The following is a 72,089-nucleotide window of genomic DNA, read 5'->3' as shown; positions in this document are numbered from 1 at the left end:
CCATCTGAACTTTTATGAAAAAAAGTCCAAAATACAAAACTTAATCTGGATATCATCTTATCTAAAAAAAAAAAAAGATTTTATTTTGCATAACAATCTAACCCAAACATTCAATATAAATAAAAGTAATTTTCTACAGTACTTACAAGTAACAGAGACAATGAAAATAAATACTCCAGGAGATCTAATTACCTTACAACCTCCAGAACTGGCTCTATATATGAAAAAATCTCAACAAAATAAAAAAAAGAACATTAACTCTAATCACTTACCAATTGCTAAATGGGAGGCTGAACTCTCAATCACCACGAACACCAATTTCTGGACAGAAATTTGTTGTAATATTTTCAAGATGACAAAAAACACAAACCTTCAGCTAATTCAATGCAAGTCCTCCACAGAACCCAACAGAAAATGCATAAAACTGGCTTCTCCCCCAACAGACATCTGCGCTCAGTGCACCCAGAGAACAGCTGATTCCTATTTACAGGCCTTATGGTTTTGTTCCCCACTTCAACAGTTTTGGTTTCTTTTTTTCTTTTTTTCTTTTTTTAACTTGTCTGCACATGCTGTCAAAGGTCAACACCACAGGAAGTGCAATCATTATGAGACAGCAATGCATATTTTGTTATTGCAATAAAATACATTGATTTATTTTATTGCTTAATTGTGACCATCACCAGCCCTCCCTAAGGAAGGGGAAGAAATCTTTTATTATAGGGAGGATATAAAAAGGGAGAGCAGTGTTACACCTAAGTGGAGGGGGAAGGGGAAGGGGAGGGGAAAGGGAGCAGGGAGAAGAGACTCAAGGCAGGAAATAGAAAAGGTGGGGAAGAATAGACTGTTTTGCAGTAAGGGTGAGATGTGAGGTTGTAGAATATATTGTGCTTATTATGTTGTGTAATCCAGCCAGTATGGTGACAAGTGTGAAGCTTAGCTATAATGGTGGTGGCTGTGAACAGGGGGAATGAGTGAATGGTAGTACCTAAAGCAGGTATTTGGGATTAACGTGTCTAAGGTTAAGCCCAGTATGAGTTTTATCTCACATCCCAAGGCGTGCCAGTGCATCGTAGACCAGTGTATGTGCAGATGCAGCCAGGCCAGCAGAAAGAGCGGAGGCCAGGGAGCCCCAGGCAACCCCCCAGATGCCCCCAAGATCCCAGGCCGAGAGGCAGCCATCGCCCCCCATACACACATCCGAGGAAGCCCCAAGCAGCCGAGCACCCAGCGCATCCCCCCACCGACCCCAACCCCCAACCCCAAGGCCCCCCGCCAGCATCCAGCCCCCCCCACCCACCCACACCCAAGCACTCAACCCCCCGAGGGAAGGGCCCAGAGAGCCCCCCGCCCGAGACCCCAGCAGAGGAGCCAAGGCCCCCGCCCAGCAGACAGCCAGAGCCGCGCGGAACGGGCAGCCGGCGGGCGGACCCCAGGCCAGAAGGACCCGGAACGGAAGCAGCACCGAGAGCAGCGCCCCCAGGGACGACAACCACGCCCATAGCCGCCGAGGGCACCAAGGGGATGCTGCAAGCCGCCCCGCCGGCCCCCAGGCGCACCGACCAGGCACCCCAGAGCGCGCCAGATCGCCAGCAACACCCCTCCACACCCCCCAGAGACCCACCGCCCCGCCACGCCCGACCGCACCCCCCGATCCCTACACGGTAGCCATCAACGGACGGGCCGGGCCCCCACCCGACAGGCTCAGATGTGTGAATTTACCCACCACCCTGTTATGGTGCCTCTCCATTCTTCCTGCTTTTGCTGCAACAACAGTGTTGTTTTTGGTCTGAATTATGGATTTTAATTCTTCATATCTTTAAAGAATTATTATTCATGGTGATGTAAGTTGCTCTGCACGGTTTCTCCGTGTTTTTGATTAGTCTGGCGCTGCAATCTCTATGTGAGCGCACACGAAGCCAGGCTGAAAACATCAAGTTACCATGTTGATAACCTGCTTCATAGTACGGCTGCGCTGTGACGGAGATTGTTTGGTCAAGTGGAGCCCGCAAATAGAGAGATATTGTGGAAATACTTATCGAGCTTCATAGTGCAGGCCCTAAATCAAAATTAAAACACACAAAAAACAACAAACTGCAAAAAATCAAAGACATTAAAGAAAATATACTTGAAATAACAAGAAACATGCCCTGAAAGTTGTGGAGGAGTGCTTTTTCAGTTAAAAGAAACATTCTTCATTTCAGTTCTAATCACTCCAGTTAAACATCTTCATGTCAAATGTGCTTTAATGATTTGGCTCTACTTTAGATCTTTGGTCTATTCACTTTGACCATAACATCTGTCTGCCAACAAAGGAGAGGATTAGTCATTTTTTAAGGAGACATTGTCATTACCTAATGACTTTTGTTCTTGTTATGTTTTAAGCTGTTTTTTCTGTGTAACAAATGAATCGATCCAATTTATTGGGCTTCAATTGGGAAAAGTTAGCTTCAGTGTAAAGAACAAAGGTTGTTACAAAGATGTTTTGGTTTGTAAACCCAGGTTGAACTTTATGTACCCTCATCATTTTCAGAAAATGTCTTCCGCGGTTGTCCAAAAGATTCAAATGACAGACATAATTCACCTATTAGGAAGAAAAGCTTGGCAAAAAGACCATCCGTCATCTCCTGTGTTGAAATGAAACAAATAGCCGTGTGCATCAGCAGTATGGCAAAGAAAAAACAAATCATTTGGAGCCACAATTAATGGAGTAGCAAAACCCTCTGTGGGAAAATGGCTTCGCCCAACATTTGTATTAAAAACAAACCGTAACGAATGCTTTTGTACAGATGCCTGGTGACGTTTCCAGACATCTTTAAATCTCACGCTGAAATCTGCATGATTTGTGAGTTCAGACTTCAGCGGGATAAAGGAAGAAAAAAAAAAAAAAAAACACGGGTCAGCTCCTTTGACCAAAAACATTCCCTGAAACAAACTGGGTGACTTAATATAGCCGTTCCCTGACCGGAGCGCGACCATATGACCGTGTGTTGACCCGACCTGCGGTCTGTCTTCGCTGAGGGCTCGGAATCCTCTGCAGGGCTTTGGCTCCGTGGATCCAATTCATCGAACGAGAAGGAAACACACACACACACACACACACACACACACACACACACACACACACACACACACACATGACACACCTATACAGAGTCACGTGTGTATATTTACCATGTTGCTGACTCAGCATACTGTAACCAGTCACATTTGCCCATTCCATTAAAGCACTTACAGTTTATTAGCTTCACTTTAACAACCATCTTTCACAGTAGGTTGTGGACACTTCAGGTTTACTCTCTCTTGGTCACATTAAACCATGTCAGAATGTCTTTTCTTTTCTCTATGAAACTTGTTGAGAATGAGCTCTTATTGTTGAAGGACCTTGTGTTAAAGACATGTAAATGAAATTCAGGCATTTTCTTCTAAACACATGAAATATGTCATAAATATATTCCTTAAAACATATAAAAAGCCATCCAACCATTTATAAATTGATTATGGAGCTAGGCTTCACAAACTCCGTTTCAAATTTCTGTGTTCAGGATTTAATGGGCAGGTCAGAAATCATGGCCGCGTTACGTAACAAAGCCATCATGAGCATAAACCCGAAGCACACCCAATTTCCGCGGCCTCCAGTGGGGGCAATTCGGCCCCTAGCCAAAAACAAACCACATATTTGGACTCAAGGGAATAAATTGCCTCCGCTGGTGCCACATTTTCCATGAAATTAGCACTTTTTTTGCACTGCGATTGTGTGTTTTGCCTCTAGCGGGTGCAATTCTAACACTACCTGGGAGCAGGGGTGGAAAGTAACAAATTAAATTTACTCTCATTACTGTAACTGAGTAGCTTTTTTGTGTACTTCTACTTCTTTGGGTACTTTTTAAAATCTGTAATTTTACTTTTACTCAAGTAAATTTTGTTTCAAGTAACAGTACTTTGCTAGATTCCGTTGCAGAGTAAAATAAATCCAGCACACTCGTCCCACATCTGTTTCTGTCACATAAATTACAATATTTAATTTTAAGTAAAACCATATTTCATCAGTCCCCGGGTGTTTACTGGTGAGTGCAGGTCTGGGGCTCCACAGCACCTCTTCCTCCCTCCCACAGCATCACGGGGGGGGGGTCTTGCCTATAGGTCTCGCTGGTCTCTGTAGATCCTCTCCCTCCAGAGTCTCCCGTGCACCTTGTTCTCCAGCAGTGCCAGATAAGCTATTGTGCGTCTGTACGCATTGTGTGCGCATTCCTTTTTATAACAGCTACAGGTGTTGCAGCCAATTGATCAGCAGTTTTGCACGATGATCATGTGATTTTAATTACAATTATTATTAATATTAATATCAAACTGTATTTGTAGGCACGTGCATGTCACCCTGGGGCGTCAGTATAATTTTTTCCTCTTTCGTTTTTGGCAAATACATCCTTATATGATATATATTGTGAAATGTACAGTGTTTGATTATTTCACACAAATGTATTAATTTCACAAAGCAGACTTCATTCTTTTCCTGTTGGGGGCGGAGTTTCTCGTTTCTCATGATTTTGTGTGTATGGCAGAGTCAGAGCTGCCTTGGAGGTGCGCACATTATCTTGCTAGGTTTTTTAAACGTTGTTTATAAGTGGCGTACGCTTTCTTTTTTTTTTTTTTTACTTGAAAATGTCTGCACTGACACAAGCACTATTACTTCTCATAAGCATTTTTTTATGTTTTCTTTGATGTTTATGCACATTTTATGCATAATCATTGTAATTTGTTCATTAGACAGTTTTTGACATTCCACCTATAATGTTTTATAGATTTTATATAACATACTGTACGCATTCCTTGCGTTCAGAGATTCCTAAAGATAGGAATTGTTGAATTGTTGTTATTGACATTTATTTTATTTTATTTATCCAGGTTAGCCACACCATGTCTTGTTCTCATGCATGTTATTTTGAAATTATGTTCTTTAATAATAATAAAAAAAGAACCTAGTTTGATCTTTATACACATTTTTTATTGCATGGGAGAGATGCCCCCCACCCAATAAAAAAGTAATTAAGTAACATTTACTCTGAGTACATTTTAATTGATCTACTTTTTACTTTTACTCGAGTACATTTTTACACCAGTAACTTCACTTCTACTTAAGTACCATTTCATCAAAGCGACAGTATTTCCACTTAAGTCGATTTTTTCTGTACTCTTTCCATCCTTGTCCGGGAGAGATGCACATATATAAGGACTCGGGCGGAGCAGACCTTTCCGCTGACACCTCGTTTGGCCCGATCCGAGCACTTTTGGAAGCACTGTTGCAACGCTTGAGCTGCTTTTACACTGCTCTCTACAATAAACACAGTACACGGAGGCGGTGCCCTTTCCGCGCGTGGGTGTGGTTCCAGCGCCTCTAACTGACACGCCCCCAGCATGTCAGAACAGAGCGAAGTGCTTGTTTTTCCATTATTTTGAGACTTCATTTTGCATACTTAGCGATCTTTCAAATTTGGCTGAGTGGTCAATGACACGTGTCTGTGGTGTGACAAACTCATAACACAAATGTATTTCTGCTTTACAAGGACTTTAAAGTGGGTGAATAATTATAACTAAATGTTAAAGTAGTGGGAAGAAAATCATTGTAAATCACAGGAAAATCAATTCCCCATTTAGAGATAAAAATCAGTGTCATAGATACTGTTACTGAGAGTGATACTCTTCAACTCTCATTTCTTCAGAAATGTCATGGGGTGGAAAACTCCCCCTGATAATCTGATAATTTGAATGTCCCTTGCAGAGATTGACGTGTCTTGTGGTTTTCAAGCAACATCACTTTTTAAGAGTCGTGACGTCCGAGGCCACATTCCTGCTCAAGTGCTTTTCTCTTGCAATGATGGCATGCCGAGGAGCTTCGTGGTGGTTTGTGTGATTAAACACAGTCGCTTTTGTGGCGAATAATAAAACTAACATGTGGGGAATGTCAGTCTTACAAACGGTGTTCAATAAACACAGTACATGTAGATCTGGTCTGCTCTGCATCAGAGACAACAACGCCTGACCTTTAGCCTTCTCTGCTAGCACTAATCTATGGGTTGTTTAGGCAAATTGAGATGAGAATAAATCTGTCTGCCTGAGGTTGGGTAAATGAAGGAGGAGAGTGACGAGCCAGCTGAGGATTCCCTTCATTTCATGGATGATGGAAAAACGCTCTCCAGCCAAGAGAGTGCCGGCCAAAGGGCAAAGGGACTCTGCTGGTAGATTCCTCAAAATGTGTTTATTATGAAAACCAATATTGAGCCAAAACTATCAGAAAGAATTGGATGAAGACAGAGGTACCAACACAAATGAGATGGATGGAAGCAGAGATGGGAATGTAAATCTTGGGTTCCTGTACTTCATTCAGTTTTCCAGGTATCTGTACTTTTATGAATAGTAATTTTCCTGACAACTTTTATCTTTTACATTGTTTAACAAGTGTCTGTGGTTTTCCCTCATTACATTTTGAGAACTGCTTTGTTGCTTTCTTTAACTCATCGACACAGAGAGGGGAAACCAAAGACAAACTCTGCAGTAGCTGCATTGCCAGGGTGGCTGAGTCATAAACACATTATTTGTCCCTTAGGGGTGATTACTGTAAAAGGCCCAGAGAGCAGCAGTGTAGGAGGTGAGATGGGACAAGAAACACAACATGCCTTGGGCTGGATTTCTAGGACTACCACTGGCACTGTTGGAGGAAAACCTCTGCAGTTTGTCTGATGGAGGTGGTTTTGGTGACAATTTGGTGGATTCATTAACGAATGTTCAGAATGAAGAATGTTTGACTTCACTGAATGCACAAATCATTCTGAGAGCCAGACTGAAAACTGTAAATAGTTTTATGTTTGACACGTGCTTCATAAAATCAGATGGTGCGTGTGTGCAGTGAGTAGAGCGATACAAGCTACGTGTTAGTATGAGAGCAGACTCAATGGTAGTTCATGTACAGCTCTACAGTATTGCCGTTTTTGCCAGCATGCTTCATACTCTCAGAACTCTACACGCAAATCAAAAAATACACACAGCGAGCAAAACCCTTCAATTCTCCTGCAAAATGAAACTTCACATTCAAAACAATGTTATTTCTTCTCAAAATGGTGTTTTGTTTTTCAAATGACACACACAAACCACCATATGAAAAGACTTATAAGAACCAGTTTTACGCTGATGTGCTCAATGTTAAACACTATGAGGAATGGGAAACACTTCTTCTCCATTCATCGTAATGACTTACCTTTTGTTCAGTGTTTCACTAACTACAGAGAGTAAATACATGTCTGTTTTTATATTCAGACAACATAAATGCATGGCAACATCTATATTTTATTTTTCGTCCCATTCAACACAAAGTTGCACATACAGTATTCTACATATCAAACAGAAACATTTACTGCATACATTTACTACTGTACTCACTGATTCAGTAGTAACAACAGCTGGATTAACCTTGATGTAGAGACAAAACAAGCTGCAAACTTGTGTGTCCAAAAGAGACATTCCCGAGTGGTGACATTATGGATGAAAAGGGAAAAACCTTCCAAACACCTTCGAAAGAGGAACTATTCTTGAACTGGAGGAATGCTAACAACGTCTGGCAGGGAACAAGGCCAACACGAACAACGATAGAGAGGAGGAGGAATAAAAACAAGACAACACTGACGACAGATGAGAATACACAAAAAAGGACTGTTCAGAACAACTCAAGAATGTTTGACCAGAGAGACATGTAAACCCAAGTAAATTTGCGATGGTAAAACAGGGGACGGGACCCAGATAAGCAAACTGCTTCTCTCGTCTCCTTTTTCGGCATGTACAAAAAAAAAAAAAAAATGTAAAAAAAAAAAAAAAAAAAAAAAAGTGAATGTAACCATGTCGGAAATAAACTGAATAAATAAAAAAAATAAAAATATATTGATATGCAGTACTGCAATATTGCAGTGAGAGTAGGGATCTTACCTATTCTCATTTTGTAAAGTGCGGATGATGGATGCTACAGTGAATCTACTTAGATTTGGCTGCAGCCCTTGCCCAGCATCCCTCATTGTAACACCATGGTTAGTGGCTTTCCTCAGCTCCATTCTCCTCCTCTTACTCTCACTCCTCTGGCTCTACCACTGTTTTCAATGTTGGCGTCCATTGCTCCAAAACAGAGAAGCTCACCTGTCGCCCTTTTATGCTAAAGTTTTAATCGCTAATTGTAAAACTGTGTGACAGGAGTTTGCCCATGTGATGAGTCTGAGCATAGTATGGCACTTTAGAATGTTGAATGACAGTGTGTCCCTTGTGAAAACCAGATATTTTCTTCAGGAAAATTGTGCCAAATAAAGAAAATTCAAGTGTTTTGTGAAAAAAAGTTTGTTTTACAACTGAAATGTAAGTGTAAAGCAGGAATTGTGTTTGCTGTTTAGCAGAATTTGTTCAGGGGGTTGGTGCATGAGGTCATAGGCGGAGTTTAAGATTTTTGCCAGGGGTAGCAGCAAAAAAAAAAAGACAAAAATAATTAAATATATAAAATGTCTCTATTTTCCCTTCACAAATAAGGAATGAAAACAATGTTCCAATCTAACTGTGTTTTATTATTATTATTTCTCATTACTGTGACAAGTTTTGAAACCTGTATTATGGACCTGCTAAAATAAATCCAAAATACAGCTTGAAATGTTCAGCACCTCCTGTAACTTGAGTAAAGTTGCTCAAATTAAGCAGTGTTATTAATTATGATGTTCTACATGATATATGACTTGCTGCCAGTTGTAAATCACTAAGTTAGACAAGAGGCAGGATAGAATAAAAAGATTGCATAAAAGCATTTAAAAGCCCAACAACGCAGATTATTTAATCAAAAGTCTAACAACGTTACTCCGCCTTCGTTGAACGCTGAATGCATGCGCGCTGCCGGTGGCCAGGAGTAGATTAGAAAAACACTGCTCAATCCACCGCTTTATATCCAGATAAGCGTGCACTGATTGTGGTTTTCTCAGTGCATCACTACAAACAACAGACTAGTGAATCTACAAAGCACCCGCGGTGTCCGCCATGTTGCAAACACTACAGGAAGCAGGAGGGTCAAATGTCATTGCGCTGCTGGTCCTTTGAAACTTTTTTATTTGGTTTTATTTTGTGAACCTTTGAATTTCATGTTGCCATTTTTATCATTTCCTAGTCACTGTGTTTTTTTTATTTATTATGGACATCATATTAAGACTGAATGAATTTGGGAAAACTTAAATGAAAACTTTTGATCACTAGGAGGGGCAACGCCCCCACTGCGCCCCCCTTGAAAAAAATAATAAAACATGAAAAAGCACCATAGCCCTGAACAAGGACAATGAAAACTTGTAGGGCCCAAAGAAAACAGGACAAATGATGAAAGAATGAATAAATGGTAGGGCATCAACGTGGCCTCCTGTGGAGTGTTTGGTCTGATAGGCCTCTCCCATCTCTTGTGTGTGTGTGCATGTGGGTGTGTGTGTGTGTGAGTGTATGTGTGTATGTGTGTGCGTGCGTGTGTGAGAGAGTGTATGCTTTAGCTCTCAGTGCTTTCCAATTACAGTAACTGGACCACAGAGGAAGCTGTTTTATGGCGTGTGTGTGTGTGTGTGTGTGTGTGTGTGTGTGTGTGTGTGTGTGTGTGTGTGTGTGTGTGCGTGTGCGTGTGCGTGTGCGTGTGTGTGTGCGTGTGTGTGTGTGTGTGTGTGTGTGTGTGTGTGTGTGTGTGTGTGCGTGCGTGTATGTGTGTATGTGTGTGCGTGCGTGTGTGAGAGAGTGTATGCTTTAGCTCTCAGTGCTTTCCAATTAACTGGACCACAGAGGAAGCTGTTTTATGGCGCGTAGGTGTGTAGGTGTGTGTGTGTGTGTGTGTGTGTGTGTGTGTGTGTGTGTGTGTGTGTGTGTGTGTGTGTGTGTGTGTGTGTGTGTGTGTGCGCGCGCGTGTGTGTGTGCGCGTGTGTGTGTGTGTGTGTGTGTGTGTGTGTGTGTGTGTGTGTGTGTGTGTGTGTGTGTGTGTGTGTATGTGTAATGGTCCAAAGCGTGAGATAAAAAAAAAAAAAAAAAAAAAAAAAAAAAAAAAACAAAGCGTGAGATTCCAGGCCTGTGAGTAAGAGCAGTCTGTGTTTGTGTGTGTAGGTTTTAGGATATTTGAGCACTTTTTTTTTTTAACAAAATTAGCACTTTCTGTGGAAGTTTTCATTTTTCACATTTCACAGCATTAAACACTGTTTAAAAAGGATCCGAGACCGAAAGTCCTAAATGTCGTCATTGATTTTAAATCCATGAAAACAGTGTTAAACTTTTTTTTTTTTTTGCTTTGTGTGCGTGTGTGTATGTGTCTGTTTAGCATGCAAATAAGCCTCTTTTCATGTGGTCGCTGCATCTTGCCACACTTAGAGTAATTGTGTTTACAGTAAAGCCTCTGACTGAAGCTGGATCAGAAACAAAGTGCTGCAAACCCACATTCAAACACAACGTTTTACTGGGTTGTGTGACTTTAGTTGAAGGCACACTCGACTTGGTCGTCCAACTTTTGTGAAATAATGATGAAAGTAAGATCTTGTCATGAAAATGAAAGTTCAAGCAGAAACAGAAAGAACACATACGTACACATTGATTTCAGAGCAAATGTTGACCACGACAATAACCAGACGTGAAAATCAAAGATGAAGTTTAACACTGTGAAAAGTGTAAATGCCGTCACTGCACATTTCCCTGCATCAGTGAATTGTTGCACTTTGCATACAGTTTCACATGGATGTAAAGATGAAACACAGGTGCACAGGTTAGAAGCTATTTAAAGGTACCTGTAGTGGAAATGTGTAAAACAAAAATGTGTTTAATGTATTACCAATGAACAAAATATGCAAAACAAAAACAAAAAAACACACACACACATTAAAAGGACTTTTTAGAACAATTTATACCATGGGGCATAAACTATGGAGAGCTGGTCAGGATATGACACACCTGTCGCTTTAAAGAAATGGTGTATTGTGGGAGGTAGAGGCGTAACAGGTCTGTTTACATCGTGGGAAGTGTAGTTTTTCTGTTGTTATGTTCCGTGTGTGCTCTGGTAACCTCTCCCTCAGGGATAAATGTGCAGCATCCAGGTTGTATGTTACAAAAGGATTAAATATCAACTTTCTCAGCAACTACCTGCTCATGCACCCACTCAACATGCAGAATTAGCTTAACGGACAGAGCTGTTGTTACCAGCGGAAACGAGCCGTGGCTGAATAGAAACTTGAACTCAGTCATTTCCCAGACCTCTCGACCACGTGAGATAAAATGGTGGAAGGTAATACGAGGCAACAGTTTTCAGTTGGTCTACAGCAGGGGTGTCAAACTCATTTTAGTTTATTGGCCAATTATGGAGCAGTTTGAGCTACAGATTTGGAAAGGCTGTGACATCTACAACTGAATTAGTTGGTGATTTAAAAAATGGTGGTCTACAGAGTGTTGAAGTGCAAAAACATGGCTGGCAACTGCGATTAAAGCTGCGTGAAAGGGTGTCTTTTTATTGACGGGATGATGCTCCACTATATCTGAGGGTCAGGCAACAGGTCTTGAAGTTTTGCCTGCAGATATTTTAGTTCTCATCCAAGAGCCTTTGGATTCTGGGTAAAACTAATGTGAGAAAAATCCAACCAGACGTTAAAGAGGCATTGGGTGTTGATTGCGCTAGTGGGCCGTTGTACTTCATGATCTCAAAGTGCTTTTACCACCTCTCATGACCCCAAGACCCCAGTCCCTAAAACCAGGACCACAAACTTTAAAACACAAGGCGTGTGGTTGCAACTAAAAGTAAAATACAGCTAAAAAAGATAACATTTACAGAAGTTATTAATGTTATAAAAGACACAGAAATACAAAAATGAAGTGATGTGGATGAGTGAGGAAGCGCCATATAAAGGCAGGCGGGTGGACATAATAATAATGAATAGTCTGAAAACATGAAAATAATAAAACTATAAAACAGTAAAGGAGGGAATTGAAAATAAAGGCCAGGGAAAAAAGATTGTCTTCAATTTAGATTCAAAGTCTAAATATTCCCTACGGCCCTGAGGCTCTCTGGCAGTCTGTTCCACATAAAGGAGCCTAGTGCTGAAAAGCTGCCTCGCTCTAGGTTTTCATGTTGGTTCTTTGTATCATGACACTTAAATGCCTTTTGTCTCATTTCTCACTGTGCTTTAATGATCACCTAGCAAGTCTAAACATGTAACACGCATATATTACACATATCATCTAGATCAGACATGGGAAATTAGCAGCCTGTGGGCCACATGCAGTTCTTGGTCTATTTTTATTAGATCCGCAAAATAAATGCACAAAATTACTCCAAAAACACACAAACTGACAGAAAAATACACAGAATTTTTCTGGTACTCTTTTTCTGAAAGAGTACCAGAAAAATATACACAATGACATAAAAAACACACAACAATGACTCCAAAAATACAAAGTATAACAAAAAATATACAAAACCACAACAAAAATACTCAAGGAATCCAAAAACACACAAAACAAGAACAAAAACACACAGAATGATTGATTGATTATTGTGCCTTAATCTGCACTTCCACATATGAATGATTTATATACAGTGAGTAGAACATCTAAGCAATAAATAACAGATATCAGCCCCTGCTCAATCTTCAATTCACATGTATTTTTGTAACCTAAGACAATTTTATGTTATTGCTTGTAAGAAATAGCAGGATTTTAGAAAAAGTGAGTTTTCTTTCACAATTTGCATTTAAAACAGCAAATACTGGGTAAAAACTTTGATATCTACAACTGAAATATTTTTAAATCTACATAATGATAAATGTTTTCTCAGTCATTTTTACTTTCTCCTGCAGGCCAAATTAGATGATCTAAAGGACCAGATCTGTTCCCCTGGTGTTGAGTTTGACACGTGACGTAAATCATTACTCATAACGCGCTCAAATCAAAATGTGATTTAATGAAAATATCTTTGTGATTAACTGTGTGTTTGAACTGCGTTGCCTGTCAGTGGTCAACATCTCAGACCATTGCGAGAAACCGTTACAATCATAACCTACTCATTTACGAAAGCTTACATTGTATAGTTGCGATCATTTAATGCGGGCAAGTGTCCCTACTGTGGTGATTGTTGAGATCACTACGTGCGCCGTAGACAAAAGACAAAGACAAAATAATAAGAAGAAGAATACATCACATTTCATTTATATAGTGCTTTTTTGGACACTCAAAGACGCTTTACATGGGAAATAAGACAAAACAAAACAAAAAACTAAATTAAAAACAAAGGGGGTTTATGGAAAAGCCAGTTTGCACAGGTGGATTTTGAGTAATGATTTGAAGTTTGGTAGTGAGTCAGAGTTTCTAATGGGCGGTGGGAGTGAGTTCCAAAGGGTGGGGGCAGCGATGGCAAAGGCTCGGTTTGTAATGGTTACATACTCAGAGCATGGTGGATGGCGGCTAGACGTTTAATATTAATATTAACCTAACCACTAGAAATGAGTGTATCATAGTGTATCATGTTTTTCCTCTTCTCGCCCTTTGCTCTTTGTTCTGTTTCAGGTGTCTTGATGTTGGAGTTGGAGGTTCCTGATCATTGGTTCACGGCTCAACTAGTCTGGTGGACTATCCTTCTATCCTATTCTGTTGGCCCTTATGTTCACTAACCCCAACCAGTCAAAGCGGATGTCTGCCACCTCTGAACCAGGTTCCACTGGAGATTTCTTCCAATTAAAAAGAGGGAGTTTTTTTCTTCCCACTGTTGCTAAATGCTTGTTCATGTGGATCTTGGGTTCTTTCTTTCTTTCTTTCTTTCTTACGATGGACTTTATATTTTAAGCACGCTAAGATGACTTTGTTGTAGTTTGCACTTATAAATAAAGTTGAGTTGAGTTGAGTTGTCTTCTACTGATGATGCTGTGAGAGTTCACCGTACATGCGCCTCCCTCGTACTCAGCAGCGCTTTGATCGATTGACGAATTAATTTGCCAGGTCCTGCTTTGGCTTTCTATCAGGATATGTTGAGCCAGCTTCTTGGAATAGGGACTGGGTCTAAACAGAGTCTTATTTTGAAATTCACTCAATAAGAGCCATGTATTTTCCCACGTCCTCGTGTGTCTTTGAATATTGCATGAGTTGCAGCACTGTCAGTGAGTTCATCACTAGAGGCACTTTAATTCCAAACAGCTGTGTGTTCATAGCTTCAGTGCTGCGTGCGTGTGCGTGTGCGTGTGTGTGTGTGTGTGTGTGTGTGTGTGTGTGTGTGTGTGTGTGTGTGTGTGTGTGTGTGTGTGTGTGTGTGCGTGTGTGCGTGTGTGTGTGTGTGTGTGTGTGTGGTGTGTGTGTGTGTGTGTGTGTGTGTGTGCGTGTGTGTGTGTGTGTGTGTTTGATGTTAACCAACATACACTCACACACACAGACAGTGTTTGATTTCCTGGATTCCTGTCCATAATCCGTGTGGTTTCTTCCAGCAGACGAAGTGATGGACGCTGCAGGGAAATAAACATGTTTGTTTCCAATCAGTGGAGAAATAAATAATTCCCCTCTTGTTCAGGTGAAACACCGACTCATAACTGTGGTCGAGCTGCTGGTTAGTCCGCCGTTAAGTGCTGTGTGTGAAGTGTGATCCTTCCTAAGGTCACTGAGGATTCTGGTAAAGACCTGCTTTGGTTAAAATAAGCACAAACTCATGTCAATAAACCAGCAGGGGGAGGATTTACTGCTTCTCCGTGTGTGTTAATGTGTGTAAACCAGTGTGGGTCTGTTTATTTACCACCCTGGCTTTAAATACAGGCTTCGTTTTTTCAGCAATATTCAATTTCGACTTAATTTAGTCCTCTGGACAAAGTTTCATTTCATACTCAATTTTGACTAAATCTGAATGCTTTGAATTGTTCCTTATTATTTAACTTCCCCAAAGTTAGTCTTTGGAAAACGCCGGAACATCATGCTGTAAATTACTATCTACTCATACACACTTATAATGAAGTCAGGAAAAAAACTTAAAGTCAACACAGGTATTGAAACAGTCAGATACTAAAATGAACCCACGCTCATTTAGCGCAGGCTTTCAAAAACGGCCGATTGGATCCTTATGTCTCCATGGAGACAATGGTACAATCAACAGTGATGATGTCAGGTGATGTATATACCTGTATATATATATTTCTTTTTTTTAATTTTTTTTTTCTGTTGGTGGCCAGAACATCATAAAAATTTAATCAGCTGTTCCTTGTCCCATTATCAACATTTCCTGTAAATTTAATCAAAATCCATTCATAACTTTTTAAGTTATCGTGTACAGACAGACAGCATTGCACTGCATTAGCTTGGCATTAACATTAACATTAGCATTAGCACACTGATGATTACATCACTGTTGATGACATCATCAGTTTGAACATTCTTGGAACACTGTTGATATATTTATAAAAAAATCTCTTCCTCACCCTCCGCGGGCGGTCTCTTTTTTCCTCCAAGCTCGGGTCCTCTACCAGAGGCCTGGGGGAGCTTGAGGGTTCTGCGCAGTATCTTTGCTGTTCCTAGAACTGCACTTTTCTGTACCGAGATGGAACACTGAGCTACTAGTTGTTTCGCCGTGAGTTTGGACTGTGGGTTTCGAAGTAACCATTTCTCCCACATCCTCTGCATGTAGCCCCTCTGGCTAGGATTACTGGAGTAGTAGCATTCCATCAGAGCCCTGTTCTCGCATCTCGCCCATTTCCTCCTTGTTCCAGTAGCCCATTTTACATCGAGGTGCTCTGGTTCCCCAACACCTGACACAGACCTTGTTTGGCCGGGCGACGTCTCATTGTCTCTCATGAGGTATGAGGTAGGCAGTAGCGTGAAGGGAAAAAATAATATATATATATATATATATATATATATATATTTTTTTTTTTTTTTTTTTTTTTTCTTTTTTCTTTTTCTTTTGGTGGCCAGAACATTACCAAAATTTTATCATCTGTTCCTTGTCCCATTATCAACGTTTCCTGAAAATTTCATCAATATCTGTTCATAACTTTTCAAGTTATTGTGTACACAAACAAACAAACTGACCAAGCATACTTTGGAAAACGAAAATGTTTTCCAAAGTAATAAAAAACTGCCAAGGAAATCAAAGTAATGCAAACTGTCTTATTCTGTATTTAGATTAATTTTATGTTTTTCTAGAGAAAGATGAACAAGTCAGCATTTAGGGTTAAGAGTAATCTGTGAGTATTTAAAGTATCCACTAACCTTTTAAAGCCCTCGTTGTCAGCAACAGAAAAAGGCCGTAACTGCGCGACGTGTATCTTCTTTCTTGAGCTGTTCTGAGGGAGTTTGGTTGGAAATACTTCCTTTAGAGTTTTCTGATCAGACAGGATTGTTTGTTTGACAGAATCCTTAAACTTTTCAGGATGTTAAGTGGCTTCTCATGTTGCTTGTATTTCTGAAAGAGCAGCGCACAGTATATGTGCAGTGTTTGCGTATTGTCCACCTTTTCTCCTTTATGGTTTCTTGATGCAGTGAAAGCCGCTGCATCACACACAAGTTCTACAAACTCCTGCATTTCTACCTCGCTCTGCTGGCTGCCACTATCCGCCATGTTTCCTGTAACCTTGAACCTCACACTGGCTCAACCGCCTGTAAACTTTGACGACGCCCCAAAGCATTACGTTACTTGTAGTTTATGCTAAAACGGTCCTCTCCAACCAACTCAAGACTTATTTTTGTAGCGCAACGGCTCATTATTTTATACTGTGACATAACCACAATGATATCGAGGCACTTGTAATACCACAGTATCATGATATCGTCAATAATTTCCCCTATACTCACCATTATGTACATAAATCTTGCCATAAAGGAAGTCTCTGACACCCAACCAACCACCCAAGTGTTCTAGCATATGTGGACGACATCGAAGAGTTGGATAAAAGTGAGGAGGAACTGCAGAATCATCTCACAAATCTGTTTGAATGCTTCAGTTAACATGGACTCAAGCTGAATTTAGAAAAAAAAAACAGTGATAGTAGTGCTCAACAGTTATCAAATAACAACTGATATTAGACTTTGAGGTACCAAGATAAAACAAATAGGAACGTTTGGGTATCTCGGCAGCCTGCTGTCTGCGAATGGAAGGATAGACTTAGAGATCAATGAAAAAATCAAGAAGTTTTTGCAACACATGGGATTCCTCTGTAAGATTATACACATGGGAATACTGCACCCTATCCTGCCATATAGCAGTGAAACATGGAACATCAACAAAAACAACATGAAGAAGACAACAGCAACAGATATGAAAGTAATCCGTATGATAAACTGTGTAACTAGAATGGACAAAATCTGTAATGTTAACTTATGTAAAAGGTTGAAGGTTATATCAATCGCTGATAAGATTAAGAACAGTCAAATCAGATGGTTTGGACACGTACAAAGAACCAAATCATCCCATCTCCATGGCCTACAACTACACAGTGGAAGGTACTAGACCAACCGGGAAACTGAGGGAAAGATGGTTCCGGAATGTGAAAGAAAAAGGAACAAGTTCCGCCGATGTAGAAAATACAAGGTTATACGAGGACAGGACTGACAAGCAAACCTGACTGACAGGCTTCCGCCTATCTGAAGTTTGGGAGAAATTATTTAATTTGAACTGTTGTGTTTAAACTTCCCTCAGAAATGACTTCTTATTGGCTTATTATTTACATCATGTCTCACTTTCCACCTCAAAATGAGCCACTTATTGGATACAATTAGAGCATTTTTGTGTGGTTTATCTCACTAATTCACAACAGTGTTGTCAGTACAGGTCAAATACAAGATTGGTTCACTTGCATGATGTAGACTGTAATCAGATTACTTTATTTCTGAGCGAAGAACACCCTGCAGCAATTGGATCATGAGAGCATTTCTCTGGTATACTGTTACATAATTTTAAAATACATCTTTATTTCTAAAGACCCAGGTACTTTTAATTACCAATGCAATTTGCAAAAAAAAACACAAGTAAATGTAAAGCAAGTACATTAAAATACCTAAGTACTTTCAAAGCAAGTGCACTTTAATTTGAAAATAATATTTAAAGGTAATAATTTTAGTCAAAGTACTCTTAAAGGCAGTACTGATAAATATGTAAGTACGTACTTAAAAAAACTTTATTACTTTCAGAAGCAATTATTCTATATATCTAAGTAATTTTCAAAGCAAATAACTTTAAATACTTTTTTAGGATCTGTATTATCAATACTAAGTACTTGTAAACTCACTTAAGTACATTTAAAACAAGTACTATCTTAATTGTGTACATTTTATTTTCCTTACCTGTCTTTTGTTTGTTTAGTGTTTCTTCTTTTCATCAGTAATATTTCTCGAGCCTCTGTAAAAATAGTTATTTGATCCTGGGATCAATGAAGTGTTTCTTATTCTGATTCAGTATTTTGGCAAAGTTTTGTTATGAAGGTTTGGCTTATACTAAAGTACATGAAGAGCAGTAACTTCACTTTTACTACTTGAATTGATGGTTTTTCCCACCACAGCACCAACCATGCACTGATTTTTAGTAAACTCGTTCTACAAAGTTTTCCTGTATAAATAAACGGGTTATGTTACAGATAATGAGCAGCGCGGGGACATGTTGTTAAGCTGCTTTTCTGCAGGGACGTGTACTGTATCAGAGGAAGGATTTGACAATGTTTAGGTCTCACATGTACATAGAGATGTAGAAAAATCTCTCCTGAGCTGCTGCTGCAGTCAGACCTTCCTATTGGTGCAAAAGTGTGTTAAGAGGTTGCAGGAAACCACAGGTTGACCTTTAGAAGGCAGGAAAAAGTGAGCATTGTCGCTTTCTCAACAATACAACACAAACACATTTTTATCTACTGATCCTTAGCTTTCATTCAGAGAGCATCTCTTCTGAAACGCCATGCCCTGGGTGAAAACACCAAACTGCAAGGCGACTTCCCGCAGATGTAAGAGGATCTGGTGTGTATACACTCCAGTGGTTTCAGTTTACAAATGCCTGAGTATGTTTCCAGGAACGAGACCAACCTAAAGTAACAACGCAGCAATGTTCAGCTGGCTGTAAGTTTCCTGCCTGCCTCAGCATTCCAAGGTCTCTCTTTAAAGCCTTTCAGGCTCATCTAATGAAGCTTCCCACCATTCACACACTCCTTTATTAGACAGCACACACACACACACACACACAAATTTTAACTATCCAGAAATAAAATCCATGTTTGGATTTGAGCTAAACTGTAGGAAACACAGATCAAGGAGCTCAGTGCAGCAGTGGTTAGAGTTCAGTGAACTCATCATGATGTTAGTGAACCATCTTCAGATGGAAGTAGAAGTAAAAAACACAAGATGATCCCCTTTGGTCTCAGGATCGGACACAAAACCGTTCCTCCTATAGTTTTGACATGATTGATTTCATTTCATACATTTTAAAAATAAACTTTGATTTAGCTTTTATTGCAGTCTTTTGACTAAAATGCAGCTTAGTTTTAGTTGAAATTTAGTCATCAGGACTATTTCAGTTATCGTCTGTAGGTGAAAGTAACGGATTACTTTTTTTTTTTTGCTTTGTTTGCACATGCTTAAAACAGTCGACTCTTCCACACCTTTCCCCACCCTGACTCCTTCTTCCCTGTTCCCTTCCACCTCACCTAGGAGTAACACTACCCTCTCTTTTAATATTCTCCCTTTAATCAAGTGTTTCTTACTTTTGCTTATGGAGGGCTGGTAATGGTCACAATTTTGCAGGTCAACTACTGTCTGCATACACAATCAAAAGACAAGGGAGACTGGCCCGACGGTTGATTTTTGCGACAGTGCGGCAATGCTTCTGGCCACTAGGGGCGCTTGATTATGAAACTACAAAAAATGAAATGACTCGACAACAGTCAAATGCATCACATCAGTCGACGAACCAGATTAAACGTAATGCACTGCACCAAAACAGCATTAAATGGAGATTATTTTATTTTTCCCAGAAAATTCTACAATCACTTTGTAACCCATAATGACAAAGCATCTGTTATTGGCATTATTTAAAAAAAAAAAAAAAATAATTGTACATTTTGACAAACCTTTTATTTTACACAGATGCCTTTGTGGAAAATAAAAGAAGTTCCAATTGTGCAAGATTTGGTTTGTTCCTTTTTAAGTTTTTACATGAGATGTTTACTGTATGCAAGGGAACCATGGCAAGATATTTTACCACAAAATAAACGTGGGGGGTGAAAGTAACGAGTAAGTTTTTCTTTGAGTACTATTTAATTGAGCTACTTTTTACTTGTACTTGAGTTCTTTATTATGACTTACTTGTACTTCAATCAAGTAATAGTATTCTACTTGAGTAGGAGACACTTTACACCTCTGTCTAGTTTTATTCAAGATTTTAGTTGACTTAAATAAAAACTATAAAAGCTTATGCATTTTAAATAACTAAATTAGCATTGATCAACCTAATATGGGATGGTATCAATGTTTGTAAATACACACAGATAGATTTGATGTGATCAATGTTAAGACAACATGATCCGTCTTATGTCAGCAAACACAATCAGTTTCTGTTTAGCTTTTATTAGTCAATACATATTTGATTTAGTTTTTGTTCATATGTATTTTTTTTAGTGACAATCTTGTTATTATCGCCTGAAAAATGTAGTTGACGAAAACTGACAAAATTCCTGCTACATTGAAAAGCTTGTCCTTACTTCTATTGAGTTGGAAGGTAAAGACCCAATGGTGGAAGTGTGAACAAAACAACATCCATAATCAGCATGGCCATACCAGCCTGCCATTGCCCAATCCCATTAGATCTCGGAAGCTAAGCAGGTCTGGGCTTGGTTAGTAGTTGGATGGGAGACCACTGAGAATTCCAGGTGCAACAGTGGGGCACTTCACCCACATGGTCTAGTATGAATGTATGTGTGTGAGTGTTGATGGTGGTCCGAGGGGCTGATGGCCCACTACAGCAGCCTTGCTGCCCCAGTGCAGCTGTTGCTACAATAGTAGCTTACCACCACTAAGTGTGGAGTGAAAGAATAACCCATAATTCTGTAAAGTGACTTTGAGTGTCCAAAAAAGTGCCATATAAAATTGATTTATTATTAATATTTATGTACATGTATTTGTAACTGTTCCTTCTTACCTCTTGAAGTTTCAGGATTTACGACGATCCCACCGTTACAACCGTTGACAATACCTGTAATTTACCAATTAGTTCAAGGGACTTCAGGGTGCATCGTGGATGTTGTTAAAAATGTTCAGATTTATTGATGACATGTTTGGCACAAGCTTCTTTTCCGGTTATTTGAGAAGAAATTTACCCACACTGGGAGCCAAGTAAAGCAGCAGGTGAGTGCACGGAGCCTTAATGTTTCCTGATAACTCATCATTCCTGATCGCGTTCCAAGTCCATTTGCAACCGCAGCCGCCTCCGTGCCTTAATAGCCTGTTGTGTTTGCCGTGGGCTGAGCAAAGAATAACTCTGAGAAAGATCCCGTCTCACAGGAAAATACAAACTTGACGATGTTTCATTCATTGTTTCATTCAGTGCAGTTTGGGGTCATACAAATGGTCCTTACTGTGCACAAAATCCCAATGATGAGTATTTCTTTGGACAAAGTACCAGTGGACAGATACTTAAAGTACTTTCTGAAGAAAATGGACAAAACCCTAGGAATGAATGTGTCATAGCGTATCATGTTTTTCCTGCAGTCTGTGCCTTCTCCTTGTCCTCCGCTCTCTTTTCTGTTTCAGGTGTCTTGATGTTGGAGCTGGCGGTTCCTGATCGATGTCTCATGGCTCAACTAGTTTGCGACACTCGGATGGACTGATCAATGGTTCGCGGCTCAACTAGTCTGGAGCACTCTAATGGACTGATCATTGGTTCGCGACTCAAGTAGTCTCGGACACCCGGATGGACTGATCAATGGTTCGTGGCTCAACTAGTCTGGAACACTCGGATGGACAATCCTTTTATCCTATTCTGTTTGCCCTTCTGGTCACTAACCCAACCAGTCAAAGCGGATGTCTGCCACCTCTGAATCTGGTTCCGCTGGAGATTTCTTCCTATAAAAAAGAGGGAGTTTTTTCTTCCCACTGTCGCTAAATGCTTGACCGTGGTTCAGGTGGTAGAGGGTCGTCTTCTGATCGAGAGGTTGGGGGTTCGATCCCAGTACCTGACTATGTGTCGAAGTGTCCTTGGGCAAGACACTGAACCCTAAGTTGCTCCCAGTGGTCGACTAGAGCCTTGCATGGCAGTCCTGTCCCACTGGTGTGTGAATGTGAGAGTGATTGGGTGAATGAGCTGATATGTAAAGCGCTTTGAGACTGCTTCAGTGTGGTGATAAAGCACTATATAAAATCAAGTCCATTTACCAAATCAAGTCCATTTACCATTTACCATTCATGTGGGTCTTGTTGGGTTCTTTCTTTCTCACTATGAACTTTATATTTTGTTCAGCGCTTTGAGATGACTTTGTCTTTTTTTGCGCTATATAAATAAAGTTGAATTGAATTGAAAATGGTTATGCATGTGGCCATCTTTATTCATGAGAGTCACTAGGTGTTCATAAGAGAGTGTTACTGATATTTGATTGATATATCTACAAAATTTAGTGGCCAGCTGCATCACTTGTATCACTACACAACTTTTCCATAAGCAGGGCAAAAATTACCCTTCTTGTTGATGTTCAAGAGTTGACTGTGACTAAAAGTACATTCACTCTTCAACCTACACATCTGATGCCACCCAGGAGATATTTTTTACACAGCAACATACATGTAAAAATTGTTTTAATTCATTAACTTGTTTTTCCACTTCCATTAATATTTCTGGGATGGAGTCCAGTATCATTCTTCAAATAATCCAACTTTGTAGTTACCTTTCTGCTTCTAGAGCAGTATTTCTCAAATAGGGGTACAAGTACCCCTAGGACCTCTAGGGGTACTTGTACACTACACTACAGGGGGTACTGAGAGAGAGAGAGAGAGAGAGAGAGAGAGAGAGAGAGAGAGGAAAACTCACCAATGAAAGCATTCAAAATATGGGGTTTCATAACATTTATTTTTAGTTAAAAATGACAATCACACTGAATGTGACCAGCAACTCACAAAACTACAACAAAAACACACAAAATAAGAGAAAAAATATACTCAATAATAAAAACACTGGACAAACAACGACAAAATACACAAAATGTCACCAATCACAATCTAAGAGAGAAAAATACTTACTATTACCAGTAACACACAAAAAAACAACAAAAACAAACTCAATGAGCAAAAAAAAATACTCAAGATTACTACAAAATATGCAGAAACATACAAAACGACATCGGAAACAATCAAACATCACCAATTATTTTGATTAGAACATGAGCTGAAAATTCAAGGATCATAAATTGTGTGTTATCACTCATTCATTCCATCATTATGTTCTGTAGTTGTTTTTCACAAAATTCTGAGCAAAATGTTGTTGTCGGACATAAGGGGGGACTTGCATTCAAAAGTGAGAGAAAGGAGGAAATTGAGCCTAAAATGTCTGGGAAACACTGTTCTAGACTATCATGACTGCTGGGGGGCCAGCTAGGATTTCTGAGGATCTTGACCAACAAATAACTCTAGACAAATGAGATGAAGAGACCATCGGGGGCAAGGGCGGACTGGTGGGCCGGTGGGCTGCGGGGTGGGGTCATGAAAAAAAGTAAACGAAAGGGGAATAAATATACTTGTCAAGTATCCCATTTTGGCTGGGAAATTCCCACATTTTACTCCTCTTTCCCGCCATTTTAGTATTTTCTCATAAATATCCGATATTTTAATGTAATAATAATTAAAAGATAAATAAACAAAAACATTCTTCTGCCTCTCTAAACTGAATGCTGTCACTAATCTCGTGATAACTGCCCCTTGAAATGGTCTGGGTGGTAGTTATCGCAAGAGTAGTGCCGACAGCGGCAATAAACCCGGGAACACATCAGAAGAGTGATGTATGAATGAAGACGTTCCGGCTAAAAAAACAAAGAAGTTGTGTAAATACCTTGGAAAATGCGACAGACAGTTGACCTTCCTAAAGAGCAGCAGGATGGGTCACAGTTACACATTCTGCAAGATTAGTAACTGAGATTTTAGTGCCACAAATATACACTCCTTTCAAAAAGTGTAAAAGGATGTAAAGTCTGCAACAAACAGTGACGTGCCGTGACCACTAGGGTTGGGTAGGCACGTTGCAAATCGAGACCACGAATGACAATTTCATGTTTCTGCTGGCAAGTGTTAATTCAATTCAAATCAGCTTTATTTGTATAAAGCAATTCACAACAGTCATTCAATGCGCTTATCAAAACATAAAATTCATAATAAGAAAGAAAAAACCCAAAAAGATCCACTTGAACAAGTATTTAGCTATCTAACAAAATCAACATCGTAAAACACCATTAAAGAAACATAAACAATTATTTAATATAGCCGCCATACTCTCCCAACAAGATATTTCTCATGACACAGCAGCGCATCTGTTGTTGGAAACACAGAAACACAGAGAAAAAAACAACAATAACAACTCAGAACAGCCTCAGTGAGGCGCATCCACAAAGCCAATCCTACCTTTTGTACCATTCACTGTGAAAAGTATGAAACGTTTTCTGACTTTACCTTTGCTGAAGCTCTGGTAACTCAATAGCTGGAGAACGTAGCAGCAGTGGTCACATGGAATCAATTCACTGTGAACTTACGTATAGTATTTAGCATAGCGTGGTTACGTCCAAAGGCTGCGTAGAGAGCTGGTTTTCATCTTGCCGAACTGACTGCGCATGCGCAAACACATAAAAACACGCTAATGAGAACTGAGGCAGAGCAGCAACGTGCCTTTGGGAGGAGGCGTGGCCTCCTCCCAAAGGCCTGCCAGCGGAGTGAGACGACAGCCATTCCAGGAAATAGCGCAGTTTAGTAATTTGGGCTATGAAATGCACAAAATGCGGACATTTTCAAACTTATAGCTACTGTAGGCTATTGGAAATGGAAAAATAAATAATTTATATTATATTAAAACAAATAATCAAAACATCAATTCACCCTTGGGTAGGCAGTGCCTACCTTGCCTACCCTGATGGCATGTCACTGGCAACAAATGTGTCTAATAAGTCATTAGTGAATACCAGAGAACCACATGAGTGAGCATGAGAAAATAAAAGAAAATATGTCATGAAAATAAAATGTAAATATCTAACTTAAAGACAACCAACGTGCAATGAACAGTAAATATGCAATATGTTGACTAGTTGTATATAATCTGTAAGTATATTAAATAAACAAATGTGCTTCATATACCCATTTATGTTTTAATTTAGGCTGTTTTATAATGTAGGAATTAGGGCTGGCCAATATATCGAGATTCAAGACGTATCAAGTTTTTTTTTATTTTTGCGATATACAGACCTTCCCCATAACAAGCTACACTACAGAACTCACTCAAACATGCTGTCCCTTACAGAGAAAAAGCCAAAAGTTTGTTAATAAATGAGCCTGTGTGGCATTTTGCATCAGCAAATTTAACCCAGAATTGTCTTTATGGTCAGACTTTATATGAAATAAAATTATCTTGATTTACATCGTATATCACCATTTTGAGAAAATATACAAAGATATGAGTTTTGGTCCATCTCGCCCAACCCTAGTAGGAAGGTTCACAGCATTTTAATGTCAACAAAGGTAGCCTACCAGATTCTAATCACCTAATTGTATTTAGTAAGTCGCTATTTTAGATTTCCTGTACACTTGTCTTAAAATATAAGGGATACTGGAGCTTGGTTAGGGTGGGTGGGTCAGCCACATTTTATTGTATCAATGACCTGTTTGCATTAAAATCACTACATGCTGTAAAATCACTTTACTGGTGGTTCAAGTTAATGATTACTATATGATTATGGTCAAAAGCTACATCAAATACAGCTTTTTTTAATCAAGGGACATGAAACTTGTGTTGACAGCTGGCTGGCTGGCTCCCCACACCGAGCATGAAGTAGGCCAGTCTGTCAATGACTCCTGGGCCACTTTTCCCCTGAAGTCTGACCCTGATCAGGGGTTGACTCAGGATCTAACATTTCAGATGTAAAGGCCCTAGACGGTCCAAGAAACCAAAACTGTTTTCCCACCAGTTTTAACTAAATCTTCTTACTTATCCCTAGAGATTCCTTTTTCCCAAATCAGTGAAAATTACAATCCCAACAACACTATTACCAGTTTTATTGGGAATTGTAGCTGCTAACATTAATACAATAAACACAAACATCTGGTCAAACCATTCAACGAAAAACCCCTAACAAGCAATACCCATCCAACAAACCATCCAGTCAGAGTAACCAACAAAGCAACAGCATCATTTAGCCAACATGCCTTTCATTTAGCCAATCAAACCAAAGCTAACCCAACATACTGATCAACACCCAACCAACAATTCAATTGACCTCCATACCATCTAGCCAGCCAACCAACTACTTATTAATTAACCAATTGATTAATAAATGACGTGGCATCAATCCTAGACCATGACTTTCCATGTCCCTAAATGTCCTTGAGCAAGACCCTGAATCAAAAGTTGCTCCTGCAGCTCAGTTGCCATCATTGTATGAATGTGTGTGTGAATGAGTGAATTAAACTCAGTGTAGAGCGTTTTCAGACTTGTGGGGAGTAAAGTGCCATAAAAGTGAAATCCATTTCTAATAAACAGCTACATGCTAAACCAGAACTCCAACTATAATAACACTGAACGTTAAAGTCACACCAATCACATCAAAGCTAAGCTTCTGGTGTCTTTCCCTCAGACCGTAATGATCTGTAATCGAGCCATAAAGCACACAAAGATGCACAACAAACAACCAATTCGTGAGTCAACAAATGGCACAACATCCGAACACGCAAAGGCAGATTTCCAAAGCATCAGAAGAAATCCGGACAGGGTGAGATCAGGATCATATGAATGAAATTCCTGTTCGTCTGGGTTTTGGGTGCGTCACTTGTTGCTGGTGGTTTGGGAAGTCTGGGAGTCTCCTCAGACTGAGGTCATGTTGTCTGTTTCATCTGCCGCCTTGTCATCGAAGAACAGAGCAGAAACATCAGCCCTTCTAATGCTCCCTGAGAAGTCCTCAAAGGGAAGCTGTGCCCGGGGGTTGATCCGGCTCATATCTGAAGCTTATGTCTGAGCTGCAGGTGTGAGGATTAGCATGTTAGTCAAGCTTAACCCATCAATCTCTACTGATGTCACCACATCGGATTGAAAGAATACTGATCCAGGACATTACGTCTGCATGACTAGATGGGGATTCCCTCTACACGCCTGCATCTGGGTATGGTTGCATGAATTCATCTCAGTGTGTCTTTCCACGCTGAGCTGTTTTCTATCATTTTTTCCTCTGTTTAAGTTAGTAGAACCATTACTTCTTCTAGTGCAGATAACCTGCAATAAGGATCCGAAGAACTGCAGGATGAGATTTTAGTCAAAATTATTTCAAACTATTTAGTGAAGCTAAAACTAAAAAATCCACGCTGCCAAAAGTATGTTGCATGATGAAGATTTCCAAGACTCTTAAAAGCAAATAAATTGGTTTCAGATAAACAGCTAACTAAAATAACGAATAAACCAACCAACCAACCAACCATCTATCAACCAAAAGGGTAAGGGTTAGCCTTTGCCATTAAACCAAATAATTATTCATCCATCCATCCAACCAACCAAACAACCAACCATCATATTAGCAACCTACTGGTAAATGATTAACCAATTAATATTAATAATAAACCTACCAATAAACTAAAAAACAAACCAAATAATTGATGGACCAACTACACTGAATAAGCTAACCAACCAACCAAACAACCAATAAAACAAAAAAAACAAGCCAGCAAACAAACAAACCATCCAACTAACTGATCAAATGCATACAACCAATAATACTATTGGTTGTATGCAACAACTATTACTTTAAGAACATGTCCTATAATTTTAGAAATTAAATTGTACCCCCTGAGATCTGTTCAAGTACCCCTAGGGATACATGTACCCCTGGTTGGGAACCACTAATCAAAATGACAAGCATATTAAGACCACCAAGACCAAAAAAACAGACTAGGAAAACAACTTACAACCAAACAACCGGCCCAAATGTCTTTGTCAGCCAACAGACTGAATGACCAACCAACTAGCTACCAAAATGTTAGACCAACCAAACATTTAACCAATAATCTAGCAAACCAATAACCATTACACTAATCCATCCTAATAACTGACCAACAAACTCATCTCTGAAGTGGGATTGAGTTTCTTTTGAACTGTGAGCTTCGCTGTTACTCTATTTCCAGGCATGGAACACTATCATTATTAAGCATCTTGTCAAAGTCTGTCATTTCACTTTCAGTGTTTTTCCCAGATATAATATATTCTTAGTGACTTCCCCTGAAATCAGGACTGGGATTGACACATACTGGTTTTGGTTTCAGCTTGGTGGTCAGCCGTTGGCTCGCCTGCTGCTCTGCTGTGCCAACTGCAAAGAAAAAAAAAACACTCCTATTGTTGAACACAAAGATGCATTTGTTCAAGACAAAAATGCTTTTTTTTCCCTGAGCTGCAAATTGAGGGTTGTATTGTTACCGGTGACTTCTCCCAAAAACCACGACTAAGTTTCAATGCTTACAGTTTACAACACAAGCTTCACTTTCTGAGAAGAATGAGGAGAACGTTGAACTGTGTGTGGTCAGGTGTGAGATTTGCTCTCCGTGGTGCTGAAGAAAGGGTCATGATTGGGTCACTGTTTTTAAAATTAGAGTCTAAACATCTGCTTTTTGGTTGGGAGAGGGGAAAAAAATCTTCAGTTGACGTCACACTTGAACCAGCTGAACTGTTGTGTTGTCCTTTTCGTAAACGCCCTTCAATGGCTTCAACATTCCTAGAGTCAGTGTGGAGAAGACAGCGCCTGGTTACTATAACGACTAGCCGTAAATCTCTCTGTTATTGTTCTAATAACAAAGTAGTGTTACCACCAGCCAAGTGCTGGAAATAAAAAAAACAGCGCAGCTTTCCAAAAGGCAGAAATATTTAAGCTAAATTAGAGCTTATAAAAATAACTGCCCCTGCTGACTCAGCAGAAAACATGTGTAAATGACTCAGCAAAAACAAACCTATACATTCAAACTGCGACAGGGTAGTTGCATGTGCAAGTGAGCATTGAAAATGCGTAACGACGTGCATGAGAACAAAGGCGCGAAGCGAAAACTGAATTCTCACAGCTCCATTTCCTCCAAACCACAAAGTCCCATAAAGCTGAGCTCCCGTCGTTAGCTAACGACGTTAACGTCTCTGCTGATGCCTATGGTGGAGCTTATTGGGGGAAAGCACCCGGATTCATTTTCCAGCACATGCCTTTGTTTTTCTGGATCGACAGCTCCAACGTATCGCTGCCAAAAACTCAGAGGGAAAAGAAACAAGATCTAATGGAGATCTGAGAGTCAGTCATAGCACTCAGGATGGAGAAAAGGAAGAGTCAGCAATCCACTCTGTGTCTCTAATGCATTGTTGTTTTGTGAGACATTTAATAATGTTTCAACTAATCCTGGGCTGATAACAGATTTTGCTGGACGATATATTGTCCCACAAATTATTGCCGATAAACGATATTATTGTGGATTTTTTTTTTAAACCAAATTAACCACTAATGTATTGATAACATATAAAAATGCAAGTACACCCTATCAAATGCAATTAACTTGTATTATTTCTGATTAGTATTTTTTTCACTTGTCTGCACATGCTGTCAAAGGTCAACACTACAAGAAGTGCAATCATTACGAGACAGCAATGCATGTTTTGTAATTGCAAAAACCAGGGAAATCGCACATGCTATTTTACTTTGCACCTGTAAATAAACCCCTTTATAACCCTACAGAGTACAGAGTATGTACAACTCTTTGTACATCCAACCTTTAAACACATACTCATTTGGCCATACTCTGACAACTCTACTTAAGCTCCCACTATATGAATACATACTTCCAATGGGCGCTGTACTAGTCTATCTTCCCTATAAAAGCAAGGAAGTTCTATGTGTGTGCGTGTCTGTATTTGTGGAGCAAATTTGTCCTCGATGCAATGTCTGTTCGATCTGAAACTTTTCAACAGCTTCCACATAGCCCAAGTGTGTGCATCCGTTATTTTGAACTTATTTGGTGCTGCAAAACGTTTATTTTCATTTTATTTCGCCCGGATGGCACATTCATTACAACATCTAATAATCAGTAGAAGAAGACCACATGGCGCTTCCACACATAGATATATAAACACTAGATGACTTACATGCGCTGTTAGACAATGGCCAGCAACGTAGCAAGATGGCGGCCATCTTACCTCAGACAGCTGGCCCCGCTCATTACATCAATGTCATTGGTGCATGTACTATTTAAATAACCCTAACTTGCTCAATTTTCAACCAATTTTCAAACGGTTTGATTTGTTATTAACGTCAGAGACATAGCTGTCAAGTATCCCATATTTCCCCCCGTCTTATTATCCCATCATGTTCCCATATTAACAAAATACGAGCATTTTAATGTCAACAAAGATAAGTCTATCCGATTCTGAGCAAACAATTGAATTGTTGAAAAAATTGTATTTTGGATTTCTTGTAGATCTCTTGAAACACGATTGTTTCCCGACCAAAACGAGAGACTTCACAGCTGAAATGCAGCAGATACTGAAGTTTGGTTGGTGCGGTGGGACTGGTCGCGGCGGGCACCGAAAAATACAATCCAAAACTTGACAGGTATGGTCAGAGATGTATGTTCCTGCATAATTTTAACCATGGTCTACTCAAACAAGGCATGTATATTAAATCATGATTTATATATAAAACATTTAATTGTTTCATTTCTGTTACATTAGTAACTTCTTGTATAATTATAACTAAATACATTACAGTGAAAGATAGCCTATGTATTTATTTAAATAAGCATCAGTTTCCTTTATATATCTCCGTTCTGTGAACTAGGAGTTGTTTAGAGATGAGGCAGTATAATACAAAATGTGCACCCAAACAAATAAGAAGACAACAAACAATAAACACCCACATTACAACTGTCAGACAGAATTGGCCCACCAGCAATAAAATCCAACCCAGCACTTTTTCTTGAACATTCGTTTTCTCATTTATGGAATTTCTTTTGATTTTGTCATGAAATTACTGAAATAATCTGTAAACTAAAAATATCTTTTTGGGAATGTATTCTGAAAAAGTTTGAAATAATAAAAAACAAAAGGTAAATTGATAGATAGATGGATAAATACTTTATTGATCCCGCGAATGAGAAATTCAGGTGTCCAGATGCTACAACAAAAAATCTTGATTGTTGTCTCAGCCTTGATACCATGCGTAAATAGGCGGGACACAACTATGTTGCACAATTAAGTTGTTTTTCAAAAGCAAAAGCGGCATTTTCAACATGTACAAGCATTTTATGTCAAACCTACGTATAATAAGGTTTTGTAAATCCATCAATATTTCATCGAGTTAAGTGTATTTTTGTTTAAGCTGATCACTCACCTTCCAACAGTTACCATAGAACGCGTCAGAATGTCAGAATGTCAGTTGTCTGGGGTACAGATAGCCGCCGTTGAGCTACGCTGGCGAATCTCGCTTGTGTCATCTAGTGTTTATATATATCTATGCTTCCACATAGCCCGAGTGTGGGTATGTGTTATTTTAGACTTATTTGGTGTTGCAAAATGTTTATTTTCATTTTACTTTGCCCAGATGGCACATTCATGTTTACCTAGATGTGAAACCTATTCAGCTTTTGACCTCAGTGTGAGGGGGCGCTATTACATCAATCTGTTTTATTTACAACCTCTAATAATCAGTAGAAGAAGACCACATGGCCCCATGGTGTGCATCCATTATTTTGGACTTATTTAGTGTTACCCACCGAGGAGATGGAGAGAGTCCCACACGACAACTAGGAGGACAGGAGGCGATTCTCACACACACACACACACACACACACACACACACACACGCACACGCACACACACGCACGCACACACACACACACACACACACACACACACACACACACACACACACCACATGAAGTTTTTATAATAAAAATCTACTAAATGAGTCAAATAAAATGAGAAAACTAAACAATATTTATACAAAAAGTACACAAAACTACAACAGAAATGTACAAAAAGGTTGCAAAAACAGACTAAATGACTCAAAAAAAACATACATTACAGAAAAATACACCAACAAATGACAACAAAATTATAAAAATGAGTGAAAATACACAAAACTAAACATTTATACAAAAAATGCACAAAATAACAACACAAATGCACTAAACTACGTCAAAAAATATACAAAAATACTAAAAATGACTTCAGAATCACACTACAATGGCAACAAAAAACAATAATTATACAAAAAATGCACAAAAACACAACAGAAAGATACAAAAATACACATAATGACTCCAAAAAACATACATTACAGAAATATACACATTTATCATGCGTACAGAGTATGTACACCTCTTTGTACATCCAACCTTCAAACACATACTCATTTGGCTATAACTGACAACTCTACTTAAGCTCCCACTATATGAATACATACTTCTGATGGGCACTGTACTACTATATACTGTATGAATTACAGAATCACCAATCACTTACTTCCAATCAATCCCAATAAAAGTCTGTTCAATTACCTATTTTATCAAAGTCTCATAGGTCATTTACACTGGATCCACTGTCTAACAGGGGTCTGCAACCTTTATTCTCAAAGGAGCCATTTTGCCTAATCTCGTCTGGAATAAAATCCTTCCGAGCCGAAAAAAATATCTTCTCAATGAAGACAATACACTTTATAAAATTCTATACAGTTGAAATAGTATCAAATAATTTTATGAGTTAATGGATTTGAAGGGCTACAAAAAATAACTTGAATTTGATACACAAGATCATGTGATGTCACATGCTAATTGCTCATTTCTTGCAACACATCAAGCATGCATATTAAGGCGCATGTTGGCAATTAAATAGATCTTTCCCCACACAAATAAAGTTTCTATTTTCTTCCAGAATAGTCTTTTTGTTGGTTTAGTTATCTTACCAGGGATTTAAAACCCAAGGTTAACCACAGGTGTAAGGAAAATTGATGGTCTGTAGAGGTTGCATGAGTTGAAGTAAGAAGGTGTCAGAGTTATTCCACAATGTGATTTATTTTTAGGTTAACCAATTGTTTTATCATCATTTTATTTGAAATTAATGCCATTAATCATCAATACCCTTTGTAAGAAATAAAAATTCATTATTTTAGTATTTTTTTAAAGCTACAGGGAGCCATTGCAAAAGAGTCAAAGAGCCACATGAGGCTCCTGAGCTGCAGGTTGCAGACCCCTGGTCTAGGATATCCCATCCATCTAATTAGTCTCAGTATCCACATCTTATTTAAAGGGGACATATCATGGTTTTAAATCCTTTCTTTTTACATATAAATCATACAGTTGTGGTCTATATAAAGCGGAACTGCAATGCTTGGGTCTGAATTCCTCATTATTATAGCTCCACAGGCCCCTTTTATACCCCTTTTCTGATGTGCTTCTGAGAGCAACTCGTTATGGTGCGGTTTCTTTAAATGCAAATGAGACACTCCATACCCCGCCCCCTCTTCAGGTGACACTCGGTTCAACTCCACCCTGCTCGGCCATTTTTGTAGTTTGATAGAAGAGATACGGCTATGTAGCAGCGCATAAAGTTTTTATTCAGAGGTTATTTATAAAATGTCAACAACAGAAGACTTGTCCATCCAGCCTTACATGTTCCAGCCAGAGTCTGACCCAGCAGAGCGAGATGAAAATGAAGATGATGAACCTGCAGAACCCTAACAAGTGAGCTAACACAAGCACCGAGCTAACGCTAGCGCCAAGCTAATGTCACGAAATGCATTTTAATACAGTCTTTTCAAAGACAAAAACGGCAAAATGAAATGACTAATGAAAACTTTAGACTTAAATTAAATCACGTAGGCCATATCATCAAGGATCTAAAACGAGCACACAGCGCTAACATATGAAGTCTGAAGACGGTGCAACTGCTAATGCTAACAAAACAATGACAGGGACGTCTTATCATCACACTTTTTAGCGTTATTTACAGCTTACCAAAGTGCTCTGTTCGTCGTCTCCAAAGATAGAAGGAATTGAACCCTCAATCAGACAAAGTCTTTCGGCAAATCCTTTTTAATACTGGTGGAGGTTGATGAATCAGTCATCCTTGAAGTGCTTCGCGCACACAAAAATGACCTTACCCACAGATGTGGGTACATTTCTGTGAAAAATAAAACTCAACCAGGCACTTCGAAAAGGTTCTGATGCTGGGAGACGGTGTAATGAAGCGTGTGGGTTTCTACATCCAACAACCCAACATTTTGACTTATCCTCTCGTAACTTCGGCATCCTGGAGCTTGGTCTACAAAATAAAAGCGAGAAATAAAAATGGCGGATTGCTCGAAGTGTTGGACCTGGAGTTGATGTACGAATTTGGCAGTTCTGCTGCAAATACTGTGATGTAATAGTTCAAAAAACGTAATAGAGAATAGAAAAATCGAAACAGATTGAAAAATATGAGCAAAACAGAATATAAAGATATCTACGGAGCACCTGAAGAGACTAATTTGATTTTTTCTGTACTTCTAAGCACTCTAAATATACAACAAAATGCATTTAAGGGCTAAAAAAGTGGATTTAGCATGATATGTCCCTTTAAAGGATGCAAAAACATGAGCAAATTAGCATACCCTCAGACAGTGACCATTGTCTCACTGCCAAACACCAGACAAGCAAAGGACAGCTTAATCCCAGTGTTGTGCCCAATCAATCAGTACATTACATTACAGGCAATACAAATTACAGTTTACAGCTTACAGTTCCACCATCATTGTATAACCTGATGAAATTCATTATTACCTTTCTCCTTCAATCTTCCAGAAACCAATTTAAAACATTGTGGAGAAGCCTTAAATTAAAATGGTTAAGTGAGGATTAGTTTTGTTAGTTAATTTCATCTGAAGTCAAGACCCAAGGGAAAAATCTCAAACACATATAAAATCCATGCCTCTTGTAAGAAAAACATGTCACAAATTTCACTCACCAATGTCATTCTTGTAAATCATTGTACAGGAACAAAAATCCATTTTCACACTCATGAAGCAATTTCCCCCTGGGATTAATAAAGGAATTCTGATTTTGATTCATTATGTCTGAAAAGAAAATACACCAACATCCAAAAAATACTTTAATTGCTGGGGAAATGTCCATTATTTTTATTGTCTATTATCTTCTTCCAATAAAGTGTGTCCTGTGTTTGGACATTTGCAAAGTTCAGTCCTTAAACTGTGACACTTGTCGATCATCCTAGTGTTCAGCAGCTGGAGTTTACAACATCACAGGTATGAGTGTTCGTATCAATATCATCAGGCCAACAGCAAAAATGGGCATTTAGTTTGTAAGTGCGTACACCCGCTTCAAAAACAGAAACACCCCCTTCTATTTATTCACTTCTGAATTGTAATTTAATGTTCAGTCTTGATCGGTATTTCATCTGACCAGCAGCAAGAAGGGCTAGGATTAGGATTAGGGTTAGGGTTACTTCTACTTGACTTTGATGGAAGTCAAGTTGCGGAAATGACGTTTTTTCAAACCCTTTCTGATTGGTTGGTAAAAAGCTACCGGAACTCCCAAAGCTATCGGAAATGCCTCACAGCTGTCCCGACCCTACTCGTTTGTACGGGCAGGGATGGAGCTGGAGTTAGACTGGCCAAAAAATTGTAGGACTCTACTATGGGCGACCGTGGCTCAGGAGGTAGAGGGTTGTCTTCTGATCGAGATGTTGGGGGTTCGATCCCAGTACGTGACTATGTGTTGAAGTGTCCTTGGGCAAGACACTGAACCCTAAGTTGCTCCCAGTGGTCGACTAGCGCCTTGCATGGCAGTCCTGTCCCACTGGTGTGTGAATGTGAGAGTGATTGGGTGAATGAGCTGATATTTAAAGCGCTTTGGGACTGCTTCAGTGTGGGGATAAAGCGCTATATAAATCAAGTCCATTTACTTGGATTTAAGTTGGACGCCAGCATCAAAAAATGTATTCATAATTTATCAAAAAATTTCATTAGGTTCAGTTTAAATGGACTTAACTTTTACATTTCGAGAGCTGTCTCTTCTTATTTACCTCGTTTTTTCCCCTTCTTTTTCCCGAAACTCCGTTCACCCCTTTGATCACAGATCCTTCACAGCAGCTCCAGACTCCTCCCTCTCAGATTTAAGGTCACGGCCCAGGTCACGCCAAACCCTCTCTCCTTTAGAACTCAAGATTGCAATTCCCATTTCTCTGGAAACATATGCATGCTTGTTATAATATTGCAATGTTTCAAATTTCCATTCAATCAATTGTCAACACTTCCCTCAGTCCTGCAGTGACCTAGCCATCAGCTGTAGAGGGGAAGGCTGAGAACCACTGTGAAGTCTTTGCTGATCCAGTAACTTAAAGAAGAAAAAAACAAAAAAGGAAAAACTCATATACCAGTCAATATTCTAATACTGTATCATTTAAAATCACCTATCAACAGTGATGTGCCGTCAGGGTAGGCAAGGTAGGCAGTGCCTACCCAAGGGTGAATTGATATTGATATTTGATTATTTGTTTTAATTATAATATAATTATAAATTGTTTATTTTTCCATTTCCAATAGCCTACAGTACCTATAAGTTTGAAAGTTACTAAACAGCGCTATTTCCTGAAACAGCTGCACAGTCTCACTCTGCTCTAAGGCAGCGGGAGGCCACGCCCCCTCCCAAAGGCACGTTGCGTCTCTGCCTCTATTCCCATAGCGTGTTTTTACGTGTTTGCGCATGCGCAGTCAGTTCCCCAAGATGGCAACCAAAGGCTGCTCTCTACGCTGCCTTTGGACGTAACCCGTGCTATGCTAAATGCTATACGTAAGTTTACAGTACATTAGTGAATTGATTCCATGTGACCACTGCTGCTACGTTCTCTAGCTAGTGGGTGTGATAACACTACAGGCATAATGACAGCGCTAGAGATGATAGATAAGCTTTTTTTTATAGGAAAAACGACAGCTTTTAAAAGATGGAGACCAACACCTGAGTTACCAGACCTTCAGCAAAGGTAAAGTCAGAAAATATTTCAAACTTTTCACAGTGAATGTTACAAAAGGAATGATTGGCTTTGTGGATGCTCCTCACTGAGGCTGTTCTGAGTTGTTGTTGTCTTTTTCTCCGTGTTTCTGTGTTTCCAACACAAACAACAGATGTGCTGCCGTGTCATGAGATATATCTTGTTGGGAGAGTATGGAGGCTATATTAAATAATTGTTTATGTTTCTTTAATGGTGTTTTATGACGTTGATTTTGTTAGATGGCTAAATACTTGTTCATGTGGATCTTGTTGGGTTTTTTCTTTCTTATTATGAAATTTTATATTTTGATAAGCGCATTGAGATGACTTTGTTGGAAATTGCTTCATACAAATAAAGTTGATTTGAATTGAATTAACACTTGTCAGCAGAAACATATGAAATTGTCATAGGTGGTCTCGATTTGCAACGTGCCTACCCAACCCTAGTGGTCACGGCACGTCACTGCCTATTAATAATGTGTTCTAAACCATCTTATCAGGAGATCTACAAATGTACTAGGGTTAAATAACACTACCCTAGGAGTTTAAACCTTTAGCTCTCTACTGATAATCAATACCTTCTTCATCCCTTTTCTCTTCTCTTCTTCTCTTTCTTCTCTTCTTCCTCTAAACTATTTGTCAACCTTCACATTTCCCATTCTTCCTCCTCAAACCAAATGTATAGTTGTCCCTTTCTGCCATCAAACACTTATTTACTGCAGACGCAAAACATCTGATCTAATCTCTGACCTGTGTTTTGCTCTCGGCCACAATTCATTGTGACAAAAGTTCATAATTTAAATCAGAGTTTCATTGCCGATGTTATATTGTGACTATATTTACAGGAATTATGTTTTCCTGAGAAAAAACTTTTACTGTTCAAATTTCTACTAAAATCTAACAGTACTGTGTCCCTCTGAGGAATTTCAGCCTAAAGTGGTGTATTTGTGATCTATTTATAATCAGATTTTAATCAAGTATTACAGTTGAAATGGCATGAATTTCTCAATCAGAATGAAGCTCAGCTATACTCAGACTGAATGAAAGAAAAACGTTGAACACAGCACCAGGAGAAAAAAGCCTCTTAGCATCTTAGCATCCACATTTCAATGTGATGTATGGAAGTGCATCTGCTTATCTCTAAACAATCATCCTACGACTGGTCATTCTATTGATAAACTCTTCACCATTTCAACGTTCCAATACATCTAAAACTATATATAACACTACTTAACAGTAGCATTCTTATTTCTGTACCTAAAGCTTTTCTGCTTTTGACTATATCATCACTTGGCTCTGTGCAAGTGATGATGACCATCATGTCTGACCTTGTTCTTTCACACAGCTTTCTTTTTCCAAACAAAGCACAGTGCAGCAAAGGACATCTGTGGGGGCAGTGTTACACCTAGGTGAGCGGGAAGGGGACAGGGAGGAGAGACTCAAGGTAGGAAATGAAACAAGTGGGGAAGAGTGGATTATTTTAAAGTCAGAGCGAGATGTGATGTTGTAGTTGTGCATATTGTGCTTATTGTGTTGTGTATTCAAGCCAGTCTGGTGACAAGTGTGAAGAGTGAGTGGTAATACCTAAAACAGGTATTTGGGATCAACGTGTCTAAGATTAAGCCCAGTACGAGTTTTATCCCACAGCCCAAGGCGTGCCAGTGCGTCGTAGACCATTGTATGTGTCCCTAAACACAGCTGTCAGATCTGCACCAACAATGGGCAGGTCATTTTACAACTGATTGGTCAGGTGGCGAGACTTAAGTACTCGCTCAGATGTAGGGATGGGAATTTAACGATTCCTATTCCATTACTGCTAATCATTTTGATTATTTCCGATTCTCTCATCAATTCTCATTGGGTGAGGGAATGAAATAATACAAATGGATTTGTTTTGCTTTAACTTTTTATTATCTTATCTTTGTCTCTTTAATTTCCTGCAGGGATATCAGTTCTCTTTTAATCCACCAGGTAAGGCAGGTATAGATTGTTTTCACTGGGTAATAATATATACAATATATGATAATTTGGTTACAAACATTTCAGATTATTTGCAGTGCTTCATCCACCACAAAAGGGTGGCGCTGTCTTTGGTTGGGATGGTAAGTAGGCTTCTATATAGTTGGATCCACTCTTTGGACTATGTAGGGCCCTATAGAATCCACGTTCACAAAATCGATCAATGAAAATTGAATTAATAATTATAATACATCAATTTTATATAGTCAATTTACAGAATTAAGGGATTATTCTTTCACTCCACACTTAGTGGTGGAAAGCTACTATTGTAGCCACGGCTGTCACTGGGTTTGTTTTATAGGAAAATGTTTACGGGGACTGCTGATTACGTGCACCGCCCGCCCCCCTCTCGTCCTGGCCACTTCAAACAGGCATCAAACAACGCCTAAACCACCCGAAACACCGTTTAAACTGCCAAATCATCACTGACTCCTTAATTTAACTTTACGGTGTCTGTGAATCTCCATCCGTTTCTTGTGAAGCGCAGCGACGCCCGTGAAAACATGAGCAGCTTCACTGCTTGCGTGTGATTTCATCACGTATTTGCAACGTAAGAGGAACCAATAAGTGGAATTGACAGGCAAGCAAATAAACAATTTTTAGGAATTTGATTCCTGGGAACCGGTTCTCAGAAAGAATTGGTTTTCAATTCCCATCCCTACTCAGATGTTGTCCAGCACTAACCAGGTCCCGACCAGGTTAGGTGTTTAGCCTAAGTTACCATGGTGATTTAGCAGTACAGCACACACCAAATAAAGCCTGGAAGTTAGCGCAATAACAGGAAATCCAGCTTTGTAGTACAGGCCCTTTAAGTCATCATGGACTTTTTTGTTGTAAAGAAGAAGATAAAGGCTTTCATAATGGAATAGCAAACTTGCATCTGTAAGACACTTTCCTTTTTCATTGGAATTCAAATACTTTTCAGTTCAAACATACAATAAAGACCTCAGTTATGATGTGCAGCCTACTTTTTGGCCTTTATTGTGAAGACCTGCCTGAATTTAATATTAGTTTCTATTTAGTAATCACACAAAGAAGCAGAACTGAGCAGATAAAAGCAAAGTAAAACTGATTTTTTTTTTTTTTTTTTTAAATATCTAGACATTTGTAAATGATGTAACGTGTGAATGATGTGCTTTATGATGTGGAGACAGTATTGTCCAAAGCTCAGGTCGTATAGATATTCATTTGTCCCACATCAGCCCTGCTTTGTCCTCTGTGAACATGACGGGCTCAGCTCATTGGTGACCATCCACATGTGACTTTTGTTAAATTCTCATAATACAAACTGTTTGTGGCAGAGCGAGTTGACCACAGCCAATTAGCTTCAAGTTGCAAAACTTTGCAAGAATGGTTTGCTTACTGAAGGTAATTGTGCAAAGAGCGTTATGTGGAGCATCAGAGTAGATAAAAACAATCCCCGCCTTCGGGAGTCATTGCAGAAATGGCAATATAGGCGTCAGACGCAAAGATAAATTGTGCAGAAAAGCTTTAAGAGCTTTCATGTAGCATTTTGTGAGTTTATTGGCTCTGATTGCAGTAAATGTATTACAGTACACCAAAGCACAAAGGTTAGCCGCCTCGTTAATTATTCATGGTTAAAACATGTGGACAAATCGCTGCTGTTGGTCTCCTCCTACCTAAAGTTTAGTGGCGTAGTTAGAGTTTTTTGGTGAATATGAAATGAAATCACAATGCACATTTTCTTTCCTACTTTATTTTCAGTGGACTTCAACTTTTACTTTACATTTCCCACTGCTCCACATTTCCCCACAGCCCTCTGAAGTAATCATTAGCTTTTGTTTTAATAATGTTTGATCACGCTCTATTGATAAGGATGTAATAAATGTAGATACCGTATGCTGGCGATCAAAGCGCTGTTTTATTTTGAAGTAACTGTGTTTACTTCAGATACTGTTTGCTTGTTAGCGTAGCAGCTACACAAGAAGTCAATGTATTTATTTAATTTTATTTATTTTAACAAATTGAAATAAAAAATCATATATACATGGTAGCCAGGCAATAAAAAATAGAGTGAGACAATGGAAGTTAATGAAACTTACAGTATCTAGCCCTGCCACTCCCCTTTAATAAATCAGATCAAATATCGGTACATGAAGAACAAAGCAGTCGAATGAACGTCTATCTGAAAAAACGGTACATTATATATCGTTATGAATTTATTTTTCTGCTTCTCTCCTGTATCCATTCAGCGTGAGGTTTGTAAACATTTGCTTGAACTTTTTTAGTGATCTCTCAGTTTTCATTTCTTTATTGCAATGGTTCTAATATAGTGAGTTTTTGTGTTGGTTCGTACAGGCTGTTTTTGAAAATGCATGTTCCCCTGAGATTGTGTTTATTTTCTGTTATTAATTAACATCTTTCATCTGTAAAATGGCTGTAATTATTGTTGTAATGTATATTTTTCTTTTATTTTTGTGTATCTTTTTTAATTCTTATATTTTTGGACAATATTTTTATGTTGTAAAATTTTGGGGAATCGTATGTTTGTATTGGTATAGTTTTGTGCATTATATTTTTATGTATATTTTTGGTACTTTTATTTTGGTAAATTTCCTGAGAATAGCAGTGACACTCTAGTCCTGGTCATGATCAAGATGGTTTTTAGAAATCTAAAGCAGACTAGTTTACTGCATAGAATACTTTGTAATCTTTGACCTCAAACCAAGTTTCAAAATAAATGTTTTTTTTTTTCTGAGGAAAAATGACATTTAATTGATATTTTACTTTAATTTTGAAGCTGGCCACATTCAGCGTTACTCAATGTAAACCAGTCACACATTTTCACAAAAAACACAATTACAAAAAGTACTTTTTATTAAAACAGACACAAACATAAATAAAAATAACACTGAATGAAAAATCTAACAAAGAGGATTTCAAAGTTACAATCTTTGAAAAAGGAACAATATATTCATATTCAACTAAGCAGGTACACACAGAATTGTCAGGATGGAGATACATAAATAGACACTTTACAAAGAAGCCCCTGTGTTTGAATTACAAAAAAGCGTGTCTAATATTTTTTCTAAGTGCTGCATAATGAAACAAAAACATCAATGATCTGTTTACAGCCGAGAGGTCACCTAAACGATGGCCCGCCTCTGTACTTCTACAGCTAATAAATAAATACTTAGTGCATATTCCCACCCAGCCCGACGCCGAGCCAAATGAAAAACAACATTTAAGTTAAAGACGGAGCCAAACTCAGTTCGGTCCCTGCAGGTTTCAAAAGACAAGAGAGTCTGTTCATGTCGTGATACGGTCAGACAGGCCAGCTATCTGCGTCGTTTGTTGATCGTCTTACACAAAAAGTGAGAAACACAGGCTGACAGGAGCACACACTGCTGGAGGAAACCGCCTCACAACTACTTATGGTGGGAAAGTTTAGTTGGACTTCAGTAAGTTTAGGACTTCCTGATTTATTCCTCATTCGTGGTTCAGAAATCGAGGGCTGAGGCCAAACTACACACAGTGGATGTTTTAAAAGTGTTAAAAACACAAGTGTGAGTCAGTGCAGCTGCAGTTCAAACGGCCTGTATAAGAGAAAATGACAGTTTCTTACATCATAAGGAACTAAAAGGCAACAATGCTGGTGTCAAATTACAAGAAACTGTTGCTCTGCATTAGTGCATTATTTTAAAGCATAAATCATGAAACCCTATATCATTTATTATTATTTTATGTCTTTATATAACAAACTATCTCTTTAGAATAATGTTTTATTGGGTTAAATGCTTGTTTTTTCATATAAATCCTAAATACTTAACACGATGATGTAAATTTTTAGCTTTTAATTAACTCTGAAAGCTCAGTTTGTACAAATTATATAAATTTCTCTTAATCAGAGGTCTACCCCCAATCGTGGTCCGATTCGTGCATGCCTCAGACGTTTCATACACCACAGGAACTAATAAATTAGACAATTTCTTACATCATAAAGAACTAAAAATCAATAATGCTGGTGTCAACTTACAAGAAGCTGTTGCTTTGCATTAGTGTTAGATTTTAAACCATAAATCATGAAACCCTATATCATTTTTATTATAATTGTTATTTTCTTTTTACGTCTTTATATAACAAACTATCTATTTAGAATAGGGTTGATGTTTTATTCAGTTAAATGCATGGGTTTTTTTTTCTTTTCATATAAATCTTAAATATTTATCACAATAGAAATAAATCTCAAGCTTTTAATCACAAAATTGTATACATTTCTCTTAATCAGAGGTCGACCTCCATTCCTGGTCCTATTAGATGTTTGATACACCAGGAACTAATGAATTAAACCAAAGTTGAAAATAAAATCACTATAAATCATGAAAAAAAAAAAAAAAAACTTTTTACAAAGCTCAGTTTAACTTTTCCTTATAAATTTTGTATCAAAAATAGTTGCCGATTGTTGGCAAGTTTTCCACTCCTGTCCAGTAGGTGGCAGTAATTCAATTAAAGATGGTTGACAATCAACTATTTACTTTGTAAACATACTAAACTGTGTAGCTACAGTGTGTCAAAAGCCACAAACCCGAGAAAACATTTATAAAAAAATATGTATGCTAACAATTTTTCAAAACACTCCACGTTAAGAGAATCTATGAACACAACTGGATCTAAAGTTTAAATGGTTTAAATGAAGTGTTGGAACTGGAGCAGACGCCAGTTGGAAACCACTTTGTAAAGGCAGCAGAGCCAAAAAAACATATTCTCCTACTAAATCTTCACGGACACTACCACAAATAGTTCTTTACACCTACACAATGACACAACACAGAATTATGGATAATGGTTCTCATTTTCAGATATTTAAATAAACTTTCCAGTTAAACGGGCCTGAATTGATGATTTAGTTCTGTTCTAATTTGCACATTTAGTAATTTCACAGGAAACAATCAATGTTGTTATTTATCTAGTACCGGTTCTTTAAAAAAAAAAAAAAAATTCTACAAATTAAATTAGCCTCAATTTGACATTTTATTACCTGAATTTATTGGTTTAACTGACAATTTAAATAATTGAATTAATGTTATTACGTTATTAACTGTATAACATTGTATTGCTTTCTTTCTTTATCAGTCCATGTTTTCAACAGCGGTGTCTGAGGAGTTAGAGAAGTGGACAAGTAAGTGGAGGGTTGCAGGTTTTAATCCCACTCTGGCCACCACTGAATGCTCACAACTCCTCAGGTGCAGATAGAGGATTTAAAATCATTTATCTCAATTCTCTATCTAATATTCTAAATTCTGGAGGTACTTGTGTATGTTTTGGACAAATAAACATCTTCTTCTGACTATAACTCTGAAGACTGTTGATATTTAGTTGTAGAATGTTTACTGGGTTGTATTCCCCATGTTTGGTCAGTAACTATAAAAGAGTCCTATTCCCACCTCTCTGTTCTAGGAACCAATGACTGACTAACATTTCTGTTGATCCAGGAATGCAAAAAATAGCAACACAAGTATCCCACTAGTTTAAACGACATTATGAACCGGTTCAGTTTGAATCAGTCTGGTTTAGGTCCTTATTTTCCCAGTTCCTCATTAGCCGCCTTGTTCACACTTCTAAAGACCTTTAGGAAAAGGTTTCTTCTTTCTGCCGTCCTCTTAATTCTATCCTGTGAAAAATGGAACTAAGTGCAAGCAGATGCTCGGCCCGCGTCTCCTTCCAACACTCAGAGCAGACAAATCCTTTGGCGCTACTCTCCCTGCCAGCAAGTGTTCTCGCTCCGCTGCTCAACTGTGGTTTGTTTAATTAGTGCATAAACACATGTCATCTCCGAAGTCTAAATGTTGTAATCTGAACTGGAAAGCAGTGAGATTTCCCAACACAAACCGCAGTGCTTCAAAACACACAGCCGATAAATCTCCAGTGCAGCTATAAGCCTTGTGTCTGTTTTGCTGGAAGTCGAAAGACGTGGTTTACGGATGTAAAACAAAATAACACACACGAACAATGAAAACACACTTCTGTGGATAGATCAACAATATAAATCACAAACAGTGGTTCTTTGGCATATCAAATGTTCAGTAGCATGTCCGCTCCTCACGAGTCGAAGGTTCAGTTACCCAACTTTATGGCGCCGAAGTACGTCCCTTCTCCTTCGGGGTCGAGCATCCACGCGTTAGAAACGTTGACAAACAGAGCATCGCCCTCGGCTAGCCGCACGCCGCGGCCCTGTTGGGCGCAGTACATGTTGTAGCTGGTGTCGTTCCAGCGCATGGTGCTGCCCGTCTTCATCAGCAGCGCCGCCTTGCTGTTCTGCCGGATGTTCTCATGGTAGACGTACTGAATGAGCTGCGTGTTGCTGACGTCCACTGGGGGCGCAGGGTCCTCCGGACCGTGCCGGTAGTACCGGAAGCAGGTTTTGGCGTACACGTAGTAGAAACCCGACTCCATCACCAGGAGCTTCCCCTTCTGGTAGCCCATTCGGTGACGATGTCCTTGAACCTCGTCCCAGTCGATCGTGATGGCCTTCGGTTCTCCTTCTGTGAGAAAACACGCAAAAGCTAGGATTGAAAAGAACTTTTCTCCATCTTGAGTCTTTTATACTCATGCATGATCAGGGTTGGGGTCAATTACATTTTTTATTTACAATTACGTCTTTAATTATCCATGTTCAATTACAAAGACCAGCAGTTTTTTCCAATTACAAGTAAATTACAATTAATCAATAAATAACCTCATAAAAGTTAACCTTCTTGTGTTAGTTTTCTGTTAGCATCTCTTATGATAACAGGTCCTAAATCAGCTGTAAAATACACTAAAAACAAATATCTATCATCTCATTTCTTTCCTATCTATTGATTACATTGTTAGACATCCTAATAATGAGACTTTATTGTGTCAGTATACCCCTAGATTGAAATAGCTTTTTAATGGTAAAATGTGGAAAAGCTTGATGTAAAAGATAATTTAATAATTGTTAACTACATATGTGTAGAACTGTACATAGAACTGGAACATGGTTGCCCAGTTTTGAGTTAAATTATAAAAAAAAATCTTTTATAGAATTTTCATGGCAATTATCAAGAAAATGATCTAAACTCAATTACAATTTAATTATAGGAATGTCAACAGCAACATATTTTTTTAAATTACAATTATAAATACGCCGTAATTGTAATAAATGATCAATTACGCGATTACAATTATAATTGACCCCTGTGCACGATATCATCGGCATTGGCTTTAGAAATGTAGTATCGGTCATTGGCAAATTCACCGATATAATTAACTGATAAAATAACAGGCTTGGCTTTGTTGACCAATCCATAAACATCATAAACGTAGACGCCTCATCGCCCACGGAGAGGGCGTGACTAAGTGCTGCCATATGGTGTCTTCAGAGCAGAGGCACTGAATGATTTATTTGATATTTCCCTCATTCATTATAAAAATACAGTTTTTTCCACTCAGGTCAGTAGATAGGTAGTAACTGTTCAAACAGGATAGACTGCCAGTATCTTCATTGTTTGGTTTGAAAACAATACTCATGAATAAATATGACATAGGCAAGGCAAGGTGTTTTTCTTAGTATGCTTCTTACAGAAACTAGGTGATTTCTGCAATTACAGTAGGTGTGAAAGGAAAAAATATAATTATCAGTCATCAGACATATTATAATAATATTGTGCATCGCTCTTTAAAGTACTAGCAGTGGCCTATCGTTCTATCATTCTATAGTTTCATATAAGCACAGGTATACACACAAACTGCAGAACGTGTAGGCAGAGGCTTACCTTTTACAATGCGAAGAAGATTAAAAAAAACAAAAAAAAAAAAAAAAAAACGGTTAGGATGAATTAAATGTTGACATTCGCCAGTGATTTATTAATTTTCCACTTAATTTAAACAATTTTGAGTTTTTCAAATACACATTTCTGAATTTTTACATTTCCTGTTCTTAAATGAAGGTGAGACGCTGAAAGATTTAATCAAACAATCTCTAATAAACTGAGATGCATGCTTGGAAGATAGTAACATAGAGAGAACCTGCAACTTGCTCTAACACTTTTATAATATGTCTTGACTTTTCGTTATTTAGATCGGGGGGGGGGTGCACTTTAGCAACAGGCAATCTACTTTTGAAACACCCGAGTCATCAGGATCTAGAAAAATCAGATATACTGTACGTCACATGTGGGCAAAAAAAATAAATCTGAATTGACCTGCAGTGTGTGTTTGTCAAATGAAGCCACAGTTATTAGTCACAGCAGACAAACAACACACAGTTGTTTTCATTGAAAGGATGTGGTTAAATTGAAATCATTTAACTTTAATAAGCATTAAACTTTGTGAATTAGTGTTTATTTCAGTAAAAGGTGGGATTTAAAAAGTGGAAACACTCAGAAACAGCAGAAATGATTATTTGATCTGAGGGCCATATTATTAACAGTCATGACAATCCATCTGAGCATTAATACAGTAAAGACACAGGGTTTATGTATTTTTGTTGTTTGTTTTTAGAGTACTGTATTTTCCGGCTTAATTTTTATGTTTCTTTTGTCATCTTTTATGTATTTTTGTTGTAATTTTGTGTGTTTTTGTTGTCATTTCATGTGTATTATTGTTGCATTTTGTGGGTTTTTCTGGCATTTTATGCATTTTCTGTCATTTGAGGGCCTTGTGGAGTAATATTTGTGATCCTTTTATGTAACATTTATGTAAGTTTGTGAATTTACTTTGAGAGCCACACAATTTTAGGCCCCCATGTCACAAGTTGTCTGCTTTAGATGGTTTTTAGGTTAATCCTGATGATGTGGTTGTCATAAGTCATTCAGAAAGTATAATTACTCATTCTTGTGTTAAAATCTGGCCTAATTGGAATTATTTCCACAATGCTGGAGTATTATAGCCTCTGGAGATAAACATCTGTGAAAAATCAATGGCACAAATCGACCTAAACTCTTTAAAAAAATAAAATAAATACTGGGAACTAAAGTAGGAACTGAACTGTCTTTTTGCATACGGTTTCACCTCTTTATCCTGAATTATTTGACTTTGACTCATTCATGTTTTTCCCACATACTTAGAGGCTCAGTTTTTCCATTTCAAAATGTCCTCAATTCCGTTTCAGAGTTCACTTATTTCTGTGTCAGTTTATACATTTGTTACAACGATTTTCCTTAATCAATCAGATGTCATTGCAGGCTAATAAACTTTCTGAAGTCCTGCCAAAACTTTTTAATATGATTATTGGAGTTAACTACTGTCACATTAGGCCCCCCATTTTACAGTGTAATGTGTGTTATTGTCCCAAAATATGTGGTGAGGATTTAGTCTGTGTCATATATATATATATATATATATATATATATATATATATATATATATTTCCATTTCAGAAGGTGAAGTTCATCATATTACATCCAAATTTTCCACGAGAATTGACATTTTTGTCTCTCTGAACACCCGTTTACAAAAACAAATTGCATGTGAATGAGTGACATTCTCCCAAAACATGCATGTGAGGCATTATTTAGTGTCAGATTGCAACTTGCACTTGATTTTGTTTGAAATAAAAATAAAGTAAAAATAAATCTGCGATGGACTGGCGCCCTGTCCAGGGTGTATACTGCCACCTAGCATCAGATGACAGCTGGGATTGGCACCAGCAAACGCCCACGGCCTTGAAAAGAAGCAAGTGGGTTGGAAAATGGATGGATTAATAATACAAATATTGCCATTTCTGTTTCAGAAAGGGAATTCAATTTTTTCCATTCATTTTCCATAATCATGGAAAATACTGTGTACTCTCTACCTGTACTTTTATTATTTATTCAATAGTGAGAAGAGAAGCCGTTGTTAATTAAAGTCTAATAATGCGTGTGACAGATTCAGGGGTGTAAAAATGCTTAAAAAATAAAAATTAATCTTCAATATTTTTCAAGATCTAACCGTCCAACATGTATATCAAATAACAATAGCCCTTTTTGTTTGTAAACATATCAGGTTATATTCATATTCACAGAGAATACAAAGGTCACAAAGGCTGATAGAATAAAACACGCCGCGTTCCCACACTCACTCTTTGGGTATTCCTGTCGGGTTCGGATCGGCAAATGGGCAGACGGAAGGTTTTCTTTGGAATTTTTGCACCGTCTGGGTTTCCTCGTGTCTCTCAGTGCGTCCAACACTGGCTCAGTCTGAACCTCCTGCAGAGAGGAAGAAACACATTAACCAACCGCTGCCGAGAGTCCTAAAGCAACATCTGCAGACGCTTTGTTCTGCCTTTAAGTGGGATCATTTGTTTGGTTTGGTAACTGAGCATAGGAAGGCCTCAGCTTGAGTTATGAGAACTAACAAGTAGACATGAGAACGACAATAAAGTTTCACAAAATGACAAAAAAAAGACGAATAAAACAAAACAAAAAAAAAAAAAGTTTCCATATCCATCAGCTGAAAAGATGCCACCAATTGATGGCGTTTGGAAGGAATATGTAACAGCTGCTGCACAGATTGTCAGAAAAAAATGTTGAGGAGACCCGAGTCTGGTTCTGCTGGAGGTCTTTTCCTGTATTATACAACGAGAAATGGGTATAGCCTACACACAAACGTACCCATGTTGTATCCATTATGTATGATCACTATGTACTTTGGAGACTGCCAACATTTAAATGGCCATAACTTCAAATAATATTTGATTTCAGTGTGCGTGACATCATTGGAAAACTTACAAGACAGATTCTGTAAATAACACGGAACGCCCCCTGGATGACTTGTTCATGGTTTTCCTATACTGCGTCAAATTTGTTATATTATAAGGACATGATGGGAGTGACTAGAATACTAGAGAGCACCCTAAACCCTTTAATTAGGAGTTAAAGAATGCATTGTTTCTGTTTGTTAACATCATTTTTACCTAAACCCACTGAACGCAGACAAGAAAAACACTAATATTCAGTTCCAACCCAATACTAAGTACATAAACAACAAAGCAAAAAAAAAAAACACTAAAAAAAATTCTATCAGGTATTTAACTTGCAACCCGAGGCGACATGTTCATCAACTGATCCCAAATGTCTGAGGGTGATTAGAGTTGAAATCGGGCCTCAGGAGTTCAGCTGACATGGCACAAACATGTCCGAACCCAAATGAAACCGTCTTTTGAAACCCGAACCCGTTACAGCCCAACACTATTGAAATGTGTGACAGAAGACATTTAAAGAACGAGTCGTTTCTGTTTGACATCTTTTTCTCACTTTTCAGAGGCCAGCCTTTGATTCACTTCATCAGCATCTACTTGTGGATCTTTCAGGTGCTAATCGAATAGCATCACTTTACCGCTCATTCACCGCACAGCGACCAAGCCTGAGCCGAGCCTGTGTAAAATACAGACCCATCTGTCTGGTTAACTTCAAGATGTAATAACTACATTAGCTGATTGATTTATAATAATAGTAGAGATGCATGATACTTGATTTTTGGCTGATAACTGATACCGATATTTTTTTCCCTTACACCTAATTGCAGAGATCATCTAGATTCTGTAGTGGAATTAACAAAATGATTCTGCAGACCCTCTATTACGTTGGCCCACTGGAAAAGGCAGATATAAGAAAAATACTTCAATTTAGATCAATAAAACACATATTTATTCATGATTAATAGTTTTTATACCAAACAATGAAGATTGGGTTCCAGGGTAGCTTCAGCATCTTCTCGGATGTTTTAGAAGGTGTGGATGTTCCCCAACTCCAAAGCCCACTTTTTCCTACAGGCACATGTTCAGGTAATTTTCACCCTGCAATAGTCATACAGTAGTCCCTCGTTTATCCAGCTAGCACTGAGCTAGGGTAGCATTAGCGGCTAATCACACCGGCTTTTTTCACTGGAGGTTTGTGAGAGGAGAAAAAAAAGCGCAGCTCCTCGCTTTAGCAGGCAGTGAAACTCACCGAGTTGGATGTGAACGCAGCATTAGCCAAGGAGACGATGCCTTCACCAAGGAAACCTCAAATGCCCAGTAATGGGTGGACCAAAGAGCAAACACCAAGTTTCCAGTTTCAGTTTTTGTTCTTACAATCCTAATTTTTCCACAGAGCGGAAGGTTATGTTTTACCCTGCGTTTATCTGTTAGCAAGATAAGTTGAAAAGTTATGAACGGATTTGGATGAAATTTTCAGGACAATTGATAAATGGGAAAAGGAACAGGTGATTACATTTTGATGATGTTCTGGCTACCAAAAGAATAATATATATATATATATATATATATATATATATATATATATATATATATATATATATATATATATCCCATTCATTTTCCCATCCACACTGTGAAACTTCTGTAGAATTCTGACATCGTCACTGTTGATGATGTCATCAGTCCTACCCTACAATGATGACACTGGTACATTAGAACATGTTTGATATCAACATTCGACACAAGCTTCGTAGCTTCGGTACATCTCATATCATCACTACTATACTGCTCTGACTACTTAAACTAAGCAAGACCACAACACCGTTATGGCCAAGAGACCCGACTCTCCTCCACCATCTTCACCAAGCTCCCAAGAACAAACATTCCAGAGTAGACTGAAATTCGAGAAAAATTCATGCTTATTGTGGTAAGATATGCCTTATTTTAATGCTAACACTAGGCTACTGCTAACACTAGGCTACTGCTAACGCTAGGCTAATTCTAACCTAATGCAGTGCAACGCAAGCCAGCACCTGCATCCTCACTTGCAATTTCTTCAGGAAATGCAAGTATATATATTGCCTTTTCACAAGATCCACAATATCCAAGCTTTTTGTCAGAGCTATATATGGGGAAAAATCTAACTATGGAAATGGGTAAATTTAGTGAATAATTCTACTTTGTGATCGTTGAGCATCTCTTATCTCAGTCTGCTCCACACACATAAGATGGCTGAGTAAGTCACGCCTCTCTGCAGGTAATGAGGCTTCTACATATATATATGATGCCTATGGATTGTTCAAGGAAGCAAAGCCTGTTATCTTATTGGTTAATTATACCACTGGAATGGCCGAGGTCTGATACCTAATACTAATTCCAATATAGCCAACTTTAATAATAGTCTTTAGTAAAGGTGGGATGATATATCGTGCAACAAGATAAAGTATTTTTCGTCGAGGGGGGGATTGTTATGGTGAGTAGATTTGTATAAGAATGTCCAGAATAAAAGTCAAATAAAGGCATTGCGATTTTTACAACTGCAATTTTTTTTGGTCTTTTTACCTTTCCAAAAATACTGTATCGTATTTTTATTGCGAGGCCATTATCGTCTATTCTATCGTATTGTGAACTCAGTGTATGGGCCTACCCTGACTATTTAGCAGAAGCCACCAATGTGTATAAAATGAAAATACCAACAAAGGTATTCTTATTTGTCTTATTTGTCTATTTCCTCGTGTCCTAATTCACGAGCTGCATTGAAAATATACGACGAGTACAGCTGAGCAAACTCCTCGACTTGTTGCTGAACCGCACACACATATCCTTCAACATGTCATTATGTTGAGAAACGGTGGTTTGTGTGAAGCTTCGCTGGAACCAAAGTCTTCTCTCACCAAGCTCGGCCACCAAAGCAGATCGTCTCCCTCGCAGAAGATAAACAAAATAAATAAACACTGAACGTCCGACCACCACAGGCTCCGCCCACACATCAAAGACCTCTGGTTCCCAGGGACGTTGCCCTTGCACCTCATAAAACGCCCCTGACGCTCTGTGGGAAACGGCACAATGAGCTGGCTGGGTGGTTTTAATGTGCGCAGATCGTGAGGGACACCAACACAAATACACACTTTCAAAGGAAACCGAACCCTTTCCTGTTGTTTTACTTTCTACAGGATCTTCAGCTCTGAGCCAAAAACAGAGAAAAAGAAGTAGGAATATTCAGCCTATCAATCCCATTGATCAGCCAAAGCATTAGCTTGGTGGTTTAGCTTCAGGACAACAGGCTGCCATCCAAACTGTGGGAAAACTTTCAATCTCTGTGGGATAGAAATGTACATTCATCTTATCAAATCTCATCGTAGATTATCATATCCTATCTCATCTTGTGTGTAAGAAATACTTTGATTACTTTTTCATTGAGGTTGAACGATATAGGATTTTAAAAGGCCGATGCAGATACCAATTTAAAAAAAAAAAATTCAGTCGATGGCCGATATATATTTTTTTAAAGCACATTGATTATGAAAGACAATTGAAACACTCATATGATATAAATATATATATATATATATATATATATATATATATATATATATATATATATATATATATATATATATATATATATATATATTAGAAAATAAACTAAATACACCAATAGAACTCTTAACATTTATTGAACTTTTTAAAAATACAAAGTAAAACAAAAATCTTTTTTTTTTCCTTTAATGGCTACTCTAAAGTGCTTAAAAAAATTTAAAAAAAATAAATCGGCCGATGGCCGATATTGAAAAAAGTTAATATATCGGTCGGCCTCTACTTTTTCATCATTTTTTTCATACAATGTTTATCACTTCTTAAGTCCATCACGAATATCCCTCATTAAGGGGAGAAACTGCTCTCAGTTTTGCTGTTAGTGTACATGTTTAAAGGGATCCTGGACTGGTATTACAAACACCAAATCTTTGAAATGTACTTATTAGAAGATCTATGCCGAACACAATATTATGCACCATATTCATTTTGCCTTTACAGTTTTAGAGCCTGTGTTCCACCATCTTGAAATCACGTGATTGATGATGTCACATGACCCCACTGCATGTAAACATCCCATTGTTTCCCATTGAGTGAAGCATTCAGCCTGATTTTTAGATCATTTAGCCAATTTGTTTTGGTCAAAATGCCAATTTGTTCTGCTTTTGGTTGCTCTAAATAATAAGGAAAAGTTAAAGATGTTGATGTAACCCTCTTTTGTTTACCAAACGAGTGTACAAACTGTTGTGACCCACAAAAAAGTTTGATCGCAGGAGGCAACAGTTCCAACTCTGTGGTTTTGTGGTAGACAATGGAGCAGAGAAGAAGTGCTCTCCTAAGGGACCTTTACTCTCCCTTGAACAGTCCGTGGCTGAATCTTTCACTTTTCCTGATTATTTAGAGCAACCAAATGATCTAAAAAACAGGCTGAATGTTTCACTCAATGGGATGTTTACAGGCAGTGGGGCCGTGTGACATCATCAATCACGTGATTTCAAGATGGCGGAACACAGGCTCTAAAACAGTAGTCACAAAAGATCCCTTCAAATGCTGATCATTATCCCATGTGACACGTGACAGCAGAGGCATGCTTTACAGTTGCAATCAGGGTTTATTTAATCTAAACATGAATTAAGATATGATAAGATAAGACACACTAAAACATGCTAAGATCCACTAAAATGATAAGATCCATTACTTTAACTATGTTTGTATAAGATAAAAAATGATAAGAACCACAAGATAAGATATGATAGCGGAAGTGGAAATACTGCTCTGCTGCAAAAATAAACCCTTTTCATATAAAAGTACAGAATCTTTGACAGAACTTTCATTGTCGATAGAAATAGCCAAAAATGATTTTTTCCTCCTGGACGCAGTGGTCCTGAATGTATATGTCATGATCTGACAGAGTCTAATTGTTTACTTTATTATTCTTTAAGATTGATGAACTTTCCTACGAGAAGCAAATTCCTTTAAGATTCCTTATGTTCTCCACATGAAGGAGAAAGGAGAGAAAAGGAAAGGCGACCCACTGATATAATACAAACATACGTCAGTGTGTGTTCAGAGAACCTCTCCAAGAGCCACAATGGGCTTTCTGTCCACCTCAAAAAAGGAAAATAAAGTCCTGGAAGAAGCTTTTGGCCATTTGCAGCTTTCGCAGAAGGTTTTTAGGCACTGCTTTCCTCACTTCAGCTGAACTTTCTACAGGAAATTGACTTGGTTTATGTGTTAAAATACCTCCAACTCTAAACAAACGCATTAGTGGCAGCGCCTGGAGTTCCTCGTCCATCTCTGGATGTTATCCTGCTGCAGCTTCTGAGATACAAAAAAACTATAACATTGTAACTGAGCCACAACGCTACAGAAAGTAAGCACATTCTCCTGATGTGTCCAACACTGATAAGAACTGTAACTGAACCAGTTACAAAAAGCTCCTTGGCATTAGAAAACCTCTTAAACCTTACTTTTAATGCACATCTCAGGACAACGAGCAGCAACCCAGAAATGTAATCCAATTGTACCTCATGTTATCCTATTTTATTAGTTACATAATGACATGTATTCAATGTCAAAGTTCTGTTGCTGGAGACAATCATATTCTATCAGATACAGACAGTGTAGTCCTCATAGATCAATGAATCAAAAATAATTTGCTTTGTATTGATCGCCACTGTAAACTAAACCCTCTCTTATTGTTGGAAAACTTTGGCATGTTGCATTGTGGGATATGGAGTCTTGTAGACAGAAGCATTTTTACGTCATTCTTACAGTGATTTCTTGTAGTTTTTCTCCAAACAAGGAGGACAGTGATTGACTTGGCTCCATGTTTGCTTTAGTGTATTACCTGTGATATCTCCTCTCTCTGCAAGACATTCCATTTCGAAAGGGATTCTGATCTTTCCGTGTAAGCCCATAATAAACATCCACCATTTCATTTTCCACAACTTCCAGTGAAAACACCAGAAATGTTTTGGGAAGTCACTTTGGCAGAGAAATCACAGTAACAATGAAGTAAAAACACTTCTATGCATCTGTCAATGGGACTCCACAACCCACAATGCAATGTGTGAAACTTTGATTTTATAATCTATGAGGCCTACACTAAGGCTAAGTTTGAAATGTCACACTCCGTACTACTCACTACAAACTCCATGAGTATATACTTATACTATAAATATGATCAGGATGATGACTGTTCCTACTGAAGTACACTTCTACTTTTCCCAAGATGCATTTGGGACCTACAACGACAAAAACCTGAATCACACTGAGGCTAAATATCTCTGTTGATTCTCCACCTTTGAAAGTTCTGAAAGCGTTTTAAGTGAGAAAGTGACCAAGTAGAATATCAACATGTGCTCATTTGAGCCATAAAACTCACAGAAACACATTTCATACAGAAATTTCAAAGATTTTCAGAGACCCTCCATTGTGCTACTGACCAAACTTCCAGTAAACTTCAAAACAAGAGCCTTATTTACTAAAAAACTAATGGAAGACAAAAAGAAATGATTTTATTTCAAAAAGGGGATGTTTGATTTTTAGCCTGAAGCTGGTCCCAGGACCATTTTACATTCCGCTCGCAATGCATCATGTGGCGGTTGAGTATGACTAGTGTAGCCACCATGCACAATTAAAAAATGTCCCCATACAGTATACATCCAGTGTATTGTTGCATACTCAATCTTTTCATACTGTCTAATGTGAAAGCATTACATATTCATTTTGCCGTCAAACTTATGTAGTATGAGTAGTACGTTAGCATGACATTTCGAACACAGCCGTCTTAGCTGATCTAAAGTAGCATCAACCAATATCGTCACCACCCAAAAAATACCATTTACAGTGTGTTTTTTATCAAGGCTTAGCTGTTAGCATAAGTACCAAAGGTCTTGGAGTCTTTCAAGGCCTTTTCCTGACAGTCTGTGCAGCAGGTGTTTCATACTCCTTCCATTGTTTAATGAAACAGAAACAGATGGAGTGGATTCCACAGCTCCTATTTTACAGTTTGTTAGCGGACTGCACACAGAGGAGGGTGTGTGGGTCAAACAGGGGTGAGAGTGACTCACCTCGATGGGCCGACGTGGAGCTGTGGATAAATCTACCTGGAGAGACAGAGAAACATGGAGGTTAGTGAGCAGAGAACCCTGAGACACACAGAAACATCACTGACAGGAGAAATCTGAGAAGAAGACTTCCAGGACCGTGTGTGTGTCCATGTGTGTGCGTGTGTCTGCGTGTGAGAAGGGGAAAGTGCGTCTGAGCAAGATTTACTTTTCAAATGTCACATTCCTGCACAAGTGCCAGGACTCAGGGTGATCCAGAGCAGCCGATGAGCACAACGCATTAAGTTGGTGTTTACAAAAAGACACAAATCACTGATGTCATGTTAAGCGTCATTAAGCAAACACTTAAAATACCAGAGAAAGTTCCAAACAGTCATGCAGTGCCTCCAAAGCTCCTCACTTAACAAGCCCACACATGCACAGCGCATGCATGGAAAGCGTTAAAGCACCGCAGCAGGGAGAGTTTTACACAGTTAAAAAACACAAAAACTTCAATCCAAATGTAAGTTTAAGAGAATGGCTAAGTGTAACACACGCAGGTGATCTAAGCAGGGAGGGCAAAGGTTTATGTGCTGAAACCAGAGGTGTAATGAGTACCAATATATCTTACTCAAGTAGAAGTAGGGCTGTCACTTTAACGCGTTAATTGCGAATAATTAATTACAGGAAAAATTTACGTGCAACGCCGTTAAACGCTTTTTTTTAACACTCCAAACAGTGCAGAACCTTTCTTATTTTAAGAGTTCCCGGTATACCATAATACTGATGCACAGACTACAGTACAAGATGGGGAGGCTGCCAAGCTTAGCATTAAGTTTGGCTTTTAGAAACACAGGATGGAAAACATAAGTCGAGTTGTTTACAAATTGTGCAAGAAAGCTTGCCTTATCACGGGCTAGCACGGACAGCTAGCGCGGACACCCGGACAGTGCTAACTGCTACATGCTGCACGCCGTGACTCACAAATGAACAAACTCACTGGATATTAATAATATTATCTGAAGGAGAGAGAAAGCAACAAGTTTGGTGTCAGAAAAGAGGTCTTACTGTTTATGATGTGCTAACTTATAACGCTACATACGTTTTGTGTCACTTGTATTTTCTATTATTTGGAGATTGACAAAAGTACACATCAATATGACAGGCAGCCCTAGGGGGGGTCATTATGTTCCCACAGCCCTATGTTCCCACATTTTTCAGTATTTATTTTTTTGCTGAAAATTTTGAAAATTAGGCTTAATGTCCTCACATGTCTAGGGTTAGGGCTGTGTGAACATAGGGCTGTGTGAACATAGGACTGTGTGAACATAGGGCTGTGTGAACATAGGACTGTGTGAACATAGGGCTGTGTGAACATAGGGCTGTGTGAACATAGGACTGTGTGAACATAGGGCTGTGGGAACATAAGGCTGTGGGAACATAGGGCTGTGTGAACATAGGGCTGTGGGAACATAGGGCTGTGGGAACATAAGGCTGTGGGAACATAGGGCTGTGTGAACATAGGGCTGTGGGAACGTAGGCACGCTCCCCCCTTGGGACTAGTCTCACAATGTAAATGTCTACTCTTGCATCTGTTGTAGTCTGTTAAAAACAAACAATAAATGACTTTATAAAGACACTTTGTTACATATATCAATGTTGCCACAATAATGTAATTTAAATAGAAATACCTCAAGTTGAGAGAGTTTCTCAGCAATTTTTGAGGTGCAATTAAAAAATTAATGAATTAGATTAATTAAATACAGAGCATGATTAATTAATCGCACCATTTTTTTAATCTCTTGACAGCACTAAGTAGAAGTACTGATACTTCATTGAAATTGTGCTCAAGTGAAAGTACAAGTAAGTCATACTTAAAATACTCAAATACAAGTAAAACTCATATCTCAATATTTTTTGTCAAAATGGCAATATACGATACAGAAATTGATAATTTTAATTCAAATAATGTTGGACCAGAAAGACAATTCTGGGTTAAATTTGCTGTTGCAAAATGCCCACAGTGAGTCCTAAAACAAGTGTTTTAAAACAAAATAAGCTGTAAAAATGTCAATATAGGTGACATTTTCTATATAGCCAAAATAGAAAACTCGATATATCGCCCAGCTCTATTCACCCACACGTTTATTGTTGGTAATAAATCTTGCCACGGATCCCTTGCACACAGTAAACATCTCATGTATAAACCAAATATTGCACAATTGGAACTTAATTTATTTTCCACAAAGGCATCTGTATAAAATAAATAGTTTGTCAAATTGTTATTTTAAATTATTTTGAAATAAAATTATACAACAACAAAAAAATGATTTTTCATTTTTTTCATTGTCATTTTTCATTAAAGAGGATTATCAAATGTGTGTCTTTTAATTTCTTATCAGATATGTTATTATTTGTCATTATAATTTGAAATATCGTAGCTGATCTGATTGTCTGTTCTGTATTTGTATTTTATTGTTGTCTCTGGGGATTCCAGGAAGACTAGCTGTAGAAACAGCTAGCTAGAAACATTTATTAACTCTAAAACAGTTTTGTGCCAAATGTGCAGTGTGGGTAACAACACAATAGGAAGAAACCACAACCTGAACCCAAGAAAGTGTCTGGGTGTTGATCAGAAATGGCAATGGCGACTAAGAAAATATGGTTTATGAAATGGAAATAAAGAAATATTCACATAAAATCATAATTCACTCAGTAACAGTATAGAAATGTAATGCATTAATTTACTTCTTTTAAAACATGCTTTAGTACAAGTAAAATATAAGTACCCATAAAAGCAACTCAATTCCAGTAACGTGAGTACTTGGAATCTATTACTTTCACCTCTGGCTGAAACTACATGTGCAACATTTGAAGAGAAAACAGAAGAGAATTGATGCGTCTTTTTCTGCTGCAGAGAACACTGTGTCTTCCACAGATTGTTGCACAATAACGCAAACTCGATGACACAACACAAAAGGTGAATCAAAGCAGCACAACTTGTATTTATTTACGTCAGCGAAGAGGTTTGACGTTATCTTAGTATTTAACGCAAACATGTCGCAAACTAAACTTTACCTTTAGGAGCTTCCTAAGTGGAGATGGTCAGGTTTATTTTCATCTATGCAAGTGTTACCCAGGGGAAAAAGGACGTGTTTATGTTGCATGTGTAAAATCTGAGGTGCACTTGAAGGCAGCATGTCAAACATACTGTATATCACACAAACATTCAACAGCCAATCAGATGCAGCGTTCATTCAAAAGCATTTTGAACTGATGCTCAGAAGTTATTTCTCCATCATTAACAGGGTTACATGTGACCAGTGCTGAGCCATGACGACGCTAAGAAGTGGAGGAAATTATGATATTTTGGATACTATTACTAGTTTCAAAAGGCCATTTCATTTTAAAGAGTTTGGTTAAAAAATATATATTCATTTAGAAACTAATTCTGATTGTAAACTGCATCACTTGAGGTCATGAGATAATGAATCATACATAGAAATTTGTAAAAACTGTTGCAATATGCAAGACTTGCAGCATGTTGGTGAATAAAATAAATAAATAAATAAATAAATAAATAAAAGAAAAATTCTATATGATAAAAAAAAAAAAAAATGTATGCCAATAAATGATACTCTATGCCAGGGGTGTCACTTTAGTTTAGGGGCTGCAGATTTTAGGTGGGAAAATGAGCAATTTCAACATTAATGCTTGTAAAGTTTGCACTTTACACAACATATAAATGATACAGTATGTAGTAAGTAAGTAAGTGATTTTTATTTATGAAGCACTTTTCTCAGAAAAAAATTACTAAGTGCTGTACAGAACAGAGGAGAAATTAAAACAGGAGCAACATCATAAAAGGATAAAAAGGATAATAAAAGTCAAAAATCCGTTTAAAATCCATTTAACCAAAGGCTTTTCTGAAGAGCGCAGTCATCAAATGATTCTTAAAAGCTCCCAGTGTAAGGTGCGGACAATATCCAGGCAATACGTGACAGATGAAAGTTGCAGAAGGATTTTTTTATTTTTTATTTCATTGATTTTGTGAAATAATTTCAGGGAGATTTTGTTCTTTGAACAATTTGAGATTTAAAATGACTGCAGTCATGTGATTGTAATCCTCCAAATATTATGGCGTTTCATTGAATTTGTGCTTTTAGAAGGGCTGCGATATCTACAACTGAATTATCTGGTAATTTAGACAATAATTTATGTTCATTTTTGTCTTTGTATACCTTTCTCCTGCGGGCCAAATTGGATGGTCTAACTCTAAAGGGCCAGATTTGGACCACGGGCCTTGAGTTTGACACTCTCTCGGCATACACTTGTTATTATTTATTAATACTAACACACTGAAAGTCTTGAATATTGATACATTTCACAAACATGTCCTATCTCCCTTTTTAGACTAATGGGGTCACAGTGTTTTGTTTTTTGGGGGGGTTTTTTTAACAATTTGTTCTGGTGTTATTTACGTTTGACAAAAGTTGCTGTGTTAACACAATTTCCAATGTGTGACATCACTATGTGAGTTTGGTATTATTAAAAAGTCCTTATTTTGAAGATAAATCCCAAAGGGATCAAAGCTCTGGTCATCCGTACGTACGATACGGACATTCACTTTATTTTTGCACATTTAATGTTTGGACACTTTAATGACAGTCACTCTTTTTATGTCTGTTTTCACCTATTGTTTTCACTTATTGTCTGCTATCACTGTATTTCTTCATTTCTGCACTCTTTATTGTTTGGACACTATAATGACAATCACTTTAATTTGAATTTGTAATTTGCACCCTTAATGTATGCACTGACTGTTTAATGTCTCTTCGTGTATATTATATATGGAAGGGAGGGAGAACAGTGGCTGTTTATTTGTTTCATTATTTTATTGTTTAATGTTTACTTCTATTATTACTGTTTATTTGTGCTGTTTACTGTTTATTTTACTTATTACTGTTTACTAGGGATGCATCGAATTCGGCAGGCGAATATTTTCGGCCGAATATTGCAAAAAAGCAACATTCAGCCTTCGGTTTAGTGAGTTAAAAGCAAGACCGAATAGTAGCATGTAACGCAATGACGCAATCAAACAACGTGCAGTGATTTTGAGTCGGAAAAGTGTGTGCACGTTGCTGCAGAATCAGAGCAGCTGCAGCAGCTCCTCCTTTTCACACACAAACACAGCAGACCGTTCGTCACCGCGTAAAAGTTGGAAACCGTCCAATTCCACAACCGAGTCAATTGTTAGCGCTGTGAGTCACCAATCCGTAAACATCCCCATCATTTCCTCCTTACATTACACCGGGTCCCACTGCATAGGCTGGTGTAGCATTAGCACAGAGTGCTAACAGCTGATGTATGTAAACATTGGGTCCGTGGCTCCAAGCAGTGACTCCCAACATGATCAGCAGCAGAAAAAGTAGTGCAGTTTGGGCGTCCAAGTATAATATATAGGGATGTAACGATTAATCGTAAGGCAGTTAAAAATCGATTCATAGGTATCATGGTTCACATCGATATTCTGAAAATTGAATCGCAGTATTTTTTTTAAACAGCAGAGGACGCTATATATTTATCCATCTATTGTTTAAAAGTGTTGGTGTCGGGCGGAATCTGCTACAACTTTCTTTCTGGCCGCCTTCTACTCTCAAACATGTTCATGAATGATTCCTTACCCCTTTAGCACCGAAAGAATATCTGTAATATTACGTGAATATCTGTAAAAGTCACGTTTTTCTATTAGCTCTGTCTGCTAGCGCATAGCATCTCTTCTTCACTGCCAGAATAACTACATGCCAACCGACCACTGGGATACCAGCGCCCTCTGCTGGTCCAAACAAATATCTGACATAAATACAGTGCAATGATTTAAAGTCCAATTGTTAAAGGGGACATATCATGGTTTTAAATCCTTCCTTTTTACATATAAATCATACAGTTGTGGTCTATATAAAACGGAACTGCAATGCTTAGGTCTGAATTCCTCATTATTATAGCTCCACAGGCCCCTTTTTTACCCCTTTTCTGATGTGCTTCTGAGAGCAACTCGTTTTGGTGCGGTCTCTTTAAATGCAAATGAGACACTCCATACCCCGCCCCCTCTTCAGGTGACACTCGGTTCAACTCCACCCTGCTCGGCCATTTTTGTAGTTTGATAGAAGAGATACGGCTATGTAGCGGCGCATAAACTTTTTATTCACACGTTATTTACAAAATGTCAACAACGGAATACTTGTCCATCCAGCCTTACATGTTTGAGCGAGAGTCGGACCCGGCGGAGCGAGATGAAAATGAAGATGATTAACCCGCAGAACCCTAACAAGTGAGCTAACACAAGCACCGAGCTAACGCTAGCGCCAAGTTAACGTCACGAAATGCATTTTAATACAGTCTTTTCAAAGACAAAAATGGCAAAATGAAATGACTAATGAAAACTTTAGACTTAAATTAAATCACGTAGGCCATATCATCAAGGATCTAAAACGAGCACACAGCGCTAACATATGAAGTCTGAAGATGGTGCAACTGCTAATGCTAACAAAACAATGACAGGGACGTCTTATCACACTTTTTAGCGTTATTTACAGCTTACCGAAGTGCTCTGTTCGTCGTCTACAAAGATAGAAGGAATTGACCCCTCAATCAGACAAAGTTTTTCGGCAAATCCTTCTTTATACTGGCAGAGGTTGCAGAAGCAGTCATCCTTGAAGTGCTTCGCGCACACAAAAATGACCTTACCCACAGATGTGGGTACATTTCCGTGAAAAATAAAACTCAACCAGGCACTTTGAAAAGGTTCTGATGCTGGGAGACGGTGTAATGAAGCGTGTGGGTTACTACATCCAACAACCCAACATTTTGACTTATCCTCTCGTAACTTCGGCATCCTTGAGCTTGGACTACAAAATAAAAGCGAGAAATAAAAATGGCGGATTGCTCAAAGTGTTGGACCTGGAGTTGATGTACTAATTTGGCAGTTCCACTGCAAATACTGTGATGTAATAGTTCAAAAAACGTAATAGAGAATAGAAAAATCGAAACAGATTGAAAAATATGAGCAAAACAGAATATAAAGATAACTACGGAGCACCTGAAGAGACTAATTTTATTTTTTCTGTACTTCTAAGCACTCTAAATATACAACAAATTGCATTTAAGGGCTAAAAAAGTGGATTTAGCATGATATGTCCCCTTTAAGGCACAAAATACATTTTTAGTTGCACTTTTAAAAATAAAAATAACTATTATGCAGTTTTGCATTGTTTACTATAGAACCAGAATTTTAATTATAGGCTATTCTTCATTTGTATTATTCCTTTATTTATTTCATTCAGGATTTATTTTTAATTAAATTGCATTGTTTTGAATAGTTTATCAAAGGATTCTATTGACGATGAAAAGTAAAAGGAAAATAGTACAGTATTTTCCAAAAAAAATAAAGGAATATTTTTCAGTCATCATTTGTCTACAGTCCCATTTTGCAAAATAAACCGTGAGAGAATCGTATCGTGAACCCAGTATCGTGAATCGAATCGTATCGGGAGTTGAGTGAATTGTTACATCCCTAATAATATATATTCTATATTAAACAGCAGTGTTTGTTTTAGCTGTTAGACAGTTGGAGAGGGAGGAGCTCACATTCTAGGAGGCGTGGTAGGTGACGTCACGTGGGCAAAATCCAACTGTCCCGTTTAAAGCTGACTTTTTACAAAATGTGGAATAACAAGGGAGGGAGGAAACAGAGCTTTTTCAACTTTGTCCCTCTGAATGGGGCTAAAGGGATGTATATGACTTTAGCAAAACCATTAGAAAGTAATTTTTTTCATAATACCTCCCCTTTAATGCACTTAAGCTTTTTTTTGGAATGCATGTTTTGTTTTATTTGAAGGCCTAACATAAATGAAAAACTTTGTTGTGCTTTTTTTGAAAAGCAAAGGCTACTGGAATATTTAAAAAATGTCAGAATATTCAATAAACATTTACTTTCTTTAAAAAACATGTCTAAAAATGTATTCTAGGCTATGCACTATTAAAAGAAATGGTGAAAAACTTAACAACCGCATTCGGTATTCGGTATTGGGTATTTGGCCAAGCGTTAATAATTTATTCTGCTTTGGCTTCGGCCTCAAATTTTCCATTTCGGTGCATTCCTACTGTTTACTGTCTAGTTTTTACTGTTTATTGGTTTATTGTTTACTGTTTATTGTACTTGTGTATTGTATACTGCTACTGGATGCCTTGAATTTCCCTGGAGATCAATAAAGTATCCATCTACTGTATACTGTATCTCATCTCGACATACACCAAACATCATCCCAGGATTTGCTGAACCTATTCTAGGCCTCTCTATGTATGACAATGCCAATAAATCATAAACCCTGTGTAATGCATCTGTGCCAAACTCACTTTAGTTCAGCCGCAACATTAAACCCATCTTGATTTTAATTGGGAGACTTGCCAGACTAGAAATATCCAGATGTTTACTGCACCGTCGTTACATTACTGTGTCGTAGTTTGCACTTCCACATGTCAACAATTATTTTTAAATGAGTGACTTACAATATCATAAATATTAAGCAATAAATCTAAATTTCTTGAATTTATGACCAATTTTTCGCCCCAAAGGTTGCCATGTAATCTGCAGAAATTGTGAAAGATTATTTGCAAGAAAATGCAGAGTTTGAAAGTCATATTTTAACAGCAAAAACAGCAAACAGATGGAAAAAAAGCTACTTTTCGTCTCTATTTATTTACTTAAGATTTGGCCTCAACATGACACGAAAATGTCTCACATGTAAGTTTTGGCACAATGTCAACATCACACATTTAAAATACAGTACATGCTTTTTTTTTTCACTGTAAAACAGGTAAAATGTGACAAACGAACAAATATGTCCAATTCTGCCCATAATCCCATTCAAAATGTCTCACTACGTGTTACGGTAGTGACTGTGTTATCCAGTGATGAATGTGTTGTGTTGTGACGAACAAGCGGCACATTAGTTTGACTGGTGATCATTTCACTGGTGACATGTAAGCAGAGGCATTGCACCTCCAAACACGGGATTTTGTGCTAAATATGAACGTGTTTCTGGTTGGCTTTAATTAAAGGTTTCACAAAAACTGTTTTGGGACCAAATCACACATTTCCTAAGAAACGGTTGGCTGAGGCTCAAAAGTGTAGCGAACAGACATGTTAAAATTCTTGCAAGGTAATCAGCATAACATATCCATTTTTGTAAAATTAATAACAGTTGTTGACTCTAATAAAGCTGCAGTATGTACGTTTTTTTTGGCGTCATTTGGTAAAAAATCTGTAATAAACTTGGAGCATATTGTAATTGAAAGTTGTGATAGGAAAGGGGATCTCTGCTGCTTCTCTTAGTTCTATAAATGAGGTTTAGAAATCCAATCACAGATCTATCTATTTTCTATAGAATGCTTTATGAGCTGTTTTGGGCCGTTACTATTGGCTGCCCTACTAAAGTTGATGCGCGTTCTCGTCTTATCTGTAGTAAAAGTACAATGGCGGACCTTCCAGAAGGAGAAGTTGCGGCTTTTGGCACAACGGTACACGGCAAAGCAAGCGAAAAAAGGGAAAACGCCCTGGAGAAGTCACAAACATATTTGGGCAGAACTGACTCCACGGTAGGGGTGAACGATTAAATGCATATTATCGCAATATCATAAAAAGGCTGCAATTTTTTATTTTCCTGTGTTGTACTGTCCTGTTAAGATCAGAGAGTGTTGAAGAAGTGCCGTCCATATGTTTACATGTTTCATGAAACGTGAAGCTAGTTAGACATGTTAAATAGGTAAAGCCACAGATTTGTTTGGTTTATTGTTGTAATCTGTGCTTTAAAATTGAGATTTTATATTTATTTAAAGTTTAAATAATTCTGAAATGGTTTATTATGAAACAGATTGATTTATTGCTTGTGTTCATTGAAAAATACATGACAAGAAACGCTTGAAAAAATAATCACATATTAAATCGCAATTGCAATATTGAGAAAAAAAAAAAATCGCAATTAGATTATTTTTCAAAATTGTTCAGCCCTACTCCACGCGGACTCAAAGCGAACGTACGTGACCGCACGCAGTCCGTCCCACGTACTGGTGTCAAAGGGAGAGTGAGAACAGATGGAATAAATCATGTGTAAACCTAATTCCCAATTTCCACTGGATTCGGCTCTGCTGCGTTACGTCTTCCCAGCTGCGGTAGTCCGGTGCCCTCCACCAGATATACGCTGGGCTTCTATTTCTGGTGGACACCGGATCACGACACATTAATCAGCACGGAGCAAATGAAGCTAAACAGCATGTTAAGCATGTACTCCCCGAAAAAATATCAGATTACTTTTCAAAATAAAACCCACTTCCTTACTTTTTGAAAGAAAGTGGGTGTGGTAATGCCACCGTTTCTGCTCACTTCCTTGGTTTGAAAGAAACCGAGCCAATCAGAGCCGTACAGAAATAATGTCATATCTCCTGCACCAAGGAGCGTCAAAACAAAGATGGTGGCCACCACGGAGAAGATGTTCGGAGCTCCGTTTAGGGAAAAAGATCTACGCTTGTTGCGCTATTGTCGACAGGTCCGCTCTTTGTTTGATTGGTTACTTTGTGCGTTTGTACCACCCCGCTCAGTCCCCCAGAACTCATATACCTTGTAAGCGCTTCCAGACAAATCGCCTGTATTAAATATTAAATAATACAAGGAGATTAGGTAGATAATTCTACATACTGCGGCTTTAACCCTATTAAGTACATTTGGTACGAGTTTAGCCAGTAAAGTAATCTAAACAGCTATAGGAAGAGATGATAAAAATGGAAACGAAAATGTGTAAAGTGATGCGAATGTGATGTGGAAATGGTCGCTATGTCTCAGTGAGCCACGGACCTTTATTTACTGTTGTCATAGGTTTATATCTTTATTTTCTCAGGTCATTGTAGCTGTATTCGCATCAACAAGTACTCGTATTGGTACACAATTCTGAGCAGTCGTAGTACAAATAAAAAGAGTTATCAGGAGATCCCTCAATTCAAAGCAGCTATTGAAGTGAAGAAACGCAATGCAAACGGAACCAAGAGGGAAGTGGAATTTGTGAGGAAATACGAGGAATATTGAAAAGAAAGTCATTGTTCAAATTGCAGTTTGCACAACGTAGGTTTGGGCAAATGAAAATGACAATGCAACAAGTCACAAACAGTTAACTTTTAAACACACTGCAGAACCACATCAACAGTTTAGCACATAAAACTTTACAAAACAGAATAAAATAAAGGAAAGAAACACAAAAGCAAATTAAAAAAATGCAAAAAGGCATCAACTCAACATGTTATTATAACAACATTCCAGCAGGGGCGCTATTGTCTCGTTTGAAACCCATCAATCGCACTCATTTCCTGTCCTGCTAGGTGTGTATGTATGAATCTTAATATATCACGTTTTTCTCTTAAAGAAGATTCTAAAAGCACAACAATCAGCCCTCGGTGTCCAATCAGAGCAGGTTTGACCAACAAAAGCCCTGCACAGATCAGCACATTCCCAGCTCTCCTCTCCATCTCGGGGAATTCCCAAATGGGTCGGGGTCCAAAAGTGACCCGGGGGCCGCACACCAACGCTGAATCACACTCTGGGAATTACTCGCTAATGGCAGTGCTCAAAGTGTGTGTGAAAAACCCTGAAAAGTTAAGCAGGAGCTGATTTATTGTCCAGATGAAAAACAATTATTCCTCAATGAAGGATTCATGAGAGCTGAAATACACACATTTACTCACAGAGGGATTTATGCTCTTATTCTGAAAGTGAAATTAGCCTTTTACCTTTAAATGGACATTTTTAGAATATAAGCAACACTTAGTTTACATTTTAGACTCTAAACAGTTGGATTTCATCCTTTAAACTGTGGTTCTCAACCCCAAATGGGGTCGTGAGACACTGGGAGGGGGTCGCCAGATGCCTTCAAGAAATATATAATAATTAGAAGAATATCAAATATTATTTCAACAATTTGAGCCCCTTTTTGCTAATGTTTACCCTTTTTCTGCAACTTCACCAAACTTGCCATATTTTAACCTATTTCCATCACTTTTTCTATCTTTTTCGTTTTTGGCACTTATAAACCCTTTTTACCACTTTTCCTACTTAATGTTACATATATTGACCCATTATTGTCATTTAACCTTTTTTCACTATATTTCATGCTTCATTTTTTGCCAATTTAACCACATTTACGATTTGTCATGCCCATTATTTGCCATTTAAAGCTAATTGTGTCAATATTGACGCTTCAAACGCTTTAAAAAACCCTTTTTCTGTTCGTCCCATCTATATATCCCACTTCAACATTTTTTCCAACATTTTTAGTCACTTTTGAAACAAGGATTTACGTCTTTAAAATGACTATATACTATGATGCAAATAATAATAATTTTCCTGGATAACAGTGGATATTATTCAGATAAATAAATAAATGTGGTTATCACAGATTCATAGAACAATGGATCATCATTTTGCTGACTTTATGGATGGACCCCTTTATTCCCTCTTATAGATGGTCCTGTCTCCACATGACTGTTCTTCAATGTTCATGTCTGTGTCTGTTCAACCACTTTTAGCTACAGTGGGGGTCCCACGGTCTCTGGGGCCTTTATTTTGAGGGTCATGGGCTGAAAAGGTTGAGAACCACTGCTTTAAACTATAGATGTTAGAGACTTTTCCATCTAAAGATGGTAGATTTTTCAACATTTTGTCCAGTGAAAGCATTTCTCAGCTCAAGAATTCTTGATTTTAGACCCAGAGTGTGAGCTGAGGTGGAGCATCTCTGCCTTACAGCAAAATAAACATGTTTGATGAGCTAGTATTTGGGTTGCCTGACTTATATTTGCTGTACAAGACATACCAGTTACAGTAATTAAATCACCCTGAAAAATGTTCAACATTTTCTATACTTTTCTGATCTTTTTTTCTTCCCTATTGTCTGTGTGTTCCTCCGGTCCACACTCAGGACATCTCAGACTAAGAGTTTGTGTTTTTTTCTTCCCAGAGACGGTCTGGAGCCGAAGAACACACAACACACACACACACAACACACACACACGGAGAGAGAGAGATGCTCCTCAGGTGAACTTGAGCATCCTGTGCAGTCTGCGCTTCTGGCTTGTTCAAACATGACAGTTATTTATATCCAACATGATGTTTTTACAAGATCACATACAGATATGGAGAATATACAGGAGAGCACTGAGAGTTTTCCCTCAACGATGCCAAAGATCATCCATCGCAGCTTTTTAAAGAAAGGAATCCACCCTGATCATCACTAAACCCTGGATCCAGACCAGGATGAACCTCCAAACATGAAAATCCAGCATCTGCATCCTCAACACAGATGTTCTAAACATGAAATTCTGTTTGCACTCTGTCCCACAGCTGCTTTTTCTGATACTGATATGTAATGTTATCAATGACAATCAAGTCACTTTTGAATGTTATCTAACACGTGACACTCTGACTTCTCTGCCTGTTTGTTCAAATGGTGGGTCAGGACCCAAAAGTGGGTGGCGGTCAGCTGATCAAAAATAAATAAATACTTAATATTTGTCATATTCGACTTGTCTTTTATTTTGAAAGAAACTTTTCTTTTCACATGCATGCTGTGAAATGCATGTTGCACAGTAAAATACTTATATTTATGTTTTAGAAAAAGATGAAATATGTGTTTTCAACAGCGATTTTTTTGAAAAACTAAATTTGGTTGGCTGAATTCATAAAATAATAATAATAATGACCGTGGCAAAATGTGAGACCAACCATGCATGATTTAAATCATTTCAAAGTGTTGTGATGTTTGACTTCCTTTGTGACACTGTTAAACGCCGTCATCATGCAAAGTGTATTTCTCCTCTTTTCTAACATCCCAGCCCGTGTGGAGTGAGATCTTATCTGCGTCTTTGCGCTGCGGGGGAAGAGGCGCTCACCGCAGCTTCTCGCACAAGGCTCTCCGGCTTCCTCCTCCTCCTGTGCGCGCACCAGCCTGGAGCCCAACATGGCCTTTTATTGCCTGATCAAATTGCGCAATTTAAAAGTGAACTCCGCCAAAGGCGCATTGCGCAGAGCCTGCGTAAAAGGAGCCGCCGTGCGTCATGGCGCCCAGGGCGATCGAAAGCCCGAACCTGCACCACGGCGTCCCGCATGCTTACCTCCTGTAGGTAACCTGTCAGGTGTAAGAGGATCGCCACGCTGGAGGCCACCTGAAGCAGTCCCATGACAGCCAGGGTCCCGAAGAGCAGCGGCCGGTGCGCTGAGTCCGTGTGGAGCCGCTGCGTCCCTGTCTCCGCGTCTCCGCTCCGCATGAAGCCTCGGTACTCGCTGTGCGTGGCTGCCATGCTGCGCGCTCGGGGCCACGAGCCAGACTCTATCAGGAACCAAAACTCTGTGCGTGTAACCGGCGGTGGGCGGGGTCAGAGAGAGAGAGAGAGAGAGAGAGAGCGCTGTAGACTTGTTTCCCCAGCAACCAATCAGAATAAGCTTCAATGAGATTGCATTTAAGTAATAATGACAGTTTGTCATCATCAAGTTTTCATACAATAACTTTGAGAATAAAAGTTAAATAATTTGTACAACTTATCTCAATGATGAAAAAAAGGGAGAAATAATGTTTTATTTTTATTTGCTATTGCTTGTCAAGATAACTCGTGTTATTTTAAAGTGTTTCCTCTGCTCAATAAAGAGAAGCTGAAACACGTGATGCTGGGTTACCAGGCTTTGATTTCTCACATGTTGGGCCTGTACTACAAAGCTGGATAAGTATATCTGGAATATCTCTCCATTAGCAGGCTTCACCTGACCTAACCAAACATTCTCAGTCAGACAGCCCCTGAAAAACATGATGTAAAGACGTTCACTTCAGACAGGTGATTTCAGCCTGACACCGTGAGCGCTCTAGTGGTAGGGATAGAGATTGCACCGTCAGACCAATCACAGTCACGGAGAAACTGTGTAGAGCTACATACGTTATAATTGAGGAATCATTATTTAAAAATATGAGGAATTAAAATTCATA

The 72,089-nt window shown here is 38.4% G+C and overlaps 1 protein-coding gene across 1 annotated transcript; it reads right to left on the bottom strand.

Moving 5' to 3' along the window:
- Window positions 1–43,325: 43,325 nt before the first annotated feature.
- On the bottom strand, window positions 43,326–71,452 carry tnfsf11 (TNF superfamily member 11). Its single transcript, XM_028436858.1, has 4 exons — window positions 71,227–71,452; window positions 57,040–57,075; window positions 49,313–49,439; window positions 43,326–45,770 (listed from the first exon to the last, which is right to left on the bottom strand). The coding sequence occupies exons 1-4, from the start codon at window positions 71,410–71,412 to the stop codon at window positions 45,343–45,345; spliced, it is 777 nt and encodes a 258-aa protein (XP_028292659.1). The 5' UTR covers window positions 71,413–71,452; the 3' UTR covers window positions 43,326–45,342.
- Window positions 71,453–72,089: the final 637 nt, after the last annotated feature.

The sequence above is a fragment of the Gouania willdenowi genome, chromosome 21, assembly GCF_900634775.1.
Source record: "Gouania willdenowi chromosome 21, fGouWil2.1, whole genome shotgun sequence".
Taxonomy (NCBI): domain Eukaryota; kingdom Metazoa; phylum Chordata; class Actinopteri; order Blenniiformes; family Gobiesocidae; genus Gouania; species Gouania willdenowi.
The sequence above is the reverse complement of the archived record's forward strand: the minus strand, read 5'-3'. Positions and strand labels throughout refer to the sequence as shown.

Excerpts from the sequence above, each read along its gene's own strand:
- tnfsf11 (XM_028436858.1), bottom strand. The coding sequence starts at position 71,412 with ATGGCAGCCACGCACAGCGAGTACCGAGGCTTCATGCGGAGCGGAGAC. Across the intron at positions 49,440-57,039 it reads CTCCACGTCGGCCCATCGAG|GAGGTTCAGACTGAGCCAGT; the intron begins GTGAGTCACTCT and ends TCCTCTCTGCAG. Across the intron at positions 45,771-49,312 it reads CCGACAGGAATACCCAAAGA|AAGGAGAACCGAAGGCCATC; the intron begins GTGAGTGTGGGA and ends GTTTTCTCACAG.